This window comes from Puma concolor, chromosome A2, assembly GCF_028749965.1.
Source record: "Puma concolor isolate L17-30 chromosome A2, mPumCon1.1.hap2, whole genome shotgun sequence".
Taxonomy (NCBI): domain Eukaryota; kingdom Metazoa; phylum Chordata; class Mammalia; order Carnivora; family Felidae; genus Puma; species Puma concolor.
Genome location: NC_141668.1, coordinates 28,633,010 through 28,693,957, shown reverse-complemented (window position 1 = coordinate 28,693,957; position 60,948 = coordinate 28,633,010). Strand labels below are relative to the sequence as shown.

General features: G+C 39.2%; 1 protein-coding gene across 1 annotated transcript; it reads left to right on the top strand.

The window, feature by feature from the left end:
- Positions 1 to 302: 302 nt before the first annotated feature.
- Positions 303 to 25,806, top strand: SPAM1 (sperm adhesion molecule 1). The gene is made up of 4 exons (XM_025929982.2): positions 303 to 400; positions 10,333 to 11,486; positions 11,966 to 12,055; positions 25,200 to 25,806. The coding sequence occupies exons 2-4, from the start codon at positions 10,533 to 10,535 to the stop codon at positions 25,749 to 25,751; spliced, it is 1,596 nt and encodes a 531-aa protein (XP_025785767.1). The 5' UTR covers positions 303 to 400; positions 10,333 to 10,532; the 3' UTR covers positions 25,752 to 25,806.
- The last annotated feature ends 35,142 nt before the right edge of the window (positions 25,807 to 60,948 follow it).

The window sequence follows — 60,948 nt, the reverse complement described above, 5'->3', positions numbered from 1 at the left end:
TTCAACCTCAAGAGACTCACTGCCCTTTAATTGTGTTGACAAGTGAACCTATGCCTTGGAAGTTTCTTTTTGAATCTTTGAAGTTATCTCGTTATCTGTTTGTTTTGTGTGTGTTTGGTTTTTTTCTTTTTAGCAAAAGAGTAGGTTTCCTAAAGATCTTGTCACCATCCCCCGACCTCACACTTGGCCCATCCCCCAACCTCATAGTTGGTCACAACTCTTCAAAAATTCTGAAGCAGAATTTCTGATGCCGAAATTCTGTTTTCCCCATTCTCTCAGAATTCCATTTTTTCTTGTTCCGTCTTCCAGGAGGTGAGTCTCAGGGACACTCCCATCCCGTCATAAAGTAGCCAGATCCTTCGTTGCCAGTCACTCTGATTTCCTGTTTCCCTTGTCTCAGGTGAGAATCCTAGGGCACTTCTGCTCTCCTCTGTTCTCGGTGAAGAGACAAGTACAACTGCTGCCTGCTCTTCTCATTTTCAAGGGTAAATGTGCTCAGGTTTTTATGGACTAGTGTAGGGGGACAGAAAGAACTATAAATATTAATGAATCCTTATAATGGCATTACAAGGTTGACTTTGCAGCTAATTTTTCTTTTTGGATAGCACCAGTCACACATTTTGATATATGTGATGTACTAGATGTATTTGTTTATTTTCATAACAACAGCAGTAATGGTTATTAATGATTACTCGTATCTCGTAGATGTAGTAAACATGCTAACAGCCAAAAGAAATTTGATGCCGACTAATAATTTTGTTAATTAACTATTGCTTCTTTGAGTTTTGGGACCCGATCTTCCTCCTCTTCTGGGAAGTGGAAGCAGAGCTAGCTGGTTTGGCCAAACTGATGCATAACCAGCAAATGTTGTAGAGATGTCTGAATTCTACGCTAATCATTGGTTTTGCTATTCTTTGTTTTAAATGTCACTTATTCTTGTGTCACTTACTTATTCCACTCATCCAATTTAAACCGTCCGGATAAATGACATTTGACAAGGTAGAAAAATATTTCCATCAGGCTGAGGGAAGAGTTTGAAGGCTGAGCTTGAATAGGTTGCTTTCCAAGTGGACTCCTCCACAAGATGCCAAGAAGCAGTCACAGGTGAATTCATGCAAGGCACAGTAACGGCCGGGGCCAGTTGATCTGCTGGTAGAGTCATGATCCGGGAGACTTTCTCATGCAGGTTCCCTCGCAGAACGTGCTGGGTGCTGATGAATGCCATTGGTAAGGCACGCCACATCATCAGATGTGGCTCCACTGTGGTATGAATTTGTTGAGTGTCTCACTTCCACCAACCAGAACAATTCCATAATGCTCACATATTTAGAGTAAAAAAATTTTTTTTTAGTTTCCTAGAGAAGCTTTCATGTTGAAAGGTCTATGAATCATTAAATAGACCTTGGACTTTGCCTCCTTTTGTCATGCTTTTCCCTGCCTTTCATATAGAAGAGGGTGGAGGCAAGGGATAATATTAATAACAGGAACAACTTACTTTTTTTTTTTTTTTTTTTTGGTATTTACTATCTGTCAGGTCTCAGGGAGGAACAAGAAATTGCCTTTACCCTGTTAGATTCTGTGCCTGGAGCCTATAAATTGAACTGACAAAAGACAGATTAACGGGAGAAAAACATACAAACTTTAGTTAATATTTTTACATGTACACGGGAGACTTCATGGTAGTTTAGTCATTTATAAACGTTTCTTTGAGGAGTCTTCAGACAGATTGGATTCTTTTCTGGTTGCTGAAGAGATTAAATTAATGAGATCGGAGAACTTGACCAAGGCCACTTAATAAGAAAGGGTCTGTTCTTGGTATTCAAAACCCAAGTGTGTCAGACTCCAGAGCTTTTGCTATCAGAGTGGCTTGATCCATTCCACAGTAAAAAATACATTTTCTACTGAGACCCAGTGTATACATATGTAAGTATATAACTGATGGAAAACGGTTCATAAAATAATATCCTTCTACATGTGATGATGGTATTCTGGTGATTCCTATTCTGACCTGCCCTATTCTATCCTACCCCAGTCATTCCACTCTAGTCTGTTTTATTTATTTATAGTCTTATTTATACTATTTTATAGTCTCTAGTCTTATTTATTTATTTTTAGAAAAGTGCTCATTACAACCAGTTAAATCAGTTTTATGGCCTACTAATAGTCTGTGGCCTGCACTTTGGGAAAAACATGTGAGGAATAGGCTTACCCAACATCACTTTCTTGGATAATCATGTTCACAACTACTCTCCTAAAATGCACAGGGCTGCTTAGGTGATGTTTTAGCCTTTGTTCTGCCGTGCGTTTTTGTAATTATGCTTTGGCCACAGGTGGCCTCAGTGTGGAGGCGTTATCTGAGCTTCCCTATTTCCTTGAACTAGAAGCATGTGATCTCCGCTGAGGCCAAGTGGCAGCAGCCTCCCAACCTATAGATGAAGATAAGGGGCCGATATCATTGTAAGGACAACTTTCACTGAGTTTCTAAAATTTGAAGTAAATTTTGCTGCTATGACTCTTCCTCTTACCTTCTGTCATTTTTTACATTCTTTCGAGGAGAGGTAGAGTCCTGTTACACCCCCAAACTTCTCCGTATCATCTAAAAATTTCAATATCCACAGTAAACATTTCTTTGGCATTCTAGGACTAGGAATTCACAATCCCTAAATTTTTCTAGCGATACTCCTAATCTAATTATATATACTGGCTTTTCTGGTTGCTATAAGTCAAAAACAACTGTCTCCACACCTGACTACAGCTGTGTTTCTTATAGTTTGGGGTAAATGCAAATGAACCATAATAAGCAAAATTTCATAACATAGGTAGTCCAGCAGAAATAATATGCAAGTCTAGATTTTACAAGCTTCTTGTAAAAAGTACTTCATAGGGAGTGAGATTGATCTAGGTATTACCAGTATATCTTTCAAGAGTTAATACCTAAAGATTGAATAATGTGAATCTTCCAGCTCTCGCATAATAGAGCTAAAAGTGGAAACAACGTCTCAATCCTTTTTCTGGATCTGGGCTCCTTAACCCCTAAGCTGTGGGTGTCACTGGCCTTCTGGTCCCATTGGCAGACGAAAGACTCTGTTAAGATAGAAAGAAAAAAGTTAAAAGTGAATGTATGAATTAAAAAAAAAATTTTAATGTTTTTATTAGGAGCCTGCTATCTCACTAGGTGCCAAAAATCTTAAATTGATAAGAAGGAAAATAACTGTCAAATTGTCTTCTGAAACTGAGCTCGTATCTTGTTCCTTTTTTAAAAAACAATTTTAATGTTTATTTACTTTTGAGAGAGCGAGAGACAGAGTGTGAGCAGGGGAGGAACAGAGAGAGAGGGAGACATAGAACCAGAAGCAGGCAACAGGCTCTCAGCTGTCCGCACAGCCGTCAGCTGTTTGTATTAGACTATAGCGCTCACTTCGGCAGCACGTATATACTAAATCGTATTAGACCATAGTGACCACTTGGTTCTTTGCTATAATCCCATGTGTAGATTTAGTAACTATAACTTTTACAATTCAGAGAAATAAAACCCAAAAGTCATTTGACTGGTCCAGGAAGAGAAACATCGGTTACTCACCAAATGTGAACTCATAGCTCACGTTACAGCTAGGATACCTTTGTGAACTTCATTGTGCGAGTCACCAGTAATCACAGAGGTACTTGGTACTCCCAAACTTTGACTTGATTGGTACTCAGGCCTTTTGCCTATTTTGCTAGGCAGCCGAGACGCTGCAATTACAGGGAACTAGGGCTGGTCCCAGGTTTATGATGGTGGGATATTGGGTTGATGGCATGTCAGGCATTACCAAGCTCAGTCTGGGGCTTGGCAAGTGGCATTGCGGAGAGGATCTCTAGCGAAGCTATTGTGTTTTTAACTAGCCTCTAGAATTTAGAGACTCTTTAAGACTTTATTCAATTATTCCAGTACTTAATTTCAGTCATATCTGGGTGTGTCAGTGCCTCATGCTTGGCTATAGAAGACATAATTGTCTTCTGAGTAATGTTTGAACTCTGTGGCTTCTGGATGCTATGCTTCATTTTTTGTTTGAACATTTTCATTTTAAAGTGGTACCATAAGCCATAATTTTGAATTTACTGAAATTCCAAGTACGTTGAGTTCATTTACTTAATTAAATGATTAACTCATCAAGCATGCATAGTAGTGGGGACTGACAAAGATTCTCTATTGACTATGATAATCATGCTCACTGAACTCTCTTTTTGACTAAGTCTCAAACGCTGCTGAGTTTCTGCATCCTTCCCTGTAGAATCTAGTTCTAGTAAGAATCCTGTTAAGTCAGTTTAGCAAGAATTCCCATCCTTCACATCTGGTCACCTGGGATATCTGATTAGGTCTCCTAGCTTCTACTATCCTCCAGGTGATGCCTGATCACCCTGGTCTGCCTTTAGCAAGAATCCTGTTAGGTCAGTTTAGCCAAAATCTTCCCTTACCCCAGATGTTCCTTCAGTAATTTTCCATCCACCGCTCCCTCACCCCTGGCGCCCCCCCCCCCCCCCCCATTTTGCTCCATGGCTGTAAAGTCCCACTTTTTCTTGTTGTATTTGGAATTGAGTCCAGTTCGATACTGAGGTCTCTTTCTCTTACTGCTCTGGTATTTTCTTTGCTGGCTTTGTAAATTCTGGATGATACATTTTGATTTTTGTTTGAACATCTTCATTTTAAAGTGTCCCCATTGGCCGTAATTTTGAGTTTATTGAAATTCAGAGTTTATCCAATTTATTTATTTAATTAGTGAACTCAAGTATGTATCTATTGAGTATCAATTAAGTGGCTTGGAAATTTGAACAACAACCTAATCTTACAATTAAGGGTACATTGTGTACATTCTTTCATAAGGTCTCTGGGGTCTACAAAGATATTTTGGACACAGAATGTCATTATAGGTCCATTCATGTTCTTTCCAAAGGAATTTGCTTCTTAGAATAAGATGAATTACTTTCTTATTTTCAATTAAACACTTTTGGTATTAAGCTATCTTGCATCTTCAAAGCTGAAATATTAATATCTTTTATAACATATCAATATAACTTGCTTAAGGCTTCAACATTTAGAATTCATGTTTAATCATACTGTGGTTTTCTGGCTTCTGAGATGTATTACTTTCTAATTATATCATGGCTCAACAGGACAAGCTTTTATCACATAAAATGAACATGTATAAATTATATCTCTATGTTTTACTATATCAATTAAATAAAATTTGATTTGGGGAACTGCTTTTGAGAGATTTTGTTATTTATTTGGCTCTCTTTTTTACTCTTCTCCCCTCTCCCTTCCTACCCTCGGGAAAGGAGCAGGCTTCAGGAAACTAGTGTTTTCCTATAAGTAACAAATGTCAAACATGGCTTTCTCTATCACTTTGAAAACATTAATTCTAATTCATTTTAATTTTGTAAGGAGAAATTACTTTTCCAGTATATGCTGTACTTCCTTGAAACCAGTTCATTCTTCATCCCTACTAGACTACGGGAAATCTTTCATTAATTCAAACAAATGCTTAACAGTCAAAACAATTGCAATTAGGACTTGTTTTACCATTGGGTTCTTAAACTCATTTCAAATGTTAATAAAAAATTTATGGCATTTTTACATAAATTTTCCATCCTTACCAATCCTTTTTGTTGCTATAAGGCACTTGAATTTTCTGGGATTCAACACACACACACAGGTCCTCCTCCCTCCATCACACAACATCTTAAAACATTAAGTCTTTCCTTTTTTAAAAAAATTTTTAATGTTTATTTATTTTTGAGAGAGAGAGAGAGAGAATGAGAGACAGAGCATGAGCAGGGGAGGAGCAGAGAGAGAGGGAGACACAGAATGTGAAGCAGGCTCCAGGCTCTGAGCTGTCAGCCTGGAGCCTGATGTGGGGCTTGAACTCATGAACAGTGAGATCATGACCTGAGCTGAAATCAGATGCTTAACCAACTGAGCCACCCAGGAGCCCCAAGTCTTTCTTTTTTAAAGGTTTATTTATTTTTGAGAGGAGACAGACAGATTATGAGTAGGGGAGAGACAGAGGGAGAGCGAGAGCCAGAATCCAAAGCAGGCTCCAGGATCTGAGTTGTCTGCATAGAGCTTGATGTGGGGCTTGAACCCATGAACCACAAGATCATGACCTGAGCTGAAGTCGGATGCTTAACAGACTGATACCCAGGTGCACTGAGATTAAGTCGTTCCTTAATTGACTGGGTGAAGAGTTCCTTTTTCTTACCCAACATGCTGAATACTGAAGAGTATTTAGGTTTTTCTGGAGCAATTTCTGACCTGCTGACATTTCAGAGGAAAATTTTAAAATTTTGCTTCAAAAATAAGTTGTCTGTTTTTCTTTCCACTGCATAGCCCTATAAAGTGTCTGTGAAAAAGAATTAGAAGTTCTGTAATGTGCCTGTTTTTAAAACTACCTCTTTAGTAGAGGTAGTTTGACACTTAGTGCTTAGTAGTGGATACATGGACTAAGAATGAGCAATTTCTGGGGCGCCTGGGCGGCCCAGTCGGTTAACCATCCGACTTCTAGCTCAGATCATGATCTCACAGTTCGTGGGTTCGGGCCCCATGTCGGGCTCTGTGCTGACAGCTCAGAGCCTGAAGCCTGCTTCGGATCCTCTGTCTCCTTCTCTCTGCCCCTCCCCTGCTTGCACTCTTTCTCTCTCTCAAAAAATAAATAAACATTAAAAAAATTAAAAAAAAAAAACTAAAAAAAGAATCAGCAATTTCTTTTTCTTTGTTTTTTAGAAGATTTTATTGTCAAGTAATCTCTATACCCAATGTGATGCTCAAATTTACAACCCCAAGATCAAGAGTCATGTGTTCCACCAACTGAGCCAGGTAGGGGCCCCAAGAATGAGTAATTTCTTTAGCCTTGAGGCGCTCCAGCCTGTGCAAAAATTATCTGTGGGAGACACTGACAAAGTTAAGACACAAGTAGAAGAAGGAACCAAAGGACAAGAATAATAATGATAATACTGAAACCACTAATACTAATACTAATAAAGGGAAAGGGGAAGAAGGAGTTGATTGAATGCCTCCAAAAATAGTATGAACTTCTCTTGTTTCATCAAGTGAATCATCATATCTATTTCTGGCCAAGTTATTTATTAAACATAGCTTAGTAAGAAATTTCCTAGAAAAAAAATCTTGCTTGAAGGCGCCTTTCTTTGCTGAAAGCATGAATAAATTTTTGCTGCAAGAGAAGAAAACTGCACGTGGATTTTTCTGCTTGGGGGATGTTATGTTGGTCTCTTAAGTTTGCTCAGAACTCAGCTTAGATTAGTATAACTTGTAACTGGAGGTACAAGTCAGCCTTTGAGTTGAAATTAGAGACCAAGTAGAACTTCAGAAGTGATACACAGCCTATGAAATGTAATTAGTATACAAAGGCTCCAAAAAGAATAAATTTGGGGCTGGGAGCTAACTCGAAGTTTTGCTTTGTACTTTTCACGTTAAAGAATGATTTCCAAAGTATTTATGGAGGTAATTTGGATACGTTAAAGTTACCTTTAGCATCCTGAGGCTAGGGGCTATTTGATGAGTATTGTCACAATGCATGTGTCATGTTCAGTTGTTCTGGGGACAGTAGGGTAATGGGGAGTGAGGAGGTGCCGTGGAAAGACATCTTAAACCGTGGGGCTCTCCTTCTTTTCCCCTCCCTTCAGTTCTCATTTGCTTTCACCAAAGTTATAATCTTGGCTTTATCAGTATTTGTCCACATTTCTGACTTTTCACCTTTATATTTATAATAATAATTTATATTCAAAATCTATAATAATTTTAATAGTAAGAGAATTGTATCCAAATTCAGTTTTTGGGCTGTCTGAGTGGCTCAGTCAGTTAAATGTCCGGCTCTTGATCTCAGCTCAGGTCTTGGTCTCAGTGTCATGAGTTTAAGACCCGAGTTGGGCTTGTAGCCTACTAAAAAAAATAAATAAGAATATCAGACAAGAGGTGTCCAAAGACAACCCTGTGACTGACTTCTACATCTATTAGTTATGATTTTCTAGAAACAAAGCGTTTGTTCTGGAAATAAAGCATTTGTTGTAGAAGAGCAGATCTTACAATTAAGCCAAGAAATGTAGCTGTTTTGTTTGATTTTTTCTGTCTGTGACTTTCTTCTCCTTACCTCAAAAATTCCAACTACTAAGTCCTTCAAAAAGTAAAACAAGAACCCTTTGAACAAGCATCCTAGCGAATAAACAGTAAGAAGGCAGATGGTTCTTTTTCTCTTTCCACTAAAGAGAAGCTGAGCTTCAAATCTGTTCTGGCAAGATTCTGGCATTAAATTTTTTTCTCTCCCAGTTTTTATTTGAAAAACTATATGGTAGTTGAATGAAAGAAAGTTAGAAGATCAAAAATATGTAGGGGCGCCTTGGTGGCTCAGTCGGTTAAGCGTCCAACTTTGGCTCAGGTCATGATCTCATAGCTTGTGACTTGGAGCCTTGTGTTGGGCTCTGTGCTGACAGCTCAGAGCCTGGAGGCTGCTTCGGATTCTGGGTCTCCCTCTCTCTCTGCCCTTCCCCTGCTTGAGCTCTCTCTCTCTCTCTCAAAAATAAACATTAAAAAATTAAAAAAAATCCCATATTTATTTAAGCATCTCATCATTGGGGATTGAAGTTGCTTTTAATATTTTCTCATGTCACAAATGCCACAATACATAGTGGTTAATAATACACTGTAAGTGTCTGTACCTACCTACATAGTTTTCATTACAAAATAATTTTGGACTAATTCTCAGATAAAACATTCCTAGTTCAAAGGTTTAGCTAGCATGTGTTCCAGTGATAAAATTTCTTTACAGCAAGAATAAGAATTAATTAAATAGGATTTGGGGTGTAGTCAAATCTTGAGCTTTTAAATTTATTCTAAGACAAAATGATTTTTTAAAGGAATGTTAAAGACTTGCCAATGCTTTAGGAAGACATTAAAACCAACAAGCTTCTGGCCTGGACACTACTGAAGACAAGTTTGGGGGTTGGCCTATGAAAGGACTTCTGGGTAAATATCACTGTTAGGAATTAGGGGGATATCAAAGGCTTAGCAGGAGTGCTTTAATAGGGCAACTATTCAGACAATGAGCAAGTAGGACACTTGAGAAGCAATCTCACAAGTATAAATTGAGAACAAGCCTTATACATACTAGTGGAGAGATGCTAATTATCTGGAGTTAAGTCAGGTAAGATTTTTCTAGGGAGATGAGATTCCCGTGTTACGTCCCTACTAGATGCTCTAAATAAGAGATGTTTTCTAGATGCTAACCCAGGTCTTCTCCAGTTCTGTGCCCCTAGGCTTTGTCCAGAGATGTATGAAGAAGAGTTAAATTTGTTTCATAAAAAAATTTACATATTTTTGTACCTATACATAAATTGTGCGTGTGTGTACACAGATGTCTATGAATATGTACGTCTTTTATTTAACCTTTTACTCAATTTACTTTCTCTTGTACTAACACAATAATGCAATTCCATAGTTTCTGTCTTCCTCTCCCTTTTTCTCTCCACAGAAGGAGGTCCTCCACTCCATGCCTACACCTTTTTATCTCCCCTTGTTCACATACACCTCGATCCCACCAAGCTGTCTCCCAACACCTGTGGAGATCCTTCTGCCACTCCACAGATTGATTTTCTGGGTGTTCCAAGTGATCTGACCTCAATACAACTGTGTTTGAGAGGAAATCCCAGTCCCCCTATTTCCCTACCATCTTAACTCCTCCTCTATTCAATTTACTTTGAGATATGATGGAGCACTATTCCAAATAACACTTAAATTTGTTCCTCAGTAGGAGATTTTGGTTAATTCAATAGTTTCAAGCACACTTTTGATCTATTACTTCTGGCAGAAGTGACTCTACCTGCCCCCCTTCAGGAAAAAAAAAAAAAAAAAAAAAGAAAGAAATCTCATGATTCAATGAAAGGTTGTTTTCAATTTTTGACCTGCCACTATAAAGTGGTCTTTCAAGAAATAACAAACCCAAATGAGAAGTTCAACTGAAATTAATTTTTATTTAACAGGCTTTCGCTAAGACATTGCTTGACACAGCATTCTGCACAAGTGGGAAGGCAAAATAAAAACAGCCACATTCACTTCTCTGTAGGCTCAGTAATGATCAGGGAAGATGAGACGAATGTTAGCTATTACAGGATTTGTATCCTACAGAAGAGAAAGTAACTTTATTGACTCAAACACAAGAGCCCTCCATCTTCAAAAATTGAATTAAACTCCTGCACTTAATGTTAAGAGCTTGGTAAAGTTTACAGTCTCTGATACAGAAACATCAGGTAACAATATATTCTATATTTTCTTTTTTTTTTCAGTTATAGATGAAACAACTTGCAAAACATTCTTGAAACACGAAGCAAGAAGAGTAATATTTAAAAGTAACATGATCATTATACGTCTTTATCCATCAATGTGGCTTCATTCCACTATCTCTTTTCTGTGCTTATATCTTGCATGAAATATTGGATAAGCCAAAGTGCGTAGGAAGAAATTTTCATAGTCATTCATCTCTGCAATGGGAATGCTCATGTTCAAGCGTATCTTCTTTAGCTTTGTGGAGCCCAGTGGAGCAACACAGGCAGTGTTTACCTTCCTTCTGATTCCGTGTTGCTTGACTCAGGATTTCACAGCACCCCCTTTAATCCCAAATATTTCTTTCCTCTGGGGCTGGAATGTCCCAACTGAACGTTGTGCTACACAGTTTAATGTGCAGCTAGATCTGAGCCTTTTCTCTATAACAGGAAGCCCCCTAAAAAGTGCCACTGGACAAGCCATTACATTATTTTATGCTGATAGACTTGGTTACTATCCTCACATAAGTGAAAAGACTGGCCAAAGTATACATGGAGGAATCCCTCAGTTGGGATCCCTACAAAAGCACTTGCACAAAGCCAAGAATGACATTTCCCATTACATAGAAACAGAAGGTGTGGGCTTGGCTGTCATTGACTGGGAAAACTGGAGGCCTATCTGGGCAAGAAACTGGAAACCTAAAGATATTTACAAGCGTCTGTCTATTGAATTGGTTCAGCATCAACATGTACAACTTAATGACACAGAAGCAGCCGAGAGAGCCAAAGTAGATTTTGAAAATGCAGGAAAGTGTTTCATGCTAAAGACTTTAAAATTGGGAAAATCCCTTCGGCCAAATTATTTATGGGGTTACTATCTTTTTCCTGATTGTTACAATCATAATATTAAAAACCCCAGTTACAATGGAAGTTGCCCTGATGTAGAATATAAAAGAAATGATGAGCTCAACTGGTTGTGGAATGAAAGCACGGCCCTTTTCCCATCCATTTATTTGAATAGCAAATTAAAATCTTCTCCAAATGCCTCTCTCTTTGTCCGTAATCGTGTTCAGGAAGCCATTCGGGTTTCTAAAGTATCCAGCGCTAAACAGCCACTTCCGGTTTTTGTCTATACCCGTCCAGTTTTTACTGACTTGGATTTAAAATATCTTTCTGAGGTGAGTAAATCAAGGTGTAAGGGCTATGAATCAGTGTTCACAAATGGCGTTTAGGGAATTCAACATTATTTTTGAAGGGAGTGAAATTTGGCTCTAAATATCCTTTGGGAATATGCACACAGGTGGTAGTTCTGCATTATTATGTGAATGCAAAATGAGAATATATTTCATTTTAGTGTAATCATATAATATCTTAGCAACAATGAAAAAACTAGATAGCACAGACAATGTAGTAATTCAGTTCCCTTTCTTTTTATTTCATGGGTCTGCCCTTTTGTCAATAGAAGCAATTAAAATAATAACAGAAAAATCTATTTTTGTTATAGTAGGGCAGTGGTGGCATGAAAGATAGAAATAAATAGTGGGAAAATATTTAAATTATTGTTATTGAGTCAGAATTCTTAGCTTTGATGTTACTGTCCTATGCATAACATTTCTATTTTATTTCTATCTGTTAACTCTTTCTGTCACTTTGCCAGGGTGACCTCGTGAATACAATCGGTGAAACTGTTTCTCTGGGTGTCTCTGGAATGATAATATGGGGAAGTCTCAATTTCAGCCAAAATGTGGTAAGTTTAATTGCTAGGAAATAGATGAAAACATTTCTACTTCTAATGTTCTTGAGAATCGTGGTGGTACTGAATCATGAAATCAGTACTATGCTTGGCACATAGTAATGGGTGCTCAATTAATACTGGTTGCATCAAACTATCCTTCATTTGTGTGGTTATGTTATATGGCAGAAAGTATTGTACCTGTTTTCCAGTGAGGAAACAGAAATTCAGTGACAATTATTCAAGTTCTCTGGGCTATCTGCCTAGTAAGTAGCCAAAACAGGACTACAGTCTCAGTTTTCTGACATAGTGTGTTTTTCTGCATTGTACTGTGACATCTCTCTCCTCAAAAAAACCTGTGAACTAGTCAATGAAAGAATAGTCAGTTCATTCATTCATTCATTCATTCATTCCAGTTTATTAGGCACTTACTTTACTTCCTCATTTAGTCATTCAATGGCAGTTTATTACAGGGGTCAGCAGATGATGACCATGGACCAACTCTGACCTAGTACTTGCTTTTGTACAGCTCAAGGGCCAAGAATGATTTTTACCTTTTTATTTTTATTATTTTTTTTCTGAAGACTATGCAAAATTTAATAGAAAGAAAATGTTTCTATGCCCCGCAAAAAGAAAAGTGTGAAGATACAGGAAGCAAAATGTTTAAAAGCATAGGTGACTTAAATATATATATATATATATATATATATATATATATATATATATTTTTTTTTTTTTTTTTTAATGCTTATTTATTTCTGAGACAGAGAGAGACAGAGCATGAGTGGGGGAGGGGCAGAGAGAGAGGAAGACACAGAATCAGAAGCAGGCTCCAGGCTCCGAGCTGTCAGCACAGAGCCCGACGCAGGGCTCAAACTCACAAACTGTGAGATCATGACCGGAGCTGAAGTTGGTAGCTCAACTGACTGAGCCACCCAGCGCCCTGAGGTGACTTAAATGTTTTTCTTTACACTCAACTACATTTTCCTTTTCTTATCATTTATTTTTTAAAATTTAAATCCAAGTTAGTTAACATATAGTGTAATAATAATTTTAGGAATAGAATTTAGTGATTCATGTAACACCTCGTACTCATCTCAACAAGTGTCCTCCTTAATGCCTATTGCCCATTTAGCCCACTGCCCCACTCAACACCCCCTCCAGCAACCCTCAGTTTGTTCTTTGTATTGAAGAGTCTCTTATGGTTTGTTTCCCTGTTTTTATATTATTTTTGCTTCCCTTCCCTTATGTTAATCTGTTTTGTATCTTAAATTCCACATATGACTGAAATATGATACTTGTCTTTCTGTAACTTATTTCGCTTAGCATAATACACTCTCACTCCATCCACATTGCTGCAAATGGCAAGATTTCATTCTTTTTGATTGCCAAATAATATTCCATTGTATATATATACACCACTCCTCTTTATCCATTCATTAGTTGATGGACATTTGGGCTCTTTCCATACTTTGGGGCATTGTTGATAGTGGTGCTATAAACATTGGGGTGCATGTGCCCCTTTGAAAGAGCACTCCTGTATCCTTTGGATAAATACCTAATAGTGAAATTACTAGGTAAGAGAATAGTTCTATTTTTAATATTTTGAGGAAACTTCATACTGTTTTCCAGAGTTTTGCACCAGTTTGTATTCCTACCAGCATTGCAAAATAGTTCCTCTTTCTCTGCATTCTCCCCAACATCTGTTGTTGCCTGAGTTGTTCATTTTAGCCATTCTGACAGGTGTGAGGTGGTATCTCATTGTGGTTTTGATTTGTATTTCCCTGATGATGGGTGATGAGCATTTTTTCATGTGTCTGTTAGCCATCTGGATGTCTTCTTTGGAAAATTGTCTATTCATGTCTTTTGCCCATTTCTTCACTGGATTATTTAGTTTTTGGATGTTGAGTTTGTAAGTTCCTTATAGATTTTTGGATACTAACCCTTTGTCTGGCATGTCATTTGCAAATATCTTCTCCCATTCTGTCAGTTGCCTTTTAGTTTTGCTGATTATTTCCTTGGTTGTGCAGAAGCTTTTTCTCTTGATGAGGTCCCAATAGTTCATTTTTTTGCTTTTGTTTCCCTTGCCTCTGGAGACATGTCAAGTAAGAAGTTGCTGTGGCCAAGGTCAAAGAGGTTGTTGCCTGTTTTCTCCTCTAGGATTTTGATGGCTTCCTGTATTACATTTAGGTCTTTCATTCATTTTGAGTTTATTTTTGTGTATGGTGTAAGAAAGTGGTCCAGGTTCATTCTTCTGCATGTCGCTGTCCTGTTTTCCCAACACCATTTGCTAAAGAGACCCTTTTTTCCATTGGGTATTCTTTCTTGTTTTGTCAAAGATTAGTTGGCTATACAGTTGTTCGTCCATTTATGGGTTCTCTATTCTGTTCCATTGATATTTGTGTCTGTTCTTGTGCCATACCATACTGTCTTGATGATTACAGTTTTGTAATACATCTTGAAGTCCAGAATTGTGATACCTCCAGCTTAGTTTCCTTTTTCAGGATTGCTTTGGCTATCAGGGTCTTTTCTGGTTCCATACAAATTTTAGGATTATTTGTTCTAGCTCTGTGAAGAATGCTGGTGTTATTTTGATAGGGATGGCATTGAATATGTAGATTGTTTTGGGTAGTATCAGCATTTTAACAATATTTGTTTTTCCAATCCATGAGCATGGAACGTATTCCATTTTTGGTGTCTTCTTCGATTTCTTTCATAAGCTTTCTACAGTTTTCAGTGTATAGATTTTTCACCCCTTTGGTTAGGTTTGTTCCTAAGTATTTTTTGTTTTTTGGGGCAATTGTAAATGGTATTGATTCCTTGATTTCTCTTTCTGTTGCTTCATTATTGGTGCATAGAAATGCAACCTATTTCTGTACATTGATTTTATATCCTGCAACTTTGCTGAATTCATGTATCAGTTCTAGCAGTTTTTTGGTGGAGTCTTTTGGGTTTTCCACATGCAATATCATGTCATCTGCAAAGAGTGAAAGTTGGACTTCCTCCTGGCCGATTTGGATGACTTTTATTTCTTTGTGTTATCTGATTGCTGAAGCTAGGACTTCCAACATTGTGTTGAATAACAGTGGTGAGAGTGGACATCCTTGTCATGTTTCTGAACTTAGGAGGAAAGCTCTCGGTTTTTCCCCATTGAGGATGATATTAGCGATGGGTCTTTCATATATGGCCTTTATGATCTTGAGGTATGATCCTTCTAGCCATACTTTCTTGAGGCTTTTTATCAAGAAAGGTTGCTGTATTATGTCAAGTGCTTTTTCAGCATCTATTGAGAGGATCATGAGGTTCTTATCCTTTCTTTAATTAATGTGATGTATTGCATTGATTGATTTGTGGATATTGAACCAGCCCTGCATCCTAGGAATAAATCCCATTCGATTGTGGTGAGTAATTCTTTTAATGTATTGTTGGATCTGGTTTGCTAGTATATTGTTGAGAATTGTCGAATCCATGTTCATCTTGGAAATTGGTTTGTAGTTCCCCTTTTTAGTGGGATCTTTGTCTGGTTTTGGAATCAAGATAATGCTGGTCTCATAGAACGGGTCTGGAAGTTTTTCTTCCATTTCTATTTTTTGGAAAATCTTCAAAAGAATAGGTGTTAACTCTTCTTTAAATGTTTGGTACAATTCCCCTGGAAAGCCATCCAGCTCTGGACTCTTGTTTGTTGGGAGATTAAAAAAAATTTTTTTATACATTTATTTATTTTTGATAGAGAGAGACAAAGCACAAGTGGGGGAGGGGCAGAGAGAGAAGGAGACACAGAATCTGAAGCAGGCTCCAGGCTCTGAGCTGTCAGCACAGAGCCTGACACGGGGCTTGATCTCACAAACTGCGAGATCATCACCTGAGCTGAAGTCAGACGCTCAACCTACTGAGCCACCTAGGTGCCCCTGTTGGGAGATTTTTGATTACTGATTCAATTTCTTTACTGGCTATGGGTCAGCTCAAATTTTCTATTTATTCCTGTTTCAGTTTTGGTAGTTTATGTTTCTAGGAAATTGTCTGTTTCTCCCAGATTGCCTAATTTATTTGCCTATGTATTTGCCTACATATAATTGCACATAATATTCTTTTGTTATTGTTTGTATTTCTGCAGTGTTGGTTGTGATCTCTTGTCTTTCCTGTGTGATTTTATTTATTTGGGTCCTTTCCTTTTTCTTTTTGATCATACTGGCTAGTGGTTTATCAATTTTGTTAATTCTTTCAAAGAACCAGCTCCTGGTTTCATTGATCTATTCTATTGTTTTGTTTAATTTTGTTTTTCGATATCATTGATTTCTGCTCTAATCTTTATTATTTCCCTTCTTCTGCTGGTTTTGGGATTTATTTGCTGTTATTTTTCCAGCTCTTTTAGGTGTAAGGTTAGTTTGTATATTTGAGACCTTTCTTCCTATTTTAGGAAGGCCTGGATTGCTATATACTTCCCTCTTATGACTGCCTTTGCTACATCCCAGAGGTTTTGGGCTGTCATGTTTTCATTTTCATTGGCTTCCATGTACTTTTAAATTTCCTCTTTAATTTCTTGGTTAACCCATTCATTCTTTTTTTTTTTTTTTTTTAATTTTTTTTCAACGTTTATTTATTTTTGGGATAGAGAGAGACAGAGCATGAACGGGGGAGGGGCAGAGAGAGAGGGAGACACAGAATCGGAAACAGGCTCCAGACTCTGAGCCATCAGCCCAGAGCCTGATGCGGGGCTCGAACTCACGGACCGCGAGATCGTGACCTGGCTGAAGTCGGACGCTTAACCGACTGCGCCACCCAGGCGCCCCAACCCATTCATTCTTTAGTAGGATGTTCTTTTTTTTTTTTTAATTTTTTTTCAACGTTTATTTATTTTTGGGACAGAGAGAGACAGAGCATGAACGGGGGAGGGGCAGAGAGAGAGGGAGACACAGAATCAGAAACAGGCTCCAGGCTCTGAGCCATCAGCCCAGAGCCCGACGCGGGGCTCGAACTCACGGACCGTGAGATCGTGACCTGGCTGAAGTCGGAGGCTTAACCAACTGCGCCACCCAGGCGCCCCTAGTAGGATGTTCTTTAATCTCCAAGTATTCATGGTCTTTCCAAATTTTTTCCTGTGGTTGCTTTCGAGTTTCAAAGCATTGTGTTCTGAAAATATTCAAGGTATGATCTCAATCTTTTTGTACTTGTTGAGGGCTGATTTGTGACCCACTATGTGTCTATTCTGGAGAATGTTCCATGTGCACTCGAGATGAATGAGTATTCTGTTCTTTATTATGGAATGTCCTGAATATATCTGTTAAGTCCATCCAGTCCAGTGTGTCATTCAGAGTCATTCAGAGTTTCATTGTTGATTTTATGCTTAGATGATCTGTCTGTTGCTGTAAGTGGGATGTTGAAGGCCTCTACTATTATGGTATTATTATCAATGAGTTTCTTTATGTTTATGATTAATTGATTTACATATTTGGGTGCTTTCCATTGGGGGCACAAATATTTACAATTATTAGATCTTTTTGGTGAATAGACCCCTTAATTATGATAAAATGCCCTTCTTCATCTCTTGTCAGTCTTTATTTTAAAACCTAGTTGGTCTCATAGAAGTATGGCTACTCCAGCTTTCTTTTGACGACCATTAGCATAATAGATGGTTCTCCATCCCCTTAGTTTCAATCTGCAGGTGTCTTTAGGTCTAAAATGAGTCTCTTGTAAGCAGCATATAGATGGGTCTTGTTTTCTTATCCATTCTAATATCCTGTGTCTTTTGATTGGACCGTTTAGTCCATTGACAGAGTGAGTACTGAAAGCCATTGTGTTGCCTGTTGAGTTGGTGTTTCTGGTGATGTTCTCTGGTCCTTTCTAGTCTTTGTTGATTTTGGTCTTTTTTGTTTTGTTTTGTCTTTTCTCCACGCAAAGCATCCCCCTTAAAATTTCTTGCAGGGCTGGTTGAGTGATCAACCCTTTAGTTTTTGTTTGTCTGGGAAACTGTTTATCTCTCCTTCTGTTTTGAGTGACAGCCTTCCTGGATAAAGGATAAAGGAAATATTCTTGGCTGCATACTTTTCCAATTCAGCATGTTGAATATATCTTGACATTCCTTTCTGGATTGCAAATTTCTGTGGATAGGTCTGATGCACACCTGATCTATCTTCCCTTATAGGTTAAGGTGTCCCCCCACCACCCCCCCGTTCATAATTCTTTCCTTGTCTGTGTATTTTGTGAATTTGACTATGATATGCCTTGGCGATGGTCAGTTTTTGTTGAATCTAATGGGAGTTCTCTGTGCTTCTTGGATTTTGATGTCTGTGTTCTTCCCCAGATTAGGAAAGTTTTCTACTATAATTTGTTCACATAAACCTTCTGCCCTTTTTTCTCTCTCTTTATCTTTTGGGATTCCTATGATTCAGATGTTATTCCTTTTTAATAAGTCACTGAGTTCTCTAAGTTTTGTATCGTGATCTTTTGCCCTTGTTTCCCTCTTTTTTCCTACTTGATTATTCTCCATAATTCTATCTTGTAAATCTATGATTCACTGCTCTGCTTAGTCCATCTTTGTTGTTGTGGCATCCATTTGAGATTGCATCTCGGTTATAGCATTTTTAATTTTGTCCTGACTAGATTTTATTTATCTCCACAGAAGGGGAGTGTATGCTTTTTTTCAACCCTAGCTAGTATTCTTATTATCATGGTTCTAAATTCTAGTTCAGATATCTTGCTTATATCTGTGTTGATTAAGTCCCTGGCTCTCATTTCTTCCTTGTCTTTCTTGTGGGATGAATTTCTTCATTTTGTCATTTTGGAGGAAGGAAAAATAAAATTAAATTAAAATTAAATAATTAAAAACAAAACAAAAAAATCAAATAAAGGAAACTAGATTCTGGGTGAGTTTTGGTCTGCTTATTGAAAAAAATCTTGATAGAATAGAGAAAAAAAGAAAAGAAAAGGAAGAAAAGGTAAGAAAAAATTTAAAAATTAAAAAAATTATATAATAAAATAAAATGAAATAAAGAGAATGAAATGGAATAAAAAATTTTTGAATAAAAAATAAAGTAAAAAAATATTTTTCTCTTTTTGTCAAGTTCTATGGCTCAAGTTATGCAATTTTTTGTATTAATCCTCAGATCAATTTCCTAGGTGTTCAAAATGGTTTGGTGCTGATCTGGCTGCATTTCAGGGACAAGACAGTCTCAGGGTCTCCATGCTGCTCCACCATCTATCCCCATTATTAATTAAAAAAATTTTTTTAATGTTTATTTTTTGATAGAGACAGAGTGCAAGCAGGAGAGGGGCAGAGAGAGAGGGAGACACAGAATCTGAAGCAGGCTCCAGACTCTGAGCTGTCTGCACAGAGCTCGACATAGGGCTTGAGCTCACAAACCATGAGATCATGACATGGGCTGAAGTTGGATGCTCAACCGACTGAGCCACCTGAGTGCTCCCCCCTGTCATTATTAATTTTTTAAATGTTTATTTTTGAGAGAGAGAGAGAGAGAGAGAGAGAGAGAGAGACAGAGCATGAATGGGGAGGGGCAGAGAGAGATGGAGACACAGAATTTGAAACAGGCTCCAGGCTCTGTGCTGACAGCTCAGGACCCACAAACAGTGAGATCTAAGCTGAAGTTGGACACTTAACTGACTGAGCCACCCAGACACCCCTGATTTTTACCTTTTTAAATGGATGGGGGGAAAAAAAGCCCCAACAGAACAGTATTTATAAGAGATGAAAATTATGCAAGATTTAAATTTTAGTGCGTTATCAGTAAAGTTTTATTAGAACGTAGTCATGCTCCTTAGTTTAGGTGTTATGGCTGCTTTTGCAGTGCCAATAAATAATTGAAGAGCTATGGCAGAGACTGTATCATTCAAAACGCCGACATATTTACTGTCTGTCCCTTTACAGAATACTTTTGCTGACCCTTGGGTTATTGAACATCTCTTATGATTAATGCCAGATAATTGTTTAGGTGCTAAAAATATAGTAGAGAACGAAGCAAACTCCCTTCACCATGGAGCTGCATCCTCACAAGTGGATATACAACATAGAGAGGATACATCAGGCAGTGATAAACATAATAAAGAGCAATGAAGCAGTGTAGGCAGGATACAGAGAGATAAAATGGTGTTATGGGGCAGTCTGATGAGGTGCTGTTGGAGCAGAGATCTGATGGAAATCAGGGACCAAGTCTCTGGATGCCTGGGGGTGGTAAGTGCAATAACCTTCAGGCTGGAATGTGCTTGCCAAGGAAGATCCAGGAGGTCAGTGTGACTGGAATGCAGTGAGCAAGGAAGACAGAGGTAAGAGGTGTGGTCAAGTGAGAGGCAGCGCGTTGGATATAGGGCTTCCTAGGCCACCATGTGGCTTTTACTCTGAGATGGAAGGCCACTAGGAGGTTTGAGCAGAAGAGTTGCAATCTCTGGCAAACATTTATTACTTAGCTGAGTTGAAGATTGATGGTAGCGGGGCAGGAGAGGGAGAAGGGAGAGCAGGTTGTTGATGGCTTGCACCACAGGTGCTGGCATGTGTTTTAAATATAACCTAATAGTAGAACAGAGAGGATTGACTGAGGGATCAGGTGACAAGGATAGATAAGAGAAGTGGTTAAGATGACTCTCAGGCTTTTGGCTTGAAGGAGTTGCCTCTGAGATGGGAAAGACTTTAGTAAGAATGGTTTGGTGGGGGTTGGGCAGGGAGGAAAGAGCCGGGAGTGGCAAGAGGGTGCATAGGCAATTGGGAATTACTTTTTAGAAATATTACCAAATTGTTCAAAACTCCTCTAAGGGAGAGGAAAAGGAAGTCTTATTTTCCACAGGTTATATTTAGTATCGTCTATTTTAGGTAAAATTCTGAGTAAAACTTGTTCCATTAGGAAAAACATGTCTATTTTTGTTCACTATAGATGAATTGTATTCATTTTCTCCTAATGCATTTCTTTAGTTCAAAAAGCCTTTAACTGTCATCACCTAATCCTTTTCCTGCTTCCTTTATTTTCAACTTCGTTTAATTCTCTGTAGCAGGTCTTTCTCCCCCACCTCTTCAATCCTCTTGAGTCAAAACAAGAGTAAAGCTGTCGCCTGGATACTGCTGAATTGGAGCTGAACTTTTTCTTCTCTAACAGATGTGGAAATACTAGCCATGTAGGTGCCAGGGAGAACATCCCAAGAAGTTCACGGCCCAGGGTCTTCTCCTAGGATCTACAGAGAAGAGACTTTATACGGCACTCTAAGACCAGAAGAGACCTTTTGATCTTTTGTCCTTCAGATAGACTTGTTATATTGTTACTTCATTTATAAAAGTACTCAATAGTAGTCACCTTTATGAGAATCTTTCAAGGTAATCTGAGCCCTTCTACCTGCGTGGTAGAACTCTGTTATCTCTGACTTGATCACCCATAAAGAGAAATAACATAAAATGTAAGTTTGGAGAAAGGTATATGTCCCTTTTGCAAATAGTTCATGTCAGAAAATTATTTAAAAATTATAATTTTCCTGAATATATTGTAATTTTCAGTCACTGTTTCTGAAACCTAAACTCTTTTCTCAAGGATCTTATTAATTCTATGATGGAATCACTTATAAATTCTCCATACTACTTCCATTTTTTTTTTTTTTTTAAGAACTGAGAACTCCACCCTTAATCCGATGAGGAATGAATCAGGCATTCCCCAATTATTAGTATGGTGTGACATACTATTTAATTGTCACCCCTGTTTTTTTTTTTTTTTATTGCACTTTAATATTAGATTTACATTGTTCTACATGACTGTCAGATCATCTTCAGTTTTAGTCATACAGGGACAGTTCTTCAACTTAAATATGGTTATTTTTACCTAATGACACTGCCTTGAAATGATCCCCTGTGGACTTTGTTTTATGTATTTCTGCTACTTTCCCCAATTTATGATTATTTTGAATGATTCTGAATGTTAGTTCTATCATTACTTCCGCTTTTTTTCTATGCCATTTGTAAACAATAGAATCATGGATTACTTGTCTTATTTCCTCTGATTCACTGGCAACTGGAGAAACTGGTAATTGCAGGCTTAATGACTAAAAGTGACTTAAAACGATTGTTATTCGATGTAAGCAAACTATTTCCTTCTATTCCATTTTGTTAGATCTAGTGGTGTGCCAGGCAGCTCCTACTGGTCTCAGCTCATGAGACCTGATTGTTAAATATTCAGAAATTTTGTGAACTGATTGTTAAACACAATCATTATTAAAAATTAAATTATAAAGACTTAGAATGAAATTAATTACATTAAAAACAAAAGTAACAAATACTCAAAATGTATCAGTTACGTACTTCACTTTATTATCATCCATCCTGTTGAGGTTATGTACATCTGTTGCATCTGTATAAGCAGAAAAGGTATGTACCAGTGTGCTTCTCCTCACCAAACATCCATTCTGTATGCTTGATTCCCAATTCTTCACTCAGTGATTTCAGGTTGATAGCTTAAAATTGGCCATGGTATATGTGTTTGCACCATGGATATTGACAAACTCTAAAAACCAGGTCCTATCTTTTAGAAAGCCAGTTTTAGATCCTTCCAAAGACTACATCTTGTGTGCGCGAATGATTCTCAAACCGTTCTCATCCTTCACTCCTCTTTTTGCCCAGCTCTGGTCTCTGTGGTCACCCAGACCGTTTTCTGAACTCTGTAAATTCTCCTATATCTTGGCCCTGGGGATACAGTGTTGAAGAATTTTGACAAAGTGTCTGCAATCATGGAGCTTATATTAAAGTTGGAGGGATAGAAACCATACACAAACAAGAAAAATATTTGATGTGATAAGTACTATGCACAGAATTAAAATAGATGTAAGTAGATAGGAAAGGTGTCTGAGTTTCAATTAAAGCTGCAGTCTGATTGACAAGATTAAGTGACCATGCTAAACATTAGAGGAAAGAGCACTCCAAGCAGGGGTGACAAGTAAGTGCAGTTTGAAACGAATTTGCCATGCTTATGAAACAACTAGTATGCCTAAGGCAGAGTGGGTAAGGGAGGGGCGCTCAAGAGGAAGGAAGGGTTACCTCACATCAGGCTGTATATAAGTTGGAAGAAGTTGAATTTTATTCTAAACACCATGCAAAACTAGGATTAAGAAGAAGTTTTCTATTGCTGCCATAATAGTGACAACACGCTTGGTTTAAACAAGAGAGAATTATTATGCTACAGTTCTATAGGTCAAAAGTCCAGCATGGATCTGAAGGGGCTAAAATCAAAATGTTCGTAAGGTTGCATTCCTTTCTAGGGGAGGAGCCTCACTTGCTCATTGGGGCTGTTGGTAGAATTCATTTCCTCATGGTTGCAGCAAGGAGATGTCTATTTCTGGCTGGCTATGGCTAAGGGTCATTTCCAGTTTCTAGAGGGCACTACATTCTTTAGCTCTTGACCCTGTCCTCTATCTGCAAAGCCAGCAATGCTGGGTTGAGTCTCCTTTACCTTGGAATTTGTTCTCTTTCTTCCATCTCATTTTTTTAATCCCCACTGGAAAATTTTCTACATTTTTAAGGACTCATTGATTAGATTGAGCCCATCCAGATAACTCGGGATAATCTCTCCATCTTGAGGTCCGTACTCTTTTTTTTCTTTTCTTTTTTTAAAAATTTTTTTTTAACGTTTATTTATTTTTGAGACAGAGCATGAATGGGGGAGGGTCAGAGAGAGGGAGACCCAGAATCTGAAACAGGCTCCAGGCTCTGAGCTGTCAGCACAGAGCCTGACGCGGGACCCAAACTCATGGACCGCGAGATCATGACCTGAGCCGAAGTCGGCCGCCCAACCGACTGAGCCACCCATGCGTCCCTCTTTTTTTTCTTAATGTTTATTTATTTTTGAGAGAGAGAGAGAGAGAGAGAGAGAGAGAAGGAGAGAGAGAGTGACCACATGAGCAGGGGAGGAGCAAAGAAAGAGGGAGACAGAGGATCCAAAGTGGGCTCTGTGCTGACAACAGAGAGCTCACAAGGGGCTTGAACTCAAAAACACTGAGATCATGACCTAAGCCAAAGCCGGACACCTAACCTACTGAGCCACCCAGGTGCCCCTCAAGGTTCATACGCTTATCTGTGAGTCACATCTGTAATGTTCCTTTTGTCATGTATGGTAATAATCACAGTATCCAGGGCAATAGGGTATAGACATTTTTGGAAGACCCTATTCTTCCTACCATCTATGGCATCATCTCAAGGAAGATAACGAGAAATAGATCAAATGGAAGCTGCCAAGATTCTTCGACTCGCCTTCTGACCTATCACCACCACTTCCTTTGGTCTGCTGGGGACTGGCATAGCCAGCTCACTCGATGAAACTGCGGATCATGAAAGAAAGTGACTATCTTCTGTGTTTTTAAAAAGACAGTGTCCCAGTTTTAGAACGCACCAGTCTCGAGATGAATCATGTTCATTACTCATCACGCGTGCTCTGACAAATACGTATATTTGTAAAAGAGCTGTCATAATTCACCCGTAACATTTAATATAAAGTATACTCAGTTGAAGCTGTTTAGTTGTTTTGAGTTAGCAGTTGAGAAACCTCTCTTTCTCATTCTGTTTAAACTTGTCCCACAAATATGAATCTTATTATATTTATTTATAATTTATTCAGGGCTAACCAATGACATATACTGGGCCTCATGCTAAGCACTTTTATATACATTGTATGTTTCCATCTTCACAACAACCATATGAGGTACCTGCTATAATTATCCTTATTTTACAAATGATGAAGCTGAAGCATAGCCAGGTTAATTGACTTGTTAATTGATAGGCAACTAAGACTTAGAAAGCTTGAGAGAGTCCCGAGGTCATACAGCTAGAAATTAATAGAACTGTGACCAGTCAGGGAAGAGGGGCCTCAGAGACCATTTTCTGACCACTTGCTCTGCCATCCTGCCCCATTAGTTTCTGAACTATTGAAGAAGTCCAAGGCTAGGTTAAAGTTAAGGTTCGACCGGTCAGTTATTCAGTGACATGAAATGGCACGTGAAACTTACCTACAAACGTACAAAAACAGTTGGCATAAGCTTGCTCGAGAGGGTAAAAAAGATAAACTATTTCCTACCTCTTGCTGGGTCTTGTTTTATCATGTTTCCTTAGAAACCGCTTACACAGTGAATTAATCCACGTCTGAGCTAACTTGTCCCTTGATATTCTAACCTTCTTATAATTTTACAGCAATCTTGCACAGAGCTTGACAGTTACATGAAGAATACGTTGAATCCTTACTTAATCAATGTCACCCTAGCAGCCAAAATGTGTAACCAAGTGCTTTGCCAGGAGCGAGGAGTGTGTGCAAGGAAAAATTGGAATTCAAGCGACTATCTTCACCTGAACCCAGTCAGTTTTACTATTCAACTTGAGAAAAGTGGAAACTACACAGTACATGGGAAACCCACACTTGAAGACCTGCAGGAATTTTCCAACAAATTTTATTGCCTTTGTTATGCCAATGTCAACTGTAAGGAGAGAGCTGATATGACTAAGATTCATACCGTTAAAGTATGTATGGCTGAAGATATCTGTATAGATGCATTTCTAAATGCAGAACCCAGCGATTACCATTCCAGGTGGAAGAAACATGACACTCTCGGCAATATCTTATCCTCCATCCTACCTTCCACAGCATCTCCGTGTGTTCCTGGTCAAGATCTCAGTAGGTGCCGCAAAGCCAGATTTCTAGCTAGAGAAACTAGAGCCGACTCCAAAACCACCCAAGTGGGCTATTAGATTGTATACATTCAAAACAGAACAAAACAAAAATAAACAACCTCTTCAAGTACAAGTTCAGTGCTTATTAAATTTTCTATCTACATACATTGTTTTAATATATTTCACATTTATATACATATATATTTTGATTTTTTAATATTATTCATTTTTGAGAGAGAGATGGTGAGAGGCAGAGAGAGAGGGAGACACAGAATCCAAAGCAGGCTCCAGGCTCTGAGCTGGCAGCACAGAGCCCGGTGCAGGGCTTGAACCCACAAACTGTGAGATCACGACCTGAGCTAAAGTCAGATGCTTAACCAACTGAGCCACCCAGATGCCCCTCACATTTTTATATTTAGTAGTTTAGCTAGCTTAGATTATTTTTTTGGGCAAGTGATAATGCCTATATACTGGAAAATCTATATTTAAAATGTGAATCAAAACTCATGGCCAAGATAGTATTTTGATTTTATGAGCACAGATTGCTTTTTTCATGATTAAATTGAACTTGTGATTATTATTAATTGCTAAACAAAGGATATGTTGGCTAGCACCTTTAATTTACAAAATTGTAGTCAGGATAGTGTTACTTCTAAATCCATTGATATCACATTTTGATTTTGAAAATCAAAATAGAATATTGGTTATTAATGTTACAGAGAATTTGTTTTGTAAGATGATATCCAACTTTGTATTATTTTTTTTTTTTTTAGTGTTCATTTACTTTTGACAGAGAGAGAGAGACAGAGAGACAGAGAGACAGAGCATGAGTAGGGGAGGGGCAGAGAGGGACGGAGACAGAGGATCCAAAGCAGGCTCTGGGCTCTGAGCCGTCAGCACAGAGCCCGATGAGGGACTCAAACTCACGGACTGCGAGAGCATTACCTGAGCCGAAGTCGGATGCTTAACCGATTGAGACACCCAGGTGCCCCCCAACTTTGTATCTTCTAATTGCCATGAATCTATAGCAAATATCTTACATACAGAGAGTGTATATGTAGAAGTAACAGGTATCTGCTATATTCTTGGCTCAATCTATCAAAGACTGAATGTAAGGCCTATAACACTTAGAGGCCAGTTTTCCACTGAGACAAGTGAAGATTTAAATAATGCCAATTCACTGCAAATGAATGTCTTTATAAGTAGTTTGTAATTTGTAACAAACATGTCAAGAAATTATTATGGTAATAAACTATCTTTTTAAAAAGTTTTTATTTATTTATTTTGAGAGACAGAGCACAGGAAGGCAGTGAGAGAGGGAGAAAGAGACGATCCCAAGCAGGCTTCACACTGTCAGGACAGAGCCCAATATGGGGCTCGAACTCACAAATGGGGAGATCATGACTTGAGCCTAAATCACAGTCGGGCGCTTAACCGACTGAGCTACCCAGGTGCCCTGGTAATAAACTTTATCTTTTAAAATGTAATATCTTAAGTGTATTTGTCTGTCTCAAGCACAGAACTACGGATTTTAGCCATTTCATCTTGACAGTTTGTTCGAGTTATGCTTTATAAAAAGGTAACCTTTAAACAGTGATTACCCTGTCAACTTGGTACATGGTTTAATAGGTATTCAGTACAAGTATAAACAATAGCCTTATTTTCTTTCATTCATGATGGTCTTTGATAATCTTGTGTGCTTAAATGGCCTTATTTCATCTGAGCATGCATTCCCATCCTTCATGAAGTATTTACTGAATGTTTACTCCCTGCCAGGCTTGGTATTAAGTGTCACAGATTTAAGGTGAAATAGCATGGCTCTTGCATCAGTGAGTTTGTCATCTATTTGAAGAAGACAGATATTGACAGTGGGAAATGACAACACACTCTGTGATAAATGCTATTATGGAAGTTCAGCATGCTCTGGCATACAAATAAGAATTTGGAGGTGCCAGAGGAAAAATTCAAGGATGTCATGAAAGAAATGATGTGCCCACTACTCAGAAGACTGAAGAACGGTTAGAGTGGGGGCACAAGACAAAAAGAACTTTGGAAAGACTGAGTGTAGTTTTTACCGTGGCATACAGTAGATGATGACCAAATGGTGAAAGCTTTTGTCTGCCAAACGAAAGTTTGGACTTTACAAGGAAGACACTCCCAGACTTCTTAACCTGCCCTGTTTTTCCATGCCTACCTATCACAGTATGCTACATTTATCTGTTTTTACTCTCCATCACCTCCCTATAATGTAAGCATCATGAGGGCAGCTGTTTTGTCTACTTTCCTCTGGTGAACAGTAGCTGGGACTTCGTAGGGACCCACTAATTATGTATTAAACAAATAAAAGCCAATGGGGAACCACGAAAGAATTTTTAAAAGTGTCCTTTTATTAAATTCTCATTTATTTTAAAAAATATTTTAAATTTTATTTATTTTGAGAGACGGAGAGAAAGCGAGAGCATGCATGAGCAGGGGAAGGGCAGAGAGAGAGAGAAAGACAGGGAGAGAGAGAATCCCAACAGGCTCTGGGCCGGCAGCACAGAAACTGATGAGGGGCTCGAACTCACGAACTGTGAGATAGTGACCTGAGCCAAAATCACAAGTTGGACACTTAACTGACTGAGCCACCCAGGCACCCCACCACTAAAGAATTTTAAGTGTGGGAGTTGTCATGGCCGCTTTTCACAACGCAGGCCCTCTTGGACCAATGTTGCCCTTTTCCTTAGCTCTGTCTTTTATTCTCGCCTCCAATCACAATTCTATTGTCAAAACCATGTTTTCATAAGTAAACCATGAAAAGAGACAATTTGATAATGATCTGGGAAGGATACTCTATATGGACTAGTTTACTTAGAATACATAAATGGCTTTCAGATGATCAGGACTTAGAAAGAATGGAGGCTGCAAGACAAATTGGAAAAGGCATGGATTCTGGAGTTGGACAGTTGTAAGGGCAAATCCCAGCCTCCAACATTTATTTAATCACTATACAAGCCTGAGGGAACTAACCTTCTATTCTATATAATGGCAATGCTATATACTTTTTAGGATTCTTGAAAGGATTGACTAATATAATACACAGAAAGTATTTGGCCTCAGAACTAATTGTGTAAGTGTCTGTAGGAGGAAGGAGGTGGATATGTTTTTATTGGATGTGGGAAGGTATCTGTATTGCTGTTGTCAAGTGGAATGTCAAAACTGTAGACTTCTTCCATAGCAGACTTGGCCATGAACCCAGTAAGAAAAGAGACCACTAAACAGGAAAAGAGAGTTAGCAGGAACAATTTATGTAATACACAACTTTATATACGATCAGGTTTACAGAAGCAAAGTTGGATTTCCTCTTAGATCCCGTATTTTCACTAAGGATCCTGTTTGTATCTGAGACACAAATGGTATCCCTGCTCTTCAGGAACTTGCACACTGATAGGGATGATAGATATGTCAACCGAAATTGTCCATAGAATGTGGCATATACAAACATTTTAAAGATGGGAGAGCTATAGAAACATAGTTTCATCCTGTTAACAGAGTATGCTAAAGGAATTGAGCAAGGTAGCTTCAAAAGATGCGGAATTCATTTGTTAGATACAGATTGCATCCCTAAACTCTCAAGTGTCATACAAAACCAGTCTCACAGGTACAGCAGGGGGCTTAGTTTCAAAGTTATTAAAGAAGGTACCTGCTTTTATTTTTGAAAGTGAACTGGAAAGGAGTACGGATATAAAGTAGACCATTTGGTTTATTATAGAGATACATTCTATATTGTTGGAAGAAAGCAGACGTTTACTAAGAGATCATGAGTAGTAATTTAAGGGTACTTGCTGAGTAGTGATGAAGACAGGAAATGGTGTTTAAAAAAGAAAAAAGCTCTTGGGGCACCTGGGTGGCTCAGTCGGTTGAGCTTCTGACCTTTGATTTCAGCTCAGGTTATGATCTCACAACCATGGGATCTAGTCCCACATTGGGCTCTGCACTGGATATGAAGCCTACATGAGATTCTCTCTCTCCTTCTCCCTCTGCCCCTCCCCTGCTTACATGCACATGCCCCCTCTCTCTCTCTCAAAAAATAAAATAAAATTTAAAATTAAAAAAAAAAAAAACTCTTGGCAGTGAACTTTGGATAAATATATCCATCCAGGAGAATTCATTGTTGGATTCAATATAGCAAACATTTGCTGACATAAAAGTGGCTAACAGGAAAAATGACATCCCATAGGAGTGATTAGGACAAAACAAAGAGTAGAAGTCCACAAAATGAGAAATATTTCCTAAATGCTCATCTTTATTAATGAGGTAGTCAGGAAAGAAATTAATTTCCCCAATTTTTCTATAAATTGGCTGCTGGTAAAGTAATAGTGATCTTTAGATGGTGTCTGACCTATTAAGGAAGAGGACAGTTAGGTACATATTATTTTGTGTAGATATTTGAGGACTATGAGACATTTACTTGCCATGTAGCTTCGCACTGCAATGGAAGAGTGACTTCTGGCCTATATCCCTTCCACCCCACTCCCAGCTAAACTCAGTGAAGGCAAAGTATGTGCTTTGGATACTGTGACATAGCATAATTCTTGGTACAGGGAAGGTGCTCGATAAAAAGCTGAAAAAATGCAGGGGTGCCTGGGTGGCTCAGTCAGTTGAGCATCTGACCTTGTCTCAAGTCACGATCTAGACTTCAGCTTAGGTCATGATCTCACAGCTTGTGAGCTCGAGCCAGCGTTGGGCTCTGTGCTGACAGCTCAGAGCCTGGAGCTTGCTTCAGATTCTTTGTCTCCCTCTTTCTCTCTGCTTCTCCCCCTTTTGTGCTTTTTTTCAAAAACAAACACAAACCAAACAAACAAAAAAACCAAAACAAATGCTTTTCTTTTTTATCATAATTATATGTTTTCTCTTTGTTTTTTTCTCCTTTGTTTGCAACCAAAGAGAGAGGGAAGGGAGGAGGTGGAGAGAGAAGGTGGGAGAGAAGAAAAAAACTCATCTGCCCAGATGTCACAAATGTCACAAATGTCATTGCCTCTTCTTGCCTCAGACTTCCTTTAAGAAGTAAAAAGGATGAAGTCTCAAAATGGTGGTATTGTTTGGGATGTGTCAAATCCAATCTGCTGTGTACTCACAGGTTATAGTACAAAGTCACTAAGGTCTTAAGGTAAACTCTTTGAGGCATTAAATTTCCTGTAAGGAAAAAGGAAAGTTTTTTGTGATAGATCTTACCTCTGTATGACTAAACTTTGTTTAATATTTGATTCAAGATGGAGCCGTAAAAGTACTCAAAATGATTCAAATTATTATTGCACATTTTAAGCTTCAATAATTACACAAAATTTTTTTTAAAGTCACAGGCAGTTTATCTTTCTATGACTAGATTAGGAGGGGGAAAAATGAAGAACCCACTGGTAGCAGGAAGAAGCAAGAGACTTCTAGGGTCTGGCATTTGATGAGATAGATCTTCAGTTGCCGTACATTTCCATTGTTTTTCCATGGCAGAACATTCAGCAGAGACAGCACGCATGCCTGAAGCCAGGTTACTCTCACGTTCCACAACGATGTTGTTTGCAGGGTTATTATTGCCACATAGTTGGCTGTGCCCCCAGACAAATGGGGTGCTGGTCTGTTTCCCCCAGATCTTTATCCCAGTCTCCATCCCAAGGAGGACACTGCCATTTGCTCTCAGCCAGAGAGCAAGGTTCCTGGTTTGGTTGACAACATCCTGCTCAATATGACATTTATCGTCATAGCTGAAGATATGATGACTGATTTCACCAGATATACCTGGTGGCGAGCACTGAAGGGACAAGTCAAAATGGTCGAAACCATTTTGCTTTCGACATCAGGATGGTTCTTTCTGCACTTGATAAGAGGGTAAGGAATCCTTCAGGCTCTGATCTGGTGGTTTTTATCACAGGGGGATTGTCATAGCTTTTCATGGTCCAGGGAATAGATGTAAATTTCTTCCAGGTTGGAAATGAAGGAGCGGAATCCAAGGGCTGGGTGGAGACACGCTCTGCCTACAGTCAGTCCCTTTCTTCTCACATCCGGGCCCCAGCAACGCTCACTTCCATCCCGGATGTTAGCAGGTGGGGACCTCACTTCCTGTAGCTCTAATAACCTTTTTTTTTAAGTTTATTTATTTGATAAAGGAGGTGGATGGACAGAGAGAGGGAGATGGAATCCCAAGCAGGCTCCACACTGTCAGCATAGAGCCCAAAGCAGGACTTGAACCCACAAACTGGGAGGTCATGACCTGAGCTGAAACCAAGAGCTGATGGCGTAACAAACTGAGCCACCCAGGTGCCCTTCGTAATTTTGTTAAATAGAATCACTTGTACAGTCTTTTATATTATGTTGTTCTAAAATCCTTTTTGTTCTTACAAAGTCATTGCTGCTTATGGTGAAATAATACAAAATTACACAGTGGAAAACTAAAAGTCCTCTTCTCTCCCCTCTCTACCAGTGATAACTCCCGGTTACAGTTTCTTCTATGTAATTCCAGAAATTTCCTAGAAATGTAAAAGCAAATGTGCGTGTATACTGTTAAAAGATAAACTGAGGCATATTAAAAATTGTAAGAGTTTATTTGAGCAAAAACTGATTCAAATCGGGCAGCACCAAACCAGAAGTGGTTAGGAGGGCTCCGCAGACAAGGACCAGGGGAAAGACTGATACAGAGAAAAGAAGGGAAGCAAGAAAGGAAATTATTGATTGGCTAAAGCTTTATGCCTATTGGCTGTTTATGACGCGTTGTCCCTAGTGTTTTAATTTTGTGACTTTGAGGCATTTGTAGGTTTAGATTTTGGTTTGCCTCTATAGGCTGCCACCGCAATAGAGCCACATCAGTCTAAGGGCATTTTTGTTTAATTTAACAATATATTTAACATAAATAGGCCTATGGTGTCCACAATGGTCTACAACTTGCTTTTCCCACATGACAATGTATTTGGAGTATCTGTAGTAACCACAATGTGCTTCACTGTACCCTATCTGGCAATTCTTTTCAAATTCTTATTGTTGGACGTTTCATTTTCTCAAGATTTTGTCTCCTCTATCAAAAATGTAGTTAGCATTTGTATGTATATGTGTGTGTGTGTATCTATCGGCACACTTTCGCCAGGCTGACGTGGAATTACTAACGCAAAGGGTATGTGCATTTCCATGTAGACAGACACTGCAGAATTCTCTTCTAACACGTCTGTTTCAACGAAGGAACTCAGCAATAGCGAATGAGACAAAGAAAGTTTTCCTTCCCAACACTGGGCATTGTCAAGTTCTGTCGTTACCAATCATTCATAAACTTGGTTCTTAAATACTGAAGTTCATGTTTTTTCATAGTTTGTTAAGGGCATTCTTTTTTCTTGCCAAGACATTTCTTTCTTTCTTTTTTTTTTTTTTTTAAAAAGTAAAGCTCGTTTTGTTTCTCATTTATGCCCAGACTCTATTTTAGGAGATTGTTGCCATTTCTGAAAATGAACACAGACTTTTTCAGACATCAACCAATTATAATATGAAACAGGAAACCAAAGACCAGGTTTTAAAAGAACACTTTATTTCTTTTGCCTATTATTTTTCGTGGGGTATTTGGCTTTAATGATCGTTAGTATATTTTAAAAGTACATTAGTCACGAAGAGCTACAAATTCCTCTACCCACTGAATGTCATTGTTTTCATGAGCTATACAGCCATATGAAGTTTTGGCAAATAACTCTTTTGTAAGAAGTATCTTTTAAATAAAATAAGACAGTTTTTCAATGGAAGCCTAACCCCTAGTAGGAAGATACAAGAATAAGCTAATCCCAGTTTAAACTTTAGCAAGTTGTTGAATTTAGGTTAGTCCCTTGCCTTCTCTGACTTTGTTTCCTCAAATGTGAAAAGCCAGTTTTTGAGAAGACTAGAAAAAAATAAACAAAAGTTAGCTAGTGCAGTGCTTGCCATCAGAATGGTAGGTACTTGGAAAGCGATCGTTATTTATCTGAAGGCTTTATATACGATCCTGAGTTTTCCCTCTATTAGATGATTTAGAGTTTACACTTGGAATCTAAGACTGGCTTTAAAATTTTCATTTTGAGGAGTATTATATTCTATAAGACGTATTTATAATTGTTCTTTACTTAAAAAGGATAAGTAGGTTTGATTTGATTGAAAACAAATTGCCTACTTTTGGCACAGTGAGTTATTATGCCAATATGCAACTATTATCAGAAAAAAATTAATACATCTAGGAGTTTCTGTCTTTTGACTGATGTGCTGTGTTTCTAACTAGACCCTATAAAGTTTTAACACATTGTGTTAATCCAACGTTGTTCACTTACTTGGTTTCCAATTATTTCATCACTATAACACATTTTTAATAACAAACTTCAGAGTAGAAGGTAGCACATACAGTTTTTACTGAAATATATTTCTTCCCCCACACCAACTTGCTAATCCTAAATAATAGATATAAGGACAAGGATGGGCTTGGGTTAATATATAATTATGTAATTTTTGGAGAACATATCATTATGGATTACTTTATTTTTCTCTTAATTGAAGATCAGAGAAAAGATTTCTGGGTTAGTCATTTTATAAACGTAGAAAAAATCATTAAGATTATAGTATGTAGTATATACATATTTTTGAAAGTTGAACAGCCAAAGGTATATACTTCCTGCATCACATACAAAACTTAAATCCTTGAATGGTGAGAGATTTCAGTGACTAAAGATTTTAGTAATGTCTCATTCCCACTTGATGTTAAGAACTAGCTTTCCTGGGGCGCCTGGGTGGCGCAGTCGGTTGGGCGTCCGACTTCAGCCAGGTCACGATCTCGCGGTCCGTGAGTTCGAGCCCCGCGTCAGGCTCTGGGCTGATGGCTCAGAGCCTGGAGCCTGTTTCCGATTCTGTGTCTCCCTCTCTCTCTGCCCCTCCCCCGTTCATGCTCTGTCTCTCTCTCTGTCCGAAAAATAAATAAATGTTGGAAAAAAAAAATTAAAAAAAAAAAAAAAAAAAAAAAAAAGAACTAGCTTTCCTGAAATTGTCAATCACTGCCCGATCACTCTTCATAAATAAGAAGAGCTTCCATTTGTTATTCAATATTTAATTATATGTTTTACACACAACTTCCCATTTATTTATTTATTTATTTATTTATTTTCGCATGAGGAAACAGAGCCTTAGATTAAGTGCTTCTCCATCGTCACATAGGTACAGCTACAAAGAAGACCCTGGTGACTTTGACTTCCAAGCCGGTGCATTCTGCCATTACACAATACTGCTCTCCCCTCAGGTTAGGAGATGAAATAACGGTACGTAGAACTTCGGGCTGCTTCCGATTTCTTCTTTTTACTCTGCAGCACCATCTACCAACTACTGAGAATTTTTCTGAGTGCTCGACCCAGAGCGCAGGTGATCAAGGGGCACTCAGTTTCAACTGTACTTTCAATATGTAACTTTTATGGATTAAATGGGAAACTGGCATTCAAAGAAAGAGGGAGACTGGATAGGCTACCACAAGTTTGTCTCATCCTGACGTTCGTGACACACAGTGACAAACTGTACATTTTCAGCAGCAGGGGCAGGCGCATAACCGTGTCAATCCCAAGGCCTTTTCAACAATTCCATCTCTATGTCCTTGAAGCTTTTGGTTTCAGAGAAGAGAAATGATAACTGGTCACATGCTAGTCCATTATGTCACCAGGAGAAAACCAGTCATTTTATCTTTCAGATAGAACATGAGGTATTAAGATGCTAAAAACAGAATATAAATAATGGCTGGTGTGTGGTTGCTTTAGAAGTTTTATGTCTTTGAGAGATGATTCTCTAAAAATTTGCTTACTTATAAAACTGATTTTCAAGAGATTTTATTTTTCTTCAAGTAACAAATTTAATTTGGTGAGTATTTTGGCAGGGAGAGAAATGGTGGGTGGGAAAGTTAGTGATCATATCTTCCTGTGATTGTTTTATGTATTCCTGGTGGATAAGCTGAGCAATTTTTTAAAATGTAGACTCTAATATACTAGTCGTGAAACAACATGGTGTATGAGAGAGACCGAAAGAGAGACAGAGACAGAGAGAGAAAGAGAGATGGTGGGAAAGTAAGTGATCAGAGACTGAGACAGGGATGGAAGGATAGCAGGATGAAGAGAGCAACAGAAGATTAGTCAAGTTCAGGGAGGTATGGGACTTGGTAGGAGGGGGAGTTGAGGCTGGAGAGGTAGATAGCAGTCATATATGAAGGTCTTCTGGGCTATGCTGATGGACCCCAAGTTAATCCTTTAGGCAGCATTGAAACGGTCAGATTTGTATTTTACATCTGTGGAGAATGCCTGTGTGGCTCAGTCGGCTGAGCGTCCAACTGAGTGTCCAACTGTTGGAGATCAGGTCACGATTTCAAAGTTCATGACTGGAGCTCCACATGGGGCCCTGTGCTGACAGTGCTGTGGAGACTGCTTGGGATTCTCTCTCTCTTCCTCTCTCTCAAAATGAACAAATAAACTTAAAAACAAATCTGTGGAGAAGGTGAGGTAAGGAGATACGGGCTCTTTGAGCCTAGAGGCAGAAAAACCAGTTGGAAGGCTGTTGCTATTATCTAGAGCAGAGACTATGACGTCTTGAACTTCAAGGGAAGTTTTAGGGATGGAGAGAAGAGGATAGAAATAGAAATCAATAGATTGCTGGGGTGTGGGAAGGTTAGGAAAAACAAGGAATCTGATGTGACACCAGGTTTCTCGCTGGGCTATATGCCATCCACTCCCAAGAAAGGAGCAGGGATGGTGAGCAGTGTGGGGACTCATTTGAGCATGTTGCATCTGAGGTGACTGTGAGGTATCCAGAGAGTTTTGTTGTTATTGTTGTTGTTTTCATTTTTGTTTTTATTAATTTTTTAATGTTTATTTATTTTTGAGAGAGAGAGAAAGAGAGCAGGGGAGGGGCAGAGAGAGAGGAAGACACAGAATCTAATGCAAGTTCCAGGCTCTGAGCTGTCAGCACAGAATCTGATGTGGGGCTCGAAGCCATGAACTATGAGATCCTGACCTGAGCCGAAGTCGAACGCTTAGCTGACTGAGTCACCCAGGCACCCCTTTATTTTTGTTTTTAAGCCATACGATTTGGAAGCTCAAGGGAGAAAAGAAGGGCTGTGTCATTAATAAATAATAATAATAGTCGGAGAGATACAGTATGCCTAATATTTTGAGAAGATAGTGTCTGGAGTCAGACTACCTGAGTAATGAAGAACCATCATTTACTGACTGTGTGAGTTTGAGCAAGTTGCATAATTTCTCTGTGCCTGAGTTTCCTCATCTGTTGTGAGAATTAAATGAGTTGATACATGTAAAGCTTTTAGATCAGTGTTGGGCACATAGTAAGTACCATATACCGGTTTGTTGTATTGTTGTTATTTTTAATTCAGCTCTCATTTATTGCACACTTGCTCTGGGCCACACCTATGCTGAGAGCTTAGAGGCAGTTTCTCGCTCACGCTCCATAACACCTTGGGATGGTGATACTGTTGCGATCTAAAGAAACTCAGACCTCAGGAAGGCTGATCAGATTGCCCAAAGCAACCCACGGGAAGTAAAGGGCACAGCCAGGATGCAAACTCAAGCCTGAAGGACAACAGGAGTCCAAGGCCATTAAGGTGATACCTGAAACCATGAGAGGGTATAAAGGGAGAGGAGCCAGGAAACACCCACGTTCCTCCAGAGGTGGGAATAGGGGCAGAGAAAAGCAACTGAATACTTGCTATGCAAAAAGCAGAAGCAGGTTAGCCAAGTCGATTGTAGCCGGAGCCCAATAAAGTAAGGATTTACTTTCAGGCTGCTTTTATAATTCCTCCTTTTCCTCTACCCCTCACATTGAGATTTTACAGTTTACACTTCTGTGCATGAAAAAAAAAAATTACTAATTAGACACACAAATCTTGACTCCTATACCAGAGGCATCACGTTATCTGATAGACTTAAAGTATGATGGAAGAACTTAAAACTTTGAAGCTCTGAGCTGCTGATCTATGTTAGAGCTGAAGAGCTTTCTCCTTCCTTAGGCGGTGGTCATAGGGATTAATAATCCTATCTGCCTCTGTGTCCCAGTTCAGTGTTACTTCCAGGGTCCCCCTAGCCTATTTTCATGGTCTTTGTCTGGAGTTCCTGGGATTTATTCGGTATATATGTTCTAGCTTGCTAGGGCTGCCCTAACAAAGCACTGCAGAGTAGGTGGTTTAAACAACAGAAATTTATTTTATCACAGTTCTGAAGGATAGAAGTCCCGGGTCAAGGAGTCCACAGGATTCGTTTCCTCCAAGGGGCATAAGAGATGGGTCTGTTCCAGGTCTCTCTCCTTGACTTGTAAATGGCCATCCTCTCCCCGTGTCTTCCATCCATCCTGTATGTGTTCAAATTTCCTCTTTGTGAGGATGCTAGTCATATTGGATTAGAAGCCACCCTAGTGATCTCATTTTAACTCGATTACCTCTGCAAGGACCTTGTCTACAAATAAAGTCACATTCCGAGGTACTGGGGTGGGACTTCAATGTATGAATTTCGAAGGGACATAATATGGCCCACGAAAATATCAATATCCTAATGATGTTTACTTTAATTGTTAAAGACTTTGACTTTGAATCCAGTATGGAAATGCAGTACAAGTAAAAAAAAATTCTCCCCCACCATTTTGTAGTATCAACAAAAGGAAACAAATTTTCATTTTACATCCTCCCAGTCAGATTTTCCTTTTCCAGGCCATAAGATATTGAATAAAGAAGCTTTCTTCCTTGTCTTGATGAGGAATAGAGATTTGCACTCAGTTTTAAAATTAATTTTCACGAGTGTACCTGCTCATTCAGCCAACTCTGTCTCTTGTGGTCAACATCCTTTAGGGAATGGGAAAACCATAACTACCATGACCAACATTCTGGGCATTAATTGCAGTCACTCTCCCAGGTGCTGTGGAAAGGGGAGTGGATTATAAAGATTCTCTGACCTCAAGATATGTTTAACTTCATGCTATTATTCTTAACCCTTTTTGTATCATAGAGGCTTTGGGAATCTGGTGAAAGCTAGCTTTTCTTCTCAGAGATATTTATATACAACGATAAACAAAATTATGTATATAGTTGCTTTTGTTGCATTAGATCAAAACACTTTTATAAAGAATTGTGCCTTTTCCATCCTCCTTTACATGCAAAATTAATTTCGGGCAACTTTCTAAAAAAATAGGAAGAAGGAAAGAAAGAAATCCAATGTGCGCAAATAAAATTAAACCATAAAGTTTGTCTTTGCTAAAAAATAAACTTCAATGAGAAGGCATCTCTCCCATGGCTTGAATGAGAAGCTGAAATTACTGAATAGTGTCTGGTGTGATGTCTAGGCACCTTTCTGTAGACTTTCTGCTTTGACGGGAACACAGGCTGAAAAGCTGCGCTCACAATGGCATGTTGTAGCAAACAGAATCAGTTCATGTTCACAAAAGACACAGTGGGCTTATCATAAGAGAACGCCAAGATATTCCAAGATTATCTGACGTGGATAGTGGATTTATGTTGTTTAATTTCCACCGGCTTCACATCACTGAGTTTCGTCTTCAGCAACGGAATGCTGTTGATGTCAGCAGAGGGAAGATTAAGAGTTCATGTTTCAATTTTCAGGTTGTCTGATCAGAAGTACTTTAAAGAGTTGCGGGGTTTCAAGTTGTCAGCATATTTCTGTATCACAGATTTGTAAAAGAGAAGGAGTTCATATTCTGCTTTCATTTCATGAGAAAACATTTTGAAAAGGCAATGATTCAAGGCACCAGCATTAACAAAGTTGATACCTTACCATAGACAAGCAGGGCCAGAGAAAGCAATGGGTGTAGAACTTCTTCCTCTAAGCTGTGTCACAAGCACCACAGATGTTCTGTCTATTCACAAAGTGCCCAACGAGTTATATTTGCAGAAGAAACTTCTCAGCATTTCAAAGATATTGATGGATTTGAAATTTCTGAATGGACTTGCTAAATAGGAGTTTATTTTTGAAGGCATCAGCTGGCTGCATAAAGCAGCTTCCAATTCCTCCATTGGATGCCTCAAAACATTATTTTTAAAAAGTCGACCATCATGGAATAATTTCATTTTTTTGGAGGTACTGCTTTAACCTGTCTCCTTTGCCCCAAACCATATACTAACTTGACCATTTTGGGGGTACCCAGATTTTACCACTTACTTTGTTGTTATTTTAAGAGCAGGCTGATTCATTAGGGCCCACCCAATTTTGGTAAAGTCTTGCCTTTTCAACCCTAGTCTTCTTTTCTTAGAAAAGATCTACACTTGCAAATTTTTGGAAGAAAAATTATGAGATACTAGTCCTGCATTTTTGGTTTCGCGTTCCTTCCACTGACAAGAAGTCATCCTGCCAATACAACTCGGGCTGTAGTGTTCTGTCACACGTAGGAGGAAGCAGAGCCAAAAAATATTTGGTATTTCTTCCTTATTATTTTCTTTGACATTTTCTAACTTAAGCCAATCCTGATGTAAACAAAGACAGATGCTCATCATCATAATGGCAGGGCACATATTTTAATTCCTACCAGTGGAAAGCTGTTCTGACATATGCCAACACTGATGAGGATACGGGGCACGTCTATAGGAGCAGCCATAATAGACACAGAAATAACGTATTCACTAAGGTGTTTGGGGGAAAAAATCACGTAAAAATTACTGTTGTGTGTGCATTTCTGTCCCAGTGTACGTTCAAATGCATATCCATATGCCTGATTCACAGACCTCCCTCTGATGCCCCCGCCATAGACCCCAGGTTAAGAGTGCTGGCATAAACGAGTGGACCGTATCTTCAACGAAACCCCCAATCCAGTGTGAGTCCGATGGTGGGAGAGACCCCCTTTCCTGGTAGTCTTAGAAAAGACCTCATAAGTCCCCAAGAAGATAACATTGGAGCTACAACTTGAAGACTGAGCAGCAGTTTATTAGGGTGAGAAGAGGACCAAGATAGAAACTGAAAAGGGAAATGCCATAACCGGGGAAGTTCCGGTAGTGCGTGTGGATGACTCTAAGAAGCTAAGGGTTATGTTGGAAATGTTTAGCTATCAAGGCAGAGAAAACCACTCAGGCTTGAATTTGAACTCTGCTATTTTTCTACATGACCCTGCATAAGTTTTGTAATCTCCTTTACCTCCATCTCCTCGTTTTTGATATGGGGATGGCACATGAAAGTCAGCATGTGCTGGGACCTTGTATTTGTCCAAATAGGATTTCTTTCAACCCTCCTTGCCACACCAAGTTTATGGGACACCCGATGAAAGGGGATACAGCCACCCTCCCCTTCATTTAGGGTAAATAGCGATGGTAATAATAGTTTTGGTAATTCTAATAGCTGGAATAGAACGAGCCTATACTCTGTGCACATGTTGTGTTAAGTGTGTTGCATGCATCATCACGTTTCACTTCATAACATCTGAGGTAGAAGCTGTCATCGTGTCCATGATGAGGAAACTGAGGTTTAGATAGGTTGAGACATAGCCAGAATTCCTCAGAGAGCAGACATAGAGCCAGCCTTATGTCAGGCTCTTTCCTCAACCTACCCTGTTTTAAATTTCCTCCTAAGCTAGTCTTCTTCAATTATGTCCAATGAGCTCCAATTATGTCCAATGTGCCTGGACACACCCTCTCTGGTCAGCCTCTCAGGCTGATGCTTCCTTTGGATGGTCTAGTCACATTTGGATTGACTTCTTTCCATGAGGCTGCTTCTCAGACCATCCTGGCTGCACACACCTCTGTGTGCAAGTGACACATGTCACCACTTGACCTGGCTGCAGGTCCTTATGTGTCTGTGAGAGGGAATTCAATGCACTGCTGAGCTACTATCAAGACCAAGTAAAATACTTTCCCCTGGAACATGCTAGAAACGAGTGCCCCTGTTACCTCCGAGTGACATAAAATTGTGTTAAGCAAAAGCTGTGACTGCCCCGGGTCTCACTTGTATGTTGGGAAAATTGAGCATGGGGGAGGACAGAGAACAAGAGGGGGGAAAAAGGAACAGCAAAAAATAAAACATTTTCTAAAATGGTGCTCATGGAGTGGAGGCTAGGTGCTTCTCTGGGATCTATACACACACATGGTGGGTTTCTTTTAATTTCTTTTAAGGAATTTTGTCAGGTTATAATCAACTAGGGAGCTTGTCCTGCCTGAGGGAAATGACTCCAGTTGGAGCTAGTTTGACTTCACTGTTTACATTTCTGAATTTCCTCCCTTGTATCTTCCTCTGTCAATGAGCTTATCTACCCAGCTCAAGGTTATAGGAAGAAAGTATCTTACTTGATATCTTAGTCTCTTTGGGCTGTTATAATAGAATTCCACGGGCTGGGTAGCTTATAAACAACATAAATTTATTGCCCACAGCTCTGGAGGCTGGGAAACCCAAGATCAATGCACCTGCATGGTCATGTTTTGGTGAGGGCCTCTTCCCGATTCATAACTGGCCCCTCCTCTCTGTGTCTTCACATGGTGGAAAGGCTAGGGAATCTCTCTGGAACTTCTTTTATCAGCACACTAATTTCATTCATGAGGGCTCCACTCTCATGAGCTAAGCAACTCCCAAAGGCCTCATCTACTAATATCAATCTGTGGGGGAGTTAGGATTTCCCCATCTGAGATGCAGGGGGACACAAACATTCAAACCATGGCAGCTAATTTCTGCCATTTTTGTTTATTTAAGTTGATTATGTGAAGTAATATGGTAAAGAGTAATAAGGAACAGAAGCAGAAGATTGATCTTGGGGCCTGCCAGCCTCAACTTCCTGACCACCGCACCACTCTCAAGATTTGGGCTAAGGGTGCCGTCAGCCACAGCCCTGTAAACCTCTTGGACTCATTCCTGACTCCAATTTGAAAACTGTCTTATGCTCTCTGCCACGGTGGATGTAATCTTTCTTCCTGCTGAAGATAGTATATTGCAAGTCACCCAGATGGACCTTCTGGGTAGCATCATCCGCTTTTCTTAGTGTCCCTCAACCACGTTTTGACTATACAATATATTTTGGGCTAGACTGTATGTCACAGGAAACGTTACAGATATAAATGAGCAAGTTACTTCTTTCAACCAAACAACCTAAGAGAAACTTTTGTCTGAAATCTCATAGATCACGTCTTTACCATAAAAAAAAAATACTCATATGAGCTCTTGCCTATATTAACCATCGGATTTCCTACATGAAAGCCTCTAAATGAGAAAATCAGAACAAAGGAACTGCTACATTTATGTTCGCAGCGCTGTGGACACAAGACGGAACACAGTGCTACCAGCTCCTTGCATTATGGCCGCCTTTTTTTTTTTTTTTAATTTTTTTTTTTTTCAACGTTTATTTATTTTTGGGACAGAGAGAGACAGAGCATGAACGGGGGAGGGGCAGAGAGAGAGGGAGACACAGAATCGGAAACAGGCTCCAGGCTCTGAGCCATCAGCCCAGAGCCCGACGCGGGGCTCGAACTCACGGACCGCGAGATCGTGACCTGGCTGAAGTCGGACGCTTAACCGACTGCGCCACCCAGGCGCCCCGCATTATGGCCGCCTTTGAAGTGACAGCTGACCACACCACAGCTTCATCTCAGTCCGTTCCTACCATGAGGAAGTCGTTTCAAAAGCCCAGTCACAGGAGCTTGTTACGCGCTGCCATGTTTACGATGATAATGCGCAGCCACGCTGTCAAGGCTGCTTCCTCTGCCTGAGACCAGGCAGGTTCTCAAAAACACCTCAGGAACTTGTCACGAGTCCTCGCAAATCCCCCGTGAAGTGGAACATTTTTCACCTGCCTCCCAGCAGGAGGTGAAACATTTGCGTGCCTTGTTTAAGGTCACAGAGAAAGAGAAAGGCAGAGAAAGCCAGAGCAGACGGAAAGAGCTGAGCGTGATGTTGGACCAATCTCTATTAGCCCCACAGAGTCAAGGAGGTGAGCACAGGTGGGATGCAGCAAGGCTGGAGGTGGTTTTCACAGTGACGATGTTGCAATTCAGGGGACAGGGATGCTGGAAGTATGTCCTGTGTCTTTCCCTGAGCTGAGAAGGCATCAGAGAAGGGGGTGGGATGAGGAAGAAAGCGGGATCTGTCCTGGCAGCGTACAGGGCACAAAGAGACACCAGGGCTGAATGTTAAGTGATGGGGATCGCAGGGTGCCAAGTAGGAAAAGAGGCAGGGAAAGGTTTGCTTGGGGTCTGGGTCTTCATTTGTGTGGATGAGTGAATGACTACATGGATAGGTCAATACCATTGAAGAAAAGGTTATTGTTACTCCCAGTTCTACTAGAAACAAGAGGCACGGCTCACACACATGGACACGTGAGGAACAGGAGGTTTGTGTTGGGAAGCAGAGGCAGGAGTGGGTGTGGGTGGGGGAACGCTTAGGTCGTGGCCTTTGTTGGGGTTTCTGTGGGAAAGGCAAGGCAGGACAGGGTCAAGAGTTTGTAATAGGCCACTTTTGTCAGGCTTGGGGATATAAGGGTGGTCTCCAGCTCCTGGGTGACTCAATTGGTTAAGCATCTGACTTTGGCTCAGATCAGGAGCTCACAGTTTGTGCGTTCGAGCCCCACATTGGGCTCTGTGCTGATAGCGTGGAGCCTGCTTGGGATTCTCTCTCTCTATCCGCCACCCCACCCCACTCCTCCCTCCCTCTATCTCAAAATAAGTAAAACTTAAATAAAAGAAAAAGATTTATAGGGGTGGTCTCCAGTTGCCTGGTACCTGGCCCTGGTAGGATTAAGACAGAGGAATATGGCCCGCTGGGGTGTGCAGACCAGATAGAGGAAAGAAAGCTTTGGATTGCTTCATTTGCTTATCAAATAGCATGCCCTTTGCTGTCTCTAGGAATTAGCTGCCCTGGGAGGAGCAGTCTCTCCCCAGCCAGAAAGGTGTTTCAAGATGTCAATACATGATAATACACAGAAAATTAAAAAAAAACATGATTAATATACCATTACCTTGGATTTATCAAGGAGGAATTACTTAGTATTTGAGGCAACCATTTCTTCTCTAATAAAAAGATGTTAATAAATGTCTTATGTGACACATGTGATTTTCGTGAGAACAAAATAAGGTAATGGATAGTAGATGGAAAACACTTTAGAGAGTGAAAAGGTCATGATTTGACATAAGATGTCAGGGTCTTCCAGAGAGTCTCCCTCCTCCACCCTGTGCTGTCATGAGGAGGCTCTGCCCAAGATAAAACAGCCCTTTGATAGCCATCACACATGGCACCTGGGAAAGTAACCACCCCCACCCAAATTAATTCTATCCATCTGAAGATGTGTCACGGCAACTCACAAGTCCATCAAATGAAGATATATATCTAAATGGAGCAAAATGTGAAGAAAAGAGGAGACGTACGGCTAACTCTACTATTCTTGCTGCATAGCTAGCTAGCATGTCTATGAATCAGGCAAATGCAGGTTTAAGATCTGGATCACACTTCTGAACACTTCTGGACCCCAGGTAAATGTCAACTCCTGTCTACACCTCTTTCACCAGTACAATCAAGAAATTCTGATGAGGATAACATGAGCGAAAGCATGACAGAATTTAGTGAGATGCTTGGCATAGAGGAAGTGCTCCCTGATGATAATAATAATATTAATAATAATTAGTAACTCATTAGCTGATTTATTATTATCATTAGGGTTATTCCTCACTTAGTTTGTATATAACTTCTACTTTATCACTGCTAATAATTTCCTCAAATTATATTTCCTGGGTGAAGTTTGTTATTCCCATTTAATAAACATTGAGTGCTTTAGGATTAAAGATATGTATTTTAAGATCAGTGAAGACCTGGAAATTACCATTGACTGTGATAAGGGCAAGATTACTCATTCTCCCTAGGCATCAGTTCCTAGAGGGTGGGAAGAGTTGCCAGCCATCCCCTAAGTGTGGAGGATGTCATCCATATTAGGAATCTGCTCAACTACATTCTAATCTCTAAGAAAATTATTCCATTAGAAGCACATTCTCTATAATACATTTGTTTCTTTTTCAGAGATAATTTCTAACTTGATAGCTCATTATTTTCCCCTCTTGTGATCTTACAACAATGACACTCCAAAGTAGTTTCCTTACAGGTGTCCTACAGCCCATCTTTGTACCCCTGTGGGGACTCTGAAGACTAACACTTGACCAAGGAATGCCTTTGCTATTGGCCAATGTACTTGTGAAGTCTGTGTTTTATTTTTCCATCAAACTCAAAAGGGAATGCAGTAATACATATTCCCTAGAGAGATGAGATCAAAACAATAAGTTCTATAGTTTGTTGAACATGTGAACTATTACATTTTTCATATCATTATTATTATTGAGAGAGAAAGAGAGAGCATGCATGTGAGAGGCAGGAGGAGGAGAGGGAGAGAGAGAGAGAGAGAGAGAGAGAGAGAGAGTCTTAAGGAGGCGCCTTGCCCGATGCGGGGGCATGAACGGTGAGATCATGACCTGAGCCGAAATCAAGAATTGGACACCGAAACTCCTGAGCCACCTAGGTGCCCCTAAAATGTTCATTTTAAGGTCAAAGCAGATTATAGAATATAATTCCTACTAAAAACTTTAATGTGAGAATATTTAGCAGGAAAAAACAGCTCTGAAGAAAAGTTACAATTCATCAAATTGCATAGGGTTGGTTTAGGTTATAGAAGTAAGGTAACTAAAAAAATAAGGATAAATAAAAAAAACTTAAAAGACATTTGATAAACAAAGTAATGGGAATTATCTAAAAAATAAAACAAATTTTATCTGGAATAAGATTAGTATACTAATAAATGTCCTCCTTAATAGAAATATGTAGAGTTGCATCAGGTAATTTTTTTTAGCTGAAATTCAGTGATTCTTTTGGATCACCTGTAGCTTACAACTCTATCAGTTCCTAATTACTTCCACAATTGATGATTATTACTATAATTCCCTTTTTTCCTTTTTATAATAATTGTCTTATTGAAGTATAGCATACATTCAGAAAAATCTACAATCTACAGTTCAAAGAATCTATAGTTCAAAGCATTCTCACATAGAAACACCTTTGTGTTTTTGTCCAGTCACTGTCCTCTTCATCAAAGATCATCACTGTATGGCTGTTATCATCATAGATTTGTTTTTCTACTTTATAATTTTATAAAAGTAAAATATACCCTTTTGTGGCTACCTTTCTCTCCTCTGAACATTATTTTTGTGAGATTCATTCCGTGTTATAATGGTAGTTTGTTAATTTTCATTGTTGTATAATATTCTATGGTATGACTATCATATTCACGATACTATATTAACTACACTATACTATAATCTCACTAATTTATATAATTAACCACTCCTATGTTATATCCAGGAGAAATGTGTAGAATGTGCACCAAAGAATGGGTTCCAATATGCCCATTAGAAGCACTAATCCAGCCTAAATGCCTATCAGCATATTTTCTTCCAGTCTGGTGGCTTGCACTATTCCTCTCTTAATGGGTATTTTTAAAAATCAGAAGTTTATAATTTTTCCCTTATTTTCAAATCTAAATTTTAGTTAGTTAACATACAGTGCAATATTGGTTTCAGGAGTAGAATTCAGTGATTCATCACTTACATACAACACCCAGTGCTCATTATAACAAGTGCCCTCCTTAATACCCATTACCCATCTAGCCCATCTCTCACCCACTCCCTCCATCAACCCTCAGTTTGTTCTTTATGATTAAGAGTCTCTTGTGGTTTGTTTCCCCTCTTTTCTCTTTTCCACCTCCCCTTCCATATGTCCATCTGTTTTGTTTTAATTCCACACATGAGTGAAATCATATGGTATTTGTCTTTCTCTGATTGATTTATTTCACTTAGCATAATACATTCTAGCTCCATCCATGTCATGCAAAGTACAAGAGTTCATTCTTTTTTATGGGATATATATATATATATATATATATATATATATATATCACTTCTTTATCCATTCATTATTCAATGGATATTTGGGCTCTCCCCATACTTTGGCTATTGTTGATAATGCTGCTATAAAAATTGGGGTGCATGTGCCCCTTCGAATTTGTATCCTTTGGGCAAATACCTAATAGTGCAATACCTGGATCATAGGGTAGTTTTATTTTTAGTTTTTTGAGGAACCTCCATACTATTCTCAGGAGTGGCTGCACCTGTTTGTATTTCCACCAACAGCGCAAGAGGGTTTCCCCTTTTGCTGCATCTTCACCAACACCTGTTGTTTCTTGTGCAAATTTTAGCCATTCTGGCAGATGTGAGGTGGTACCTCATTGTGGTGTTGATTGGTGTTTCCCTGATGATGAGTGATGTTGAGCATCTTTTCATGCATCTGTCAGCCAACTGGATGTCTTTGGAAAAGTGTATATTCATGTCTTCTGTCCATTTCTTAACTGGGTTATTTGTTTTTTGAGTGTTGAGTATGATAAGTTCTTTATAGATTTTGGATAGCAACCCTTTATCTGGTATATTGTTTGCAAATATCTTCTTCTATTCCGTAGGCTGCCCTTTAGTTTTGTTGAAGAAGTTCCTAATTTTAATGTAGCCTGATTTATCAATCTTTTTCTCTAAGGATAGTGCCTTTTCTGTCCTGCATAAGAAATCTTTGCCTAGACCAAGGTCATCAATAAATTCTGTTAACCTCTAGAATTTTTATTGTTTTAATTCTCATATTTAGACTTGCCATCTCCCTAGATTTTATTATTTTCTATGGTAAAAAGTAGGGTCAAGATTAATTGGATATCCTTTATAGATGTACAATTTAATGTTTATTTATTTTTGAGACACAGAGATGGTGTTATCAGGGAAGGGTCAGAGAGAGAGGAAGACATAGCATCCAAAGCAGGCTCCAGGCCCTGAGCTGTCAGCACAGAGCCCAACGTGGGGCTCGAACTCACGAACCGTGAGATCATGACCTGAGCTGAAGTTGACCGCTCAACAGACTGAGCCACGCAGGCGCCCCTATAGATATACAATTTAACTAGCACCATTTATTAAGACCATTGTTCCTCAGTGTCACCTTATCCTACTGATTGTAAATAGTGCTAACCAAGTGGAGTAAAACCTGAGAAGAATGTTTCCTTTTCCATCACATATACATCTTCATGTTAAGTGTCTGGAATCTATGATAAAAGATTTCTCTAAATTTTTGTTGTTGTTAAGGCAGACTTTTTAAGATGCATTTAATGATCTTTAAACCAAGGCCACTACAAGATTCAACCACAGTCTTGGATTTTTGCCATAGTCTCGAGAAAGCAACTTAAATTGGTTTTTGTTTTCCTTTTTTCTTTTTAAATAGTTGTCAGGAAATGAGAAGGATAATGCCTGAGGTCAAACTTCTTCCCCAAGATAAGATATTTTTGCTGAAAAAATCTGTACTTCCATAAAAAGAAAAAAAAAAAGCAGACTTCTCACTGAAGTGTAATTAGCAACATGGAACTGGAAGATGTTTGTTTCTTAGGTTATTAAAAAAGATTTAATTTCTTTTAAATTTATTTTACTTTTTTAAATGTTTGTTTATTTATTTATTTATTTATTTATTTATTTAGAGAGCAAGCAGGAGAAGGGCAGACAGTAAGAGAGAAAGAGAATTCCAAGTAGGCCTCGCACTGCCAGCACAGAGCCCGACCTGGGGCTCGATCTCACGAACCATGAGGCCATGACCTGAGCTGAAACCAAGAATCTGATGCTTAACCGACTGAGCCACCCAGGTGCCCCTGAAAAAATGTAATTTGTAAAAAAAGTCTTGGTTTTCAAGTTTCAAAAAAATCGCACACTTTGCTCAGGTGTCAGGAGAGGCAGCCTCACAGGTTGACAGAGTTGAAGGATACTGGGTTCTGAGCCAAGCTCCAGGTTTCCCATTCCTGCTTTGTCACTAGATATTTTTTGCTACTCGTTTTCATTTTCTTCCTTCATACAATTAAGTGTTCCTGGTCAGTACTTTTTTTTCCTGCTGTGACTGTGTTTCATTGTGCAACCTACACGGATGTACATGCCTGTCACCATGTCACAGTCTGGCCCCTGTTCATTACTTTCGTTACCCTTATTTAGGAAGCTTTCCCGAAGGCAAGACAATAAAAGGCTGCTACAAAGGAATAAACTTTCATCCTCTGTAACTTACCAAACATAATTTTCAAGTCACTACTATTAAAAACTCACTCATAACCACATTAAGCTGAGAAGTTAGAATAGCCTATAATTCCTCATGAACGCTGCTTTTTTTTTTTCTCAATTTTTGCTACCCCAAACCCTAGACACTATTGGATTTTCTTGCAGTACAAAGAGTGCTGACTTCTTCCAGTAATTCTCAGGAAATGTGAAGTTCCTCCTCCATGTCCTCAGCTACTTCCACCTTGTAACCAATGGCAGGTATTTATTTGTCAAGAACTTAAAGGTTAAATTTCTGATTCTGAGACAGTGAAATTAACTTACAACTCATAACACCATATTTCATTGAATCGAATACTCTGTCTTTGTAAGATGCAACATGATTTTAAGTTCCAGTAAGAAAGAAAAAAAAGTTCTCCATTAAACCGTGAATGATCAATTGTAAGACCTACCATAATAAAAAATATTAACATGCATAAAAATGTCTTGGAATCTATGAAATACAATAATCATATTAGTTCTCCAATTAAATGATTTGCTGCATCATATCCAAGAAAAAAATAGAGGTGAGAGCATGATAGCTCCCGAACTCTGCTGTTTGTGAGAAATACAGGGTGGAGGGCACCTGGGTGGCTCAGTCAGACTCTTGATTTGGGCTCAGGTCGTGATCCCAGGGTCGTGGGATTCAGCCCTGCACTGGGCTTCATGCTGAGCATGGAGCATGCTGAGCTGTCAGCACAGAGCCTGATGCAGGGCTTGAACTCACAGACCATGAGATCATGACCTGAGCCGAAGTCAGACACTTAACCGACTGAGCCACCCAGGCGCCCCTGACCGATTATTCTTCTTTCTATTTTTCAAGAACTATTACTAAGTTAACAAGAATGATATAAACATAGTGTACTGTAAGTACAGCAAGTCATTTGATAAGCCTCCTATGATATCCTTGAGGACTTGATGATGAAACATGTACTGGATAATATGAAATGAATTCATATCAAAGCAGATCAAAAAGTGGGGTTTTATCCTTGACCCTATCTTATTTATCTTTCTCACAAATGATTTGATTGAAAACATAATAACACGTTTGTCCAATTGGAATGTGACCAAAGCTAAGAGAGCTCACGAGCACTACAAACTAAGATTGGCTGTATGATCTTGACATGCTGAACATCAGGGGAAAAAAAAAAAACTTTAATTGAAAAACTGTGAGCTTTAATCTGGGGGCACCTGGGTGGCTTAGTCACTTAAGTGTCCAACTTCAGCTCAGGTCATGATCTCACAGTTCGTGAGTTCAAGCCCAGCATCTGGCTTTCTGCTGTCAGCACCGAGCCTGCTTTGGATCCTCTGTCTCCCTCTCTCTCTGCCCCTCCCCTGCTCACTCTCTCTCTCTCAACAATAAATAAAAACATTTAAAAAATATATAAGTCAAACTGGTATAGTATATGTATAGCTGAGATGTCTGAAAAGCTCTTGAACATTTTAATTGATTTGAACTTTATCATTATTATAAGGTATAATGTAACTGTTGAAAAGCTAAAAGTATTAGCATGCTGCCAGGAAGCTCATCAGCTCCCTTAGTAGAATAACTAATTCCCCAGGCTTGGCAGTAGACAGAGAGTCTCCAGATAGAAATGAGCAGTGGGACGTCACAGTCTTTCTCTTACCCTTTAAGAGATTACACTGGTACTAGGGCACCTGGGTGGCTCAGTCATTTGAGCGTCAGACTCTTCACTTCGGCTCAGGTCATGATCTCGAGGTTTGTGAACCTGAGCCCCGTGCTGGGCTCTGCGCTGACAGCCCAGGGCCTGCCTAGGATTCTCTCTCTCTCAAAAATAAGTAAATAAACATTAAAAAAAAAAAAAAGAAGATTACACTGGTACCAACAGCCGTACCCTATATATCCTTACTCTGGCACAAGCTATAATTTAATGAAAGGTGCTAGAAAACTGGAGAGAATTTGCACACAAAGACTACCTTACACAATCAGCCTCTGGGAATGGCTTTTTTTTAATAGCAGAACCTTGGCTCACCTCAGGATCCCAGGTGGGGGTGACCCCCTCCCTGCCCAACCATAACATTGGGTTTCCTCACTAACCGTGCAGTTGCCTTCCTGTGCACTAATTTCCCCAACAACCAAGAGTCCTCCAAACACTTCTAAAGACCCCACGTGGAGTGAGGAAGATGGTCTATTTCTTTCTCATCATAGATCCCTTTCCCAGGTATAATTTTACTCCCTGGATGTATCTTTTCCATTAACTATTGACATTGGGAACGACTACCTCATCACAGTGAGGCCCTGATTTCTACTCTTGTGATTGGCATGAGAGCACACTTTGGCTTTACAAGGACAACTGTGTCATAACACAATAGTCCAACGTTAGTACGAGATACACACATATGGGCAGGGCAGGGTTGTCTTTTCTAACAAACCGTAATATTATCTGCAATATTTGATTTTGCAGTACACCAAATCTTGAGCGTTATATTCGGTTTCTGAGTATCAAAAAGAGAGACTTTGACAAACTGCGGTGTTTCCCAAAGAAGAAGCTCAGTTTGAAGAAATTGGAGGAGTGAAGCTTGCACGGTAACCAGGGAGATGATAGCTTTGTTTAAATTCCATTTAGATGAAGAAACACCTGAAGGATGTCTGAACTTAAGGTTTCTTTTCTCTCAAAGATCTCTGACTCTCGACTTCTATGTTGTTCTAGACAGAAGTATGAAGACCACTGGTATAAGATACAGGGAAGCCGACTCTGGTTCAATATGATTAAAAACAAAAACTCTCAAATACCTAGAATTTCCCCCATAAAAAAGACTGCCTTATGATGTGTGCTATCTATTGTTTCAACTATCTTAAGAATTCTCTTAAGAATTCTTAAGAAGAACTGGTTACTGAGTGGTAAATAGGGCAGCGACTGCAGCTGGATGGCTTAGATCAAATCCTAGATCCACCACTTACTACCTGTGACCTTGGGCATGTTGTTCAAACTCTCTATTTCTCAATATCTTTGGCTGTATCATGTGAATAACAATAAGGTTGTTAAGGGGATAAAATGAGTTATAATTGACAAATTCTTGGAACAATGGACAGAAGATATTAAACACAGTAATTGCTGGGTGTTACCATTTTCAACGTTTCTGACATTCTTCACAGATAAGAAAAACTCCATTAAAGAATAGTCAGACAGGTCAAATGCTGGCTGATGGGTTTCTTTGGCTGTGTGCTATGATTTAAATACCAATTTAGTAGAAATAAGGAAAAGACATTAAATCATTTGATGCTTTTATAAAAAAATTTATAATTTGGTGCATTTTAGGTGACTTTGAGTTATGTTTGGTTTAGCATTAAAAAAAAAAATTAACTGAGTCACCCAGGCACCCCTAAAATAACACTTTTAAAAAATACTGAGTGACACAAGTTTCTCTGCACCACATCTTTTTTACATCAACCCTAGATCTACAGGTTAGCAGTGTTTACTTTTCTGTTCTTTTTCACTTGTATGTATGTTGCTTACATATGAAAATGAGCTTATTATCATAGAATTGTTTTCTGAATTATTTTTAAATTGTGTACTCAATGAAGGCAAAAGGAAATGTTGAGGAAATGATGCTATATTTTAAGTCAGGAAAGCTATGTCAGATAATCCTTTTCTTTCAATTAAAAAAATGTTCTTGATATGCATAACATTTTCCTTCATCTTCATTGAAGATAATGTAGCATGTAAATTATATAAGTAACACTAGCATCAATAATGAGTATTTATTTAGTGCTTATCATATATTGGTAAGATCTTGGGCTTAGTGTTTATTCTACGTTATTATTCTAACAAAATCCCTGGAATAGTCCTGTGTTAAAAAGAAAACCAGAGGCCCAAAATGGAGTCGCTTGTGCTAGGTCATGGCACCAAACCAAATTAGGTTAATACCTAACCTAATTGCAATTTCAATCACTGCTCAAAATGCACTCTTAAATAGGTCAGTCAGGAATTTTCTGGTCAGCATCGATAAGGTAGTCTGTCACATGGACCCTTCTTTGATCACCCAAAGCGAGATGAGGTAATCCACCCTGTAAGACCTTTTTGCCACCAAAGGAGGGTGACCACACCTGAAATAATCCTTCTTCCTTTTTGTGATTTCCTTGTTGTGGCTTTAAAAACCTTTCCCTTTCTATAGCCCTTTGGAGCTCCCCTCTACTTGTTCAATGCTGCCTGATCCATGGATTAATTAATAAAACCACGAGATCTTTAAAATTTTCAGTTGAATTTTTATTATTTGACTCCCGTGAGGTAGCTCTTATTACTGCGTGTCATAGGTAAGGAAACAGAAACACGGATTACAGATGTCGGTAAACAGCAGAACTACAATTCTAACCCATGTCAGCCTCAAACCAAAATTTTGCTGTTTAACTTGCCACTGTTCCCAAGTATGCATGGCACAGTTGTAAAATGCAAGATCATTTTGGATAGTATGAACATAAACATTTTTTATTTTAAGAATTGTGTATTTATTTTAAAGCATTTATTTTACTTTTTTATTAAAAAAAATTTTTTTAATGTTTTTATTTATTTTTGAGACAGAGAGAGACAGAGCATGAGCAGGGGAGGGGTGAGAGAGAGGGAGACACAGAATCTGAAGCGGGCTCCAGGCTCCGAGCTGTCAGCACAGAGACCGATACGGGGCTCGAACTCACAGAGTGTGAGATCATGACCTGAGCTGAAGTTGGACACTCAACCGACTGAGCCACCCAGGTGCCCCTAAGGCATTTATTTTAAAGACCTACTTCTCAGTAGGTCTCATGAGATGTAAGGGTACTGATCAAGAAAGAAAGGGATCCTGACATTGGAATGGTGACATCTGGGAATATTTAAAGAAAGCTAAACCTCAAAGTGGCCTAGAATCACTCAACTTTTTTCTTCTCTGTTTTGAGGGAATAATTCTAATCCCTGGCTTTGCTGGAAATAGCTAACCATTTCCCCCTTATTAAGAACGTGATGGCTCTTAACTAGTTTTAAGAATATGAATTTACAGAGCCTTGCAGATAAAATGTAGATTTAGATTACAAAAAAAGAAAAGTTACAACCAGAATTGACTGATTTATATTCTTAAAAATCTTAGTTGTTTCATATATTCCTCCAGTGTAATAATTATTTCTCAGAAGCTGCTGTGGTAAGTTACAGTCTTAGCTCCTGATCCCTTGACTTCAAAAAGAAGACCGTATGGCAGGGGAGTCAGAAAATAATCCAATAATTTCCCAGCTAATATAAAATGGCATTTGTGGGGCGCCTGGGTGGCGCAGTCGGTTAAGCGTCCGACTTCAGCCAGGTCACGATCTCGCGGTCCGTGAGTTCGAGCCCTGCGTCGGGCTCTGGGCTGATGGCTCAGAGCCTGGAGCCTGTTTCCGATTCTGTGTCTCCCTCTCTCTCTGCCCCTCCCCCGTTCATGCTCTGTCTCTCTCTGTCCCAAAAATAAATAAACGTTGAAAAAAAAAATGGCATTTGTGACATATACGTCAACGGATGGCCTGCTGGTCTATGAAGAGCTATAATAGGTCTGCCTTATTCAAGGGAAAATATTCCCCGATGGGTTAGAGGGAATAGAAGCAGGAACAAGCATTCTAAGTAGGCAAAATAACATGTGTAGAAACACTGCACACACAAAATAGCATGCACACACACTATGATGGCAGGGATAATTCAAGAAAGGGCTTTATAGAGGTCTTAAGGTAGAGAGGGCAGTTGGAACAAGGAGGCACGATATGAGACTAGCTTTGTTAAAGAGACTTCCCTTCAGTGGTAAATCTTATTCTTCAAATTTCAACTAACATTTTAATTGCAATGTTTTGTTTTAATTGCACTTAGGTTTTTTAAATTTTATTATTTTAATTTACATCCAAGTTAGCATATAGTGCAACGATTTCAGGAGTAGATTCCTTAATGCCCCTTATCCATTTAGCCCAACCCCCCTCCCACACCCCCGCCAGTAACCCTATGTTTGTTCTCCATATTTAAGATTTTCTTATGTTTTGTCCCCCTCCCTGTTTTTATATTATTTTTGTTTCCCTTCCCTTATGTTCATCTGTTCTGTGTCTTAAAGTCCTCATATAAGTGAAGTCATATGGTATTTGTCTTTCTCTGACTAATTTCGCTTAGCATAATAACCTCTAGTTCCATCCACGCAGTTGCACATGGCAAGATTTCATTCTTTTTGATTGCCGAGTAATACTCCATTGAATATATATACCACATCTTCTTGGACATCCATCAATGGACATTTGGGCTCTTTCCATACTTTGGCTATTGTTGATAGTGCTGCTATAAACATGGGGGTGCATGTGTCCCTTCAAAACAGCATACCTATATCCCTTGGATAAATACCTAGGAGTGCACTTGCTGGGTCGTAGGGTAGTTCTATTTTTAATTTTTTGAGGAACCTCCATACTGTTTTCTAGAGTGGCTGCACCAGCTTGCATTCCCACCAACAATGCAAAAGAGATCCTCTTTCTCTGCATCCTCACCAACATCTGTTGTTGCCTGAGCTGTTAATGTTAGCCATTCTGACAAGTATCTCATGGTGGTTTTGATTTGTATTTCCCTGATGATGAGTGACGTTGAGCATTTTTTCATGTGTTGGTTGGTCATCTGGATGTCTTCTTTGGAGAAGTGTCTATTCATGTATTTTGTCCATCTCTTCACTGGGTTTTTTGTTTTTTGGGTGTTGAGTTTGATCAGTTCTTTATAGATTTTGGATACTAACCCTTTATCTGATATGTCGTTTGAAAATGTCTTCTCCCATTCTGTCGGTTGCCTTTTAGTTTTGCTGATTGTTTCCTTTGCTGTGCAGAAGCTTTTTATTTTGATGAGGTCCCAATAGTTCATTTTTGCTTTTCTTTCCCTTGCCTCCAGAGATATGTTGAGTAAGAAGTTGCTGTGGCCAAGGTCAAAGAGGTTTTTGCCTGCTTTCTCCTCAAGGATTTTGATGGCTTCCTGTCTTACATTTAGGTCTTTCACCCATTTTTAATTTATTTTTGTGTATGGTGTAAGAAAGTGGTCCAGGTTCATTCTTCTGCATGTCACTGCCCAGTTTTCCTAGCACCACTTGCTGAAGAGACTGTCTTTATTCCATTGGATATTCTTTCCTGATTAGTCAAAGATTAGTTGGCTATACATTTGTGGGTCCATTTCTGGGTTCTCTATTCTACTCCATTGATCTGTTCTTGTGCCAGGACCATACTGTCTTAATGATTACAGCTTTGTAGTATAGCTAAAAGTTTGGGATTGTGATGCTCCTGCTTTGGTTTTCTTTTTCAAGATTGCTTTGGCTATTTGGGGTATTTTCTGGTTCCTTACAAATTTTAGGATTATTTGTTCTAACTCTGTGAAGAATGCTGGTGTTATTTTGATAGGGATTGCATTGAATATGTAGATTGCTTTGAGTAGTATTGACATTTTAACAATATTTGTTCTTCTTATCCAGGAGCATGGAATCTTTTTCCATTTTTTGTATCTTCAATTTTTTTCATAAGCTTTCTATAGTTTTCAGTGTATAGATTTTTCACCTCTTTGGTTGGATTTATTCCTAGGTATTTTATGGTTTTTGGTGCAATTGTGAAGGGGATCGATTCCTTGATTTCTCTTTCTGTTGCTTCATTGTTGGTGTATAGGAATGCAACTGATTTCTTTGCATTGATTTTATATCCTGAAACTTTGTTGAATTCATGAATCGGTTCTAGCAGTTTTTTGGTGGAATCTTTTGGGTTTTCCATGTAGAGTATCATGTCATCTGCAAAGAGTGGCAGTTTGACCTCCTCCTGGCCAATTTGGATGCCTTTTATTTCTTTGTGTTGTCTGCAGAGACTAAGACTTCCAATACTATGTTGAATAACAGTGGTGAGAATGGACATCCCTGTCATGTTCCTGATCTTAGGGAGAAAGTTCTCAGTTTTTCCCCATTGAGGATGATATTAGCATTGGGTCTTTTGTATATGGCTGTTATGATCATGAGGTATGATCCTTCTATCCCTACTTTATTGAAGGTTTTTATCAAGAAAGGATGCTGTATTTTATCAAATGCTTTCTCTGCATCTATTGAGAGGATCATATGGTTCTTGTCCTTTCTTTTACTGATGTGATGAATCACATTAATTGTTTTACGGATATTGAACCAGCCCTGCATCCCAGGTATAAATCCCACTTGGTCGCGGTGAATACTTTTTTTAATGTATTGTTGGATCCGGTTGGCTAATATCTTGTTGAGGATTTTTGCATCCATGTTCATCAGGGAAATTGGTCTATAGTTCTCCTTTTTAGTGGGGTCTCTGGTCTTGGAATCAAGGTAATGCTGGCTTCATAGAAAGAGTTTGGAAGTTTTCCTTCCATTTCTATGTTTTGGAACAGCTTCAAGAGAATAGGTGTTAACTCTTCCTTAAATGTCTGGTAGAATTCCCCTGGAAATTCATCTGGCCCTGGACTCTTGTTGTTTGGGAGATTTTTGATTACTAATTTGATTTCTTTACTGGCTATGAGTCTGTTCAAATTTTCTGTTTCTTCCTGTTTCAGTTTTGGTAGTGTATATGTTTCTAGGAATTTGTCCATTTCTTCCAGATTGCCCATATTGGCGTATAATTACTCATAATATTCTCTTATTATTGTTTTTATTTCTGCTGTGTTGGTTGTGATCTCTCCTTTTTCATTCTTGATTTTATTTATTTGGGTCCTTTCCTTTTTCTTTTTGATCAAACTGGCTAGTGGTTTATCAATTTTGTTAATTCTTTCAAAGAACCAGCTTCTGGTTTCATTGATTGCACTTAGTTTTTTTTAAGGTTACCTTTTGGGTACTAAGAATACTTGTTTCCCTTTTACTGTAGTAATATTAATTTTTTTTATAATCAGTTTATTTAAAAACAGAGTAAGCTTTAATAATTTCATAATCAATATGATTATAGAGGTGCATAGGTTTTGAAAAAACCAGGAAGGTGGCATGGACAATGACTCCAGATTGACCAACTCTTTTTTTTCTTTAAAGTTTCTTTATTTATTTTGAGAGAGAGAGAAAGTTCATGTCAAGGAGGAGTGAGAGAGAGGGAAGGAAAGAGAGAGAAAGAATCCCAAGCAGGCTCCTCACTGTCAGTGCACGGCCTGATGTGGGGCTTGAATCCATGAAATGTTGGGTCATGACCTAAGCTGAAGTCAGATGCTTAAATGACTGAGCCACCCAGGCGCCCCACCTTGAGAAAGTTTATACTAGGCCAGTGTTTGGCAAATTATGGCCCTTGCGCCAAATACACTCCTCCTTTTGTAAATAGCCTATCATTGGAACACAGTCAAACCCATTCAGTTATTATTGCCGATGGCTGCTTTCCCTCACACTGGCAGAGCTGAGTAGTTGAGACAGACAGTATAGCCCAAAAACCTAGAATACCTACTATCCAGACTTTGATAGAAAAAACTTGCTGACCTATCTACCAACCAAGCTATACTTGTAAAGCATCTTTGAAAACTTAGCAATCAGTATACTCATGACACAGATATATTTAACAGCTCAACTGCCCTTTCACTATGCTTGTCCCTTTTCTATATTCAAGACAGTTAAGTGCCTTTCTACAGGGCAGGAGCATTCCAGGACACCTAAGGCTGGAGGCCATGGGAGAACACTGGGCTATTATGAGAGTTTCTTTGTTTGCTGTCTGACAGGATGGATTCTGTCTTCTGCTCAAATTCTGTTTGATCAGAAACACTGAGGCATAATAAAAGGAACAGATGAATTACTGAGGCCCTGAGGCTCCACTAAAGATTAGAGTAAAACTTGAACTTCAAAGGATCCTGGTGAAGAGGGAAGGTCGACAGCTTTGAACTCTCAATGGGGATGAGGCAGGGGACTTGGGACGAGGGAAGGTGGAAACCATCATTCCTAAATGAGCTTTTGCAGAGCAGTGTGGGGATTACTTCATGTGCAGGTCAAGGCTCTGCCACACGCTGGGTTCATGTTCTTTTTCAGCCTAACAAAGATACTCTGACTAGGTCTTCCATGATGAAGGTTCTCACCAGAGAACATTTCTCCTGGTTACCCGTGCGTGTCCTGTGAACGGGCGCAGGCATATCTCTGCATTACAGCTAGTTAATGTTAGGAGCTCTTGCTGTGTCTGGAGCCCTGTTTCCAGAATTCCACATCTATTATCTCACTTCCTCCTTACATGGACCCCGTGAAGTAAATACTACTATTATCGCCATTTTACAAAGGCAGGTGCGGAAGGACAGGGGGATTTAGTAACTTGCTCAACATCACATAGCTGGCAGTTGGCAGAGTGGGGATTGGAGCCCAGGATTTGCCACCACTGCTTCCATTCTGACCTGTGCGCCCTGGTGAAGGCACAGTGTAAAGCCACACTCCCGTGCTTTGGAGAAAGAGGTCTTTTTTGAAGAAGTGAATATCAGTGTCAGTCCCTGAAGAAGAGACAGGGGTCTGGGCCAAAAGCTGGGATGAGGAAGGTTGGCCTTGGAAAGGCTAAGGAAGGAATTCCTGTCCCCACACTTGGTCCTTTTCCCTCTTCAGATAAGATTTTTAGGGAGGCAGAAGTTTATTTTTTATATGTTTTTTTAAAATGTTTATTTATTTTGAGAGAGAATGAGACAGTGTGAGCAGGGGAGGGGAAGAGAGAGAGAGAGGGATGGGAGACTACCAAGCAGGCTCTGTGTTATTAGTGCAGAGCCTGCCTCCAGTCTACTCCCAACTGCAAGATCATGACCCAAGCTGAAATCAAGAGTCAGACACTTAACTGACTGAGCCACTCAGGCACCCCAGGAGGCAGAGGTTTAAACATTAGCTCTTGGGTGCAGACTGCCACAGTCAGCCTCCCATGTGGAAACAAGGCGTCGAACAAAGACATTTTAGGTGAACCAATGGGGAGCTATTGGAGATTTTCAAATAAAGGACTAATATATGTGCTTAAAAAAAAAAAAAGAAGGGAGCCTAGGTGGCTCAGTTAGTTGAGCCGCCAACTCTTGATTTCAGCTCAGGTCATGATCCCAGGGTTGTGAGATCAAGCCCCATGTCAGGCTCTGTGCTGACAGTGTGGAGCCTGCTTGGGATTCTCTCTCTCTCTCTGCCCCTCTCCCCAGCTTGTGTGCTCTCTCTCTCTCTCTCTCTCTCTCAAAAAAAAAAAAACAAACAAAAAAACAAACCAAAAAAAACCAAACAAAACAA

Bases quoted from the DNA above. Each gene is read 5' to 3' on its own strand.
- SPAM1 (XM_025929982.2), top strand. From the start codon at position 10,533: ATGGGAATGCTCATGTTCAAGCGTATCTTCTTTAGCTTTGTGGAGCCC. The intron at 11,487-11,965 runs GTGAGTAAATCA...TCACTTTGCCAG, and splicing joins ATTTAAAATATCTTTCTGAG to GGTGACCTCGTGAATACAAT. The intron at 12,056-25,199 runs GTAAGTTTAATT...ATAATTTTACAG, and splicing joins TCAATTTCAGCCAAAATGTG to CAATCTTGCACAGAGCTTGA.